This window comes from Eretmochelys imbricata, chromosome 2 (assembly GCF_965152235.1).
Source record: "Eretmochelys imbricata isolate rEreImb1 chromosome 2, rEreImb1.hap1, whole genome shotgun sequence".
Taxonomy (NCBI): Eukaryota; Metazoa; Chordata; order Testudines; family Cheloniidae; genus Eretmochelys; species Eretmochelys imbricata.
Genome location: NC_135573.1, coordinates 115803962 through 115876050, shown reverse-complemented (window position 1 = coordinate 115876050; position 72089 = coordinate 115803962). Strand labels below are relative to the sequence as shown.

At 40.9% G+C, this 72089-nt stretch overlaps 1 protein-coding gene across 1 annotated transcript; it reads right to left on the bottom strand.

The window, feature by feature from the left end:
* Window positions 1-26445: 26445 nt before the first annotated feature.
* Window positions 26446-63793, bottom strand: BLOC1S5 (biogenesis of lysosomal organelles complex 1 subunit 5). The gene is made up of 5 exons (XM_077810664.1): window positions 63273-63793; window positions 61264-61346; window positions 50569-50698; window positions 48364-48422; window positions 26446-29782 (listed from the first exon to the last, which is right to left on the bottom strand). The coding sequence occupies exons 1-5, from the start codon at window positions 63373-63375 to the stop codon at window positions 29603-29605; spliced, it is 555 nt and encodes a 184-aa protein (XP_077666790.1). The 5' UTR covers window positions 63376-63793; the 3' UTR covers window positions 26446-29602.
* Between the last annotated feature and the right edge of the window lie 8296 nt (window positions 63794-72089).

Sequence of the window (72089 nt, the reverse complement as noted above, 5' to 3'; positions counted from 1 at the left end):
ATAGACAGAGGAAGCACATCCCTATTCTTCCTGCTGGGTGAACTGTGGATCACTAAATTCTCCTGTGCTTCCACCAAGAGATAACAGGGGTGAATAGAAACACCTGAAAATGGTTTGACTCCTTCTCAGACAAACCTGATGGGTTATTATGGGAAACATCCTCCATCTCTCGAAATTTCACCTGGGGAATCCCATATAGTTCAATCATGTCCTTTAGAAAGATAGAGAGAAAGAAAAGGAAGAGCCAACTCAAGAGAGACAACCTTTAAAAACAAGTTACTTGTAACTGGAGTTCTTCAAGATGACTCTGCATATTCAGTTATGGGTTATGCACTGCCAGATGGTGTCTAATGGTAGAACATTCTTCAAATAGTGACCATTAGGGCAAGTGCACCCCCTCCTATCCTTCCCCTCAAATGTCCTTGAACAGTCTGAGAGGGAGGTTATATAAGGGGGTCATGTGTTCTCTACCACAAGTTCCTACCTCCACTAACCCGGAGAACCAAGGTAGGACTCGGAGAAAGCGGGTAAGGTGAGTGGGAAGAGTCATCCTGAACTCCACTTACAAGTAACCTTTATTTCTTCTTTGAGTGGCTCTGCATGTTCCCACTTATCTGTAGTTTAGCAAACAGTGCTGAAAACTCAGGAGGAGGCAATGGAGACCCCATCAAATAACGATTGAGGCACCGTTCTACCACCTTTGGCATCCACTTTTGAAGAAAAATCTGAAACATAATGTTTAGTATGGTAAAGGTATGGACTGACTTCCAAGTAGCAGTCTTACAGATTTCCCCACTAGGACCATATTTAAGGCAAGCAAGAGATGCTGCCACTGCTCTAGTAGAATACTTTACAAGAGCAAGCACATGAACTGCATCTCTCTTAGAACATTCAGTGAAATATTGTTTTGTTGGATCATATTGAAGAAGTTCTGTATTAAAATCACAAATGAGTTCGATTCCCCATAGTTTAAATTCCAGGGCATTACTAATTAAGAGGTCTCTTGGTTTTTGGTACTGTTTCTCTCCCTCTCTGTGTGAAACTTGCAAGCTGCTAATTGTGTTAGTACATTCTAAGACAGAGTCTGTTCTCAAAGCAATTCTTTGTAACAACTACTCACACAGAGGAGAGACTCAAAGCAATACTCTGTAACAACAGAAACAGCACCCAGAGACTCCCCGCCCTTTTGTTGTATTCATCTCACTTTGTTAACCATTGTGATTAAAATAGAGATAGAGGTATGTATGTGGATGGATGCTTGGTGTGAATAATAACTGAATGATCAGGGAGGTGCCAGCCTAAGAATCCAGTGTCCATTGGCTGAAGAAGGTGTCAAGTGGAAACAACCAGAGGACCCCCAGAGGGCAGACTGGAATCCACCCAACAGCCTCAAGGATGGGAGAACCAAAGAACAAGATAACATCTGGCAGCACGGAGCCATCAGGAATGTGCCATCTGCTGATTGATTCAGCAACAGCATGATGAAGCAATTCCCACAGATTGGCATAGGAAGAAATTCCTATAAACATGGACTCTAGAAAGTGAGAACTTTGGGGTCTGATTCTGCAAACCAACTTCCAGGAGCATCAGATGTGCATCTGAGAAGGCCCTGCTCCCTCCTCATGTCCAGGCCACCTGGCCAGTGGCTTGGCATGAGCAACTCTAAGGCTGGTAACTATGATAACAACCTTGCAGAATGTGTGTGTGTGTGTGTGTGTGTGTGTGAATAAATATGAAATTGAATGGAATGTTATAGATATAACTACCTGCTTACTATGATTTTTTCTGTATTCACAATAAATGTGGCATTTTGCCTTTTCCCGTTTAATAAGATCCTGCTGGTTTTTATTTTATTGGTATAACAGTTTAATGCATCTGGAAATAGTGTGAATACATCCAGTATTACCCATGTGATTCTTAGCATAAGAGACAAATAACCTAGATGACTTTCTAAAACTCTTAGTTCCATTTAAATAATGTGCCAGAACCCATTTAGTAGCTAAAGTATGAAATATTGATTCCCCTTTATTAGGGAGCAGCTTGGTAGGGGAGGGCTTGGGAACAGTAAATTAAGTTTGATTGTTGTGAAATTCTGATACTATTTTTGGTAGAAACCTGAGATCAGGTCTAAGAACCATCTCGTCTTTATGAAAAATAGTAAATGGCAGATCCATCTCAACACAGCCTGTAACTTTGTTCACCCTTCTGGCTGATGTAGCAATAATAAATACCATCTTAATAGATAAATAAAATAAGGAACACTCCACCAAGGGTTCAAAGTGTGGTTTCATAAAGATGGAGAAAACTAAACTGAGATCCCATGGACGACAAGATCCATCAATGAGGGATACAGATTGGACAACCCCTTCATAAACCTTTTAATTGAATCATGCACTTTTCAACAGTGATTTACCATCAATCAAGACATAGTAAATGGAAACAGTCTCCAAATAAACTCTTAAACATTCAGACTTTTAAAACATTAAATACTCTAAATACAGAGGGAATAAAAGCAGAGATTGGAGAATCAGATCTTCCCTGCATCCAGGACACAAATCTAGCTCGTTTCACATAATAATGCTTTCTTGTGGGCAGCCTCCTTGAATTAAACATCATGGACTGACAAGGAACAGGATTGATCAATATCAGCCAGAGTCTGATAGGATAGCTGGGGGGGCCGGGCTATGAGGAAACTGAGGATCCAGATGAAGGATCCTGCCCTGTTGCTGTGACAACAAGTCTGGAGACACAGGGAGATGCTTGTAAATTCTACCAGAAAGCTGAAGCAGTTCCATGTGCCACTGCTGTCTTCCATAGTTCCTGTTCCATTGGGAAAAGGGCCTTCAGTATGCTTTCCCAAACTTTCTCTTCAGAAAGTAGTCAGGAGAGTATGTGAGGAGGAGGCAAGGATGATGGTTTAATAGACCTTATTGCAATTCTAAAAAATTATTATACATATCTTTGAAATGCCCATCACTGTAATATAGAGGCACTTTTACCAACTCTTATTTTTGTATAAGAGAAAACTCCACGGTTGGACCAAAGGTGTCCTGCCTCACCAGTTCCTTTATAGCCTCTTATTACAGGGTCAGGCTCCAAATATGAAACAGATGAGCATTGTTAGTGCTTAGATGTTAGAAATCCCTCTTAGAAATACCTGGGGTGAGATTCTGTGCTGTGCCTCTTTGGTCTATTTACCAAAATATAGGGGCTTCAGCAGGGGTGAGAATTTCACCCACAGTTTCAGAACTTGTTGATTCACAGTGTCAGGAATGGCTGCATTAATAAAAAGATTTTGTCCATTTGATGTATTGCCTTGTGATCTACTGGAAGTGCTCTAGAATGTGGCTTTTTTGTTTTGTTTTAAATCTCTTTCCCTGGGGCTTCACTGGCCATTATTATTTATTTATAGAGCACCCAAGCACATGCTAGGCACCTTAAATAGAGATGGAAAAGAAGCGGTCTCTTCCTGTAAGAGCTGATAATCTAATTGTAGATGTGATGGGACAAGTGGGAGTAACAAGACAATACGATAGAATGGGCTGAGGAAGGACAAATGCGAAAGATCATGTGGGTTACCCAGTACAGAAGTGCAGATGTCTTAGTGGGTCAAGAGTTACGATATTGGTGAGTCACAAGAAGTCATCTCTGTCTTGCCACTGTACACTGTGATGTGCACCAGAATACAACAGCTATTTCATCTCCTGTACAACCCTGGTACAATGGTTCTGAGCACCTTTCAACCCACCTTTCCAATTTTTTTTATTTGTTTCTTTCCTAAAAACAGGAAAACATCAGATTTTAATACTGCATTAACATATAACTCTAAAGTTCCTGATGTCTTAAAATCAAATGTTCAAAAAGCAACTTTTAATTCTGTTCTTTTATGCATACAAACACGAGAACCCTGGAGCAGAAGGCCAGGGAATAATGCAATGCTTGACAAGGGAGGATAACTAAAGAGGGAGAGAGTTACGTAATCTTTGAAGATGGTGGCGAGAAGCTTAAACTGGATGTTATAGTGGAAGGGGAATCAGCAGAAGGATTCAAACAGGAGAATGACATGATCAAAAGGATGGGCAAAGAACTTGACTTTAAGGCTGCTTTCAGGGAGTAGCGTGTGCGCGCACATTTGAGAAAACAGCAAGGAGAATGCTGTATTAGTCAAGGGGGTATGTATAATGAGGGGCTGATTAAGAGATTTGGGTGTGGTGATGGAAAGGAAATGATGGCTCTTGGAGATGCTGAGGGCCAAAGGAGAGGAAGCAGTAAAAAAAAATAATCCTCACACTGAGCAACAGGGAGGATGGTAGTGCTGTCAACAATGATAAAGAGGGGAAGTGGAGAAGGTTTTGAGAAAGCAGATGAGGTACATTTTAAGCTAAATCTCCCCTCTCTTAAAGCAAGCTTTCAATAGGTCATCAGCAATAGGCTTATTTTACGATAATTTGTTTCCACTCCTATGCTCCTGATATTTGGTGTATTTTGAATATTTTGGGGCAAAGTATCTATTAAAGCAGTGTGAAAAAGAAGGGACAGCAGGCAGCTTTGCCACATGTTGTTAAATTAAAATTATTGGATATTTTCATTAACTGTCAAATTTTGGGAGTGTCACGTGAACTCTATCCTGTTTTTAAATTAGGTTCTAAATCCTATTTAATATGAAGCCTGCTTGCTGCATGAAGCCACACAAATTATAACAGAACAGCTATAATTGCCTAGGACTCTGGGATTCTACCATATTTGTAAAATATGGAATTCTTCATTAGTTGGCAGTAGGATTTGCTTTCAGAAAAATTGTGTGGCAATGATGTCATTTTAGAACACTGACTATAATACCATAGTTGAGAAGAGCATTTGCCTTGATTTTCCTTTATTTAAAGTGCACAAGAAAGCCAATAACTTTGAACACAACTAACTGTTGATTTAAATGGGTGCTCGACTTTGCAGAGTGAGACCCTTAGAGAAGCCGTTCCAAAATGGCAAATTCAAGGTATTACAACAGGATTTCTCTATTTTCATAATGCAGAATCCTGTAGATGCCATATGGCTGCCACACTTTTAAAACAAAACCATTCCATATATTTATATTTTTAAAATTAACCTTAACCAATACAAAGATGCATTTTTATTCCGAGCTTCTGGGAACAATATACCACCAGACCAAACCATCTTTTAAAAAAAAAAAAAAATAAGAGCCACTTGACCTAAATTTGATTTATTCCGTGAAAATAATCTACTGTATCAGCCTATTAAATCCTGACTTGAATGAACCTGTGAACACGGCACCTTGTGTTTGCAGACTGTTTACTGAGCTCGCACTAAGTCAGGTAAAATTTTTAGCATGAGCTTCGCTCTTTGCTGTATCCTGTGGTTTATCTGTGGCAAGCAAAGAGCAACCTTGTGCTTCCAGAACTTCAGAGCCTTTCAGTGCACTGGTGAGAAGTTATTCCCCAAGTCCTTTCTGCCAATTGTTCTTGGCAAATGGACCGAGGAAGACTATTGTTGTTGCTGGCTGTTATCTCTGCCTCCGACTCTACTTGGCAGAAGTGAAAATCCATCTCACTAGTGTGGAAACAAGCTGTTTGACTCTGGATGAGTCAACTCATTAATAAACAAAGTCTCAAAGGAAATGGGAACCCGTCTTAACAAAATACATGTATAAAAAGTTTATTGGATGCTGTTATGTTTGTCCTCCCCAGCATGACACTGTTTTATCTCACTCCACAGCCTTCCTATCAAAGAAGTGGGGAAGTTAATAGTTTATCAAATTTTAATCAGCTTAAATATTTATGGTATTACTTACATAGCATGGAAAGTATTTTTTTGTGTTGTTGCTGGTGGTTTATTTTTAATTAATTGACATATTTTACCATGTTTTTGTACCTGCCTTTGTTGTATAGAAGGTCTCCTTGTTAACTGAAAGACCTACTGTATCGGATTGCTTACCCTATCACTATCAAAGAGTCCAACTCAGCTGCTGTGCTGAAAGCTCAGGAGTAAAATGTCAATTTTTTGTGACATTTTCCTCTGTCCTGAAGTGGAAGTATGTATTCAGATCCTGGATTTGGAAACTCAGTACTGGTTATAAAAGGATTTCTTGGCTTTATCCACCAAAGTAGGAGCCTGATCCAAAGCCCACCTCCACCGTCAAAGTCAGTAGAAAGATTCCATTTGGATCAGGACTTAGGCTCAGAAGTACAACTATATTACCAACAATTGTAACAAAGTCTAGCAGTGCACTCCACAGGTTGTCTGACTCTCCCAAAACTGATGCTGGCTAGCTTTCTCACAGCAGCTTTGATGAGAAGACTCACAATTTCCTTGTTTGTTACCAAGTGCTCGAGGCATTATCACACTACAGCTTCCTTCATAAAGAGGAACCACAACAGTGAATACCTTCACAAAAGTGACAGGGCAGTGTCAACTGTTACCTTAAAATAAAAGCAATACTTATTTTGCATGTTAGACAAAGAGAAAAGTCAAACCAGACAAACAGTAAGCAAACACCATTCTGCAAAATGGAGCTAGCTAGGCACAAAGCTAACTTGCAAGGAATTCTTGTTAAGCATGATGAACACCCTACATAAAGGTACACCCTACTTTGGTACAGCAAGCTGCCACAAACTTGTCCTTCAGTGTTCCAACAAGGTGTCTGTCTCAAGACCCAGGAGGTCTGTCTGATAGCATGGGTATTTTTGCTATATAGGAAAAACAGGTTCCTTTGTTTATCTCAAAAGGAACCCTCTTTCTCTCCACAGCCACCATGTACAAGTAGTACACCCTTTACACCATCTTCCAAAAGCATTATGGTATCTGCTTCACCTCAGCTTCCAAACAGGTATGACCAATAAGCAATATTATGATGGACTACCCTCCTTCCTATCTTACATTCACAATCATTAGTATTGATGAGCCTTCAATAACATTTGAGATAAGCCAAATTATGTTCAATACACATCTTCTCTCATGCAGTATTTTGTGCAGTCCCATCATGTAGCACATAGCTGGGAAAATGGCAAGCATGAATTAAAGGAGAGGGTGGGAGACTGTCCTTAAAAAATGGATTGACATGCTTTTCATAAAACTTCTGAAACATACCACTGGAGCTATACAATTTATCAGACATAGAAAACAAACCTATTACATAAACTCTATGATGAGAAATATTAAGAATGTTAATTATAATTCACAAGTTATCACAAATATGCATGGAGCAGATTGTGTATGATTGTACATTGTGAAATGAATTCGATACAAAAAAATCCATCTACATGGAAAGAAAATTATTACTGCAAAGCAAAGTACTCTAAAGTTCGGAAATGCCAGCATTAAGGTAGCACAGACCATTTTAATTTGGTCTCCATATGCAAAAGCATTAAGATCAGGTCTTTAATTATATAATCATATTCTATTTCCTACAGGACCCCTAGGAAGGAAGATCAGTCTCCTGCAGAGAATTTCACCCTAGAAAGGACTTTTAATAAATAATATTTTGTGGTAACATGATCAACAAGTCAATTATGTGTTATATAAAAAAGTATTCCTTTCATCAGTTTTAAATGGGTTGTCTTCATTTTACCGGGTGCCCCCCGTATTCGCGAATCACAAAAAAAGAAAACTAGAAACACAATTTACCTTCTCTACACCATTTACTGTTTTTCATTATCATCACATCCCCTCTTATCTGCTCTCTAAACTAAATTGTCGTAATCTTTTAAAATTTCTCCTCATATGCATGTCTTTCCATGGCTCCATGAATTTTCACTCCCCATCTTTTCTATTTCTGCTTCTTTTTTTTCGAGCTTGGATAATTAAAGCTGCACAGCATATTTAAGGAAAGAAAGGCACACCATCTATTTATAAAATGACATTTTATTTTTAGTATTCTCCAACCCTTTCTTAATACAACCTAACTTTGTGTGAGTTTGCTTTTGGGCCAACACTGCACATTCAGTTATTTTCATTGAGCTATCCACAGTGACAACAGCCTTTTTTTTTTTTGGTTGTTCCTATGTGGCTACAGTTAATTTAGAATCCAGTTTGTATGATCTAGACTGTTCTCAGGGGTAGCTGATGACAGAACAAGGAGTAATGGTCTCAAGTTGCAGTGGGGGAGGTTTAGGTTGGATATTAGGAAAAACTTTTTCACTAGGAGGGTGGTGAAACACTGGAATGCGTTACCTAGGGAGGTGGTGGAATCTCCTTCCTTAGATATTTTTAAGGTCAGGCTTGACAAAGCCGTGGCTGGGATGATTTAGTTGGGGATTGGTCCTGCTTTGAGGTTGGACTAGATGACCTCCTAAAGTCCCTTCCAACCCTGATATTCTATGATAATAGTTTATGGTGGAAAGAACAACTTAATTACCGTCTCAGCTCCATTATGTTGTCCAATTGCCTAGTCTTTGTTAGGACCTTCTTAATTTCCTCATAATCCTCTGTATAATTTTTTGTCAGCTTGAGATTTTACTACCCTCCTGTTTGCACCTTCTGCCAAATCATTAGTAAATATATTAAACAGTGCCCCTCTTCTTACAAATCTTGGGGGAACTCTATTTAACCTTACTTAAATTCTATGAAAACTAACTCCACATCCACCTTTTCCATTTACATTTACAATCAAAGTAAAAAAGAAAATCTAATTTTAAAAAAAAAATACCTCAATTGTGCAACCTCTGATTTGGTCTTGTTAAATCAGAACACAGTTAGAGATGAGGTGGGTAGATGAGGAATGTTAGAGCTTAGAGGCCACCATTGTTCTCTATGAAGTATAGCAGGGAGTAAAAATGAAAGAAGGGAAAGGCAAGGAGTAAATGTGTTCCTAAATTTTACAGGTAGTCACATGGATAGCACCCTACCAAATTCATGGTCCAGTTTTGTAAATTTCACGGTCATATTTTAAAACTCTTGAATTTAATTATTTCAGATATTTAAATCTTAAATGTCATGGTGTTATAACAAAGCATGAATACGTATTTAAAAACAGCAAAATATAAACATGTAAAACCTTTAAGTCAAGTATTTCTCAAACTGGGGGTCCTGTCCCAAAATGGGGTTGCAAAGCTTTGTAGTGGAGTTGCGCTACTGCCTCCCTTACTTCTGCGCTGCCTTCAAAGCTAGGTGGCCAGACAGCAGCACCTGTGGGCCAGGCGCCCAGCTCTGAAGGCAGCGCTGCCACCAGCAGTACTACAGAAGCAAGGGTGGCAATACTATACTATGCCACCCTTACTTGTGCACTGCTGTTGGCAGCGGCACTGCATTCAGAGCTCGGTACCTGGCCAGCAGCTTCTGCTCTCTGGCCACCTAGCTTTGAAGGCAGTGCAGGAGTGGGAGTGACAATACTGTGACCCCTCTACAATAGGCTTTTGGGTCGGGACTCCCAGTTTGAAAAATGTTGTGTACTTTTACCTGAAGGTAAAAATATACAAAAGACCAAAGACCAGATTTCATGGTCTGTGACGCGTTTTTAACAGCCGTGAATTTGGTAGGGCCCTACATATAGCACACATGGAAGACCACAGTTTTGATGTCCACTTCCTTGATCTTACCACTGTCACACAGCAATATAAAACAGGAGACTAACTATTGCTGGGAATGTAACTGTTCTAGGAGGATGGCTCTTTCTGTAAGGGCAAAGGCAGCTGCTATACCCATTGTCAACAGCATATGAAATGCTAAAGATAAATCATAAAAAGAAAAAAAAATAATTAAGTGTGTGTGTGGGGGTGGGGGGGTGGGATGTGGGAAGAGCTAGCCATCTATCCAGCCATATATAATTAAACTAAATAACAAAAATAGGGTGGTTGCTGACAATTTTTGTGCTCAGAGATTACTGTTTTAAGTCTGTGGTAACGTGTAGGATGTGTAAATAGTGAAGCTAGGCAATCAGACAGGACACATTCTGCTAAGTGAGCAGTCTGCTCTAGTGCTCAGCCACCAGTTGAGACATAAAATCTCTTTGTTGCTTGGGCTGTTATTTATTTAAACTCTCATCTTTACAATGTATATCATCATCACCACCATCCTTGCTAATCCCACCCTTGCAGATTGAGCACCACCCAGCTGAATCTCTAGCTAGGTCCTTAAAGTGGTCTGGCAGAATACTCAGTTTATGTCCATCACTGGCAATCTTATCAAGTTACAGAAGTTTTGATGACCACATGATCACCAGCCATATAACAACATTCTTTAGTAAACACACTTTGGAATTTGTTGGTCTTCCATCTGCCGTAACTAAACCCGTGCTGACGGAGGTGATTGCTAAGTTCAGCTTCAAACATCCTAATTTCTGATCTTGACCCTCCACTTAATAAGGAACAGCTGATGAAGACAACGAGACTCAGATATCAACCTGTTGCTCTTCAGCTTCCTCAGTGTGCACGTTTCACTGCCAAGTAACAGAGCTGGTGTAACTCTGGTAGCAAGCTTGATGTCATGATGTCCTCACAGAGGCTGCTGAAGGGCCCCAAACATGGCAGTAGCAGTTGCTATATAACTGTCCATAACTTTCAAGCTTCCTCCAGAACTGTCTGACACTTTTCAAGTATTTGACTGTCACCAGCTGCTCCATGGCTTGTCCAGACAGGTTACAGCTGAGCTAGTTGTAATCTGGAGCTGAAGGCTACATGATGGTAATGACCAGGGTCTTAGGTTTATTAAATTAATAACCAGAACAACGTGTGCTACTTCTTGCCTGACCAGACCGGCCATCAGCTGCAGTGATTTGCCCTCCAGGATGAGTACCTTCAGATTGTGAGGTTGTTAATGCTGAAGCCAACCACCTGCAACAATCTGATTTATTGTCCTTGTAGCTGAAATGGCCAAGAGCTTCTCTGTTGCTAAAGTAAATAATGACTAATTAACCTTGCAAAGGGGATGTTCCAGTATCCTGCATGTTGGTGGCAAATGTAAAATGTTTGTAACAATTAATAGCCAATACTAAATAAATTAATGTAATTGTAAATGTCATGTCTACTCTGTATTCTTTGTACAGCACAGCACCCTTTCTTGCAGACAATATGTAAGACTACAAAGGAGACTGCCCTAGAGGAAGTAAGAGAGGATACAAAATTTAGACAATCCTAGGTGTGAGATAAGAATGGGCTGTTTGCATGAACACTTCAGCTTCTTAGTGGAGGAGATGCCATTTCTGAAAGTACTCTTTTTCTTTCATATTTTCAGAGGATACTTTAAGTTTTGGAGCATCATGACCAGCCATGCAGTGCAAGAAGCCATGATAACTCTAATTAGGTTACCTTAATGGCCTGGACAAAACAGACTATAATCCCTGTTCTACTGAAAATGTTGGCCTTTATCAGGAATGAAAGTAGATATATAGGGCTTCAGAACTAAATATCCTACGTAATGACATACTCAACTAAGGTGTAGGTTCAACATGCTCATCTGATATTTAGATTACCGTCGCCATAAAGGTCCAGTGTTTTCTAATCAAAAGGCTTAATAAAGCTGCAGTAGATATGGATATCCTGGAATGGATGGAGAATCTGAACTATTGGAACAATTGCTATGTTTTGTGTCATTTTAAATTTTCAACTCTACGTAATCCTATGCACTGTCAGAGATTTAGGGTCTGATTTTCAGTTAGGGAAGTAGGCTCGCCAATCCCTGATCTGCGCGCATGCACACCCACGCTATTCCAAGTGCAGTTGATAGGCACATGCAAACACACACATTTGAAACTTTGGTCCCTGAAATGAAGTTCTGCTCTGTAAAGTGACTAAATATGGCACCTCATAACTACACAGATACCATCCCTGTGTGTATTTGATTACTTTAATAGTTTTTACTACTTTTTACTCCTTTAAGATTATAACAGGGGTGGGCAAACTTTTTGGGCCGAGGGCCACGTTGGGGTGCAAAACCATATGGAGGGCCAGGTAGGGAAGGCTGTGTCCCCAAACAGCCTGGCCTCCACCCCCACCTACTTCCTGCCCTGACTGCCCCCCTCAGAACCTCTGACCCATCCAGCCCCCCCTCCCCCGCTCCTTGTCCCCTGACTGCCCCCTCCCAGCACCCCCTCACCCCTAACTCCCCCCCCAGGACCCCACCCCCATCCAACCCCCCCTGCTCCCTGTCCCGACTGCCCCAACCCGTATCCACACCCCTGCCCCCTGACAGGCTCCCTGGGACTCCCATGCCCTTTCCAACCCCCCCTGCTCCCCAGAACCTCCGCCCCATCCAACTGCTCTCTGCTCCCCATCTCCTGAGTGCCCACATGGACCCCCTACCCAACCCGGCTGCCCCCTTACCATGCAGCTCAGAGCAGCAGGAGCTTGCAGCCCCGCTGCCCTGACAGAGCCAGCTGCGCTTCCCGTGCGGCGGCATAACTATGGGGTTGGGGGCTAGCCTCCCCGGCTAGGAGCTCAAGGGCCAGGCAGGACAGTCCCACAGGCTGTAGTTTGCCCACCTCTGGATTATATAGTCAACATAGATGAAAAGAAGTCAATGAGACAATACAGGTGCTCACTATCTTTGAAAACCAGGCCATAAACTTCCACTGTAGAGTCAAATCTTGTTGTTCATCACAACTAAGACCCTCTGAAAACAATGATCTTTTACTGAACGCTATTAGGTTGCACAAACGTAACTATGGACAGTATTTGGCATGTAGCATCTTTATCAAAAGTGATGGTACACAAGCCAGAAGGAATGCAAGAATATCTTAACTTTTACATTCCAGATTGAGTTTGCAGGGCTGGCAGCTGGGGGAAAAAATTTTTACACTAGTAAACAGAACATATTTAACTCAGAAATAATTGATAGAGGACAATGGAAACCTACAATACTATTTTTGCAGGATCACTTTTCAGAACAGAACCAAACTTTAAACTTTTAGACTACTGCTATGTTCTTTGATATTTGCTTCAAACATGGGTATGTTTATTTATGAACTGTAAAATATGTCAAGGGCACTTGTCCTCATTACGGACGGAGTGTGTGGCAACTGTGAAGTCCTGAAACAAGCCAGTTCTGAGTTATGTGATGAAACACTTACAGTTTAGTGTAGCAAATAAAAATGTATTTTTGCACCATTCCATAACTCAGAAATGACAGATTTTTTTTAATTTTAAAAAATAAATCCATTTTTAAATCTCTAAATGGGTCTAGGGCAACAAAAATGATTAGGGGTCTAGAACACATGACTTATGAGGAAAGGCTGAGGGAGCTGGGATTGTTTAGCCTGCAGAAGAGAAGAATGAGGGGGGATTTGATAGCTGCTTTCAACTACCTGAAAGGGGGTTCCAAAGAGGATGGCTCTAGACTGTTCTCAATGGTAGCAGATGACAGAACGAGGAGTAATGGTCTCAAGTTGCAGTGGGGGAGGTTTAGATTGGATATTAGGAAAAACTTTTTCACTAAGGAGGGTGGTGAAACACTGGAATGCGTTGCCTAGGGAGGTGGTGGAATCTCCTTCCTTGGAAGTTTTTAAGGTCAGGCTTGACAAAGCCCTGGCTGGGATGATTTAACTGGGAATTGGTCCTGCTTCGAGCAGGGGGTTGGACTAGATGACCTTCAGGGGTCCCTTCCAACCCTGATATTCTATGATTCTATGATTTTGGGTGTGAAAGTTAGAAATACCAATCCTACATAATGATAAAACTACAAGTCAATCAAAATACATTTTTGACTTCCAAAGTGCCCAATGTTTATAGAATACTGTTTCATCTTTATCCTTTAAGAGGTTTTCTTTCAGCCCTGTTGATTTTATAGACGTGGGTGAAATCCTGGCTCCACTGACGTCAATGGGAATTTTGCCATTGATTTCAATGGGACCAGAATTTCACCCTTGGGGTTTATCATGGCACAAATGGAATGGACTGAGGATATATGTAGATACAACTCCAGAGTTAGGTTCCTGCTGGCCAAGTGATGCCTTGTAAATGATCAATCTAATTCTTCAAAATGATTCCCAATAAAGAAGTAGATTGTACAGTCACTCTCTTTCGTACATATTTACACTAGGAGTCTCAATGAAGGTAACAGGATCACTCAGGTAAGTGATTACCAACATGACTAACAATTGCAAAGCCTAGCTCTAAGAATGGCTATGATACGTAAGTCTATTAATTAAAAACCCATGCAGAAAAGAGACTGCACTGATTTAAAGTATTATCTATATCTTGTTCTTCAAGTTTTAACCAGAGGCAAGGATGAGTGCTGGTCTCATTAAGGGGTACTGGGAAGCTGGGATATGTTTTTGATATACAGTGATTTGCTGTTGGCCTTATAAGACTGTAGGTTTTAAGATTTGCTTTTTAATTGAGGTAAACTTAGTATTTCTACAGGTGGACTGACTGCCCTGGAAACTGAAATCATCAATTCACAGAACAGATGTAGTATAAAACATCAGTAGTGAAAGCTTCCCCGTGCTGCCTCACCAGTGTGCCTTAACCCTGACCTGAAGAAATTATCTCTAGGAAAAAAAGATGGTATTTACAATCTTTCTGCCCACTAAATCCCAGGCCTTTCTACCAAGATTGCTAGCATGCAGTGATATATTTTGTGATGTAGTCACCGTGTTCACAAAGCTTTAAGTCAAGATCACTAAAATCAAGTCACAAAAGCCACTAAACAACATTTGTCCACAGCTGATCCAGACAAAATGCAAGCCTCCAATTTATAGGTAGTTCAACTATAGAGCTTTATGTCATGCTAGGTTAAGGGGGGGAAGGAGGTTAATTGCTAGAAAACTGAGTCGCTCAGTCCAAGTCAGACTTTCTTTTTGCACATTTTTATTTCCTATGTTCCTATTTAATACATCACATCTGATTGAAAGTCATAGTACCATTTCAAACTATTCAAATGAGAAGTATCAGAAGGGTAGCTGTGTTAGTCTGGATCTGTAAAGGCGGCAAAGAGCCCTGTGGCACCTTACAGACTAAGACGTATTGGAGCATAAGCTTTCGTGGTGAATACCCACTTTGTCAGATGCTGACGTGCACAGGCAGAAATTGTGGAAAAACAACATTGCTTGCCTCATAACTTAAGTCGTGCAGAACACAATGCCATCCACAGCCTGAGAAACAACCCTGACATTATAATCAAAGAGGCTAACAAAGGAGGTGCTGTTGTCATCATGAACGGGTCTGACTACCAAAAGGAGGCTGCCAGACAACTCTCCAATACCAAAATTCTACAGGCCACTTTCCTCAGATCCCACTGAGGAATACACTAAGAAACTGCACCATCTACTCAGGACACTCCCTACACTAACACAGGAACAAATGCACAAATGTTACAGCCCCAACAAGGGCTATTCTATCTACTACCCAAAAGCCACAAACCCGGAAATCCTGGATGCCCCATCGTCTCGGGCATTGGCACTCTCACTGAAGAACTGTCCGGATATATGGACTCTCTACTCAGACCCTACGCCACCAGCACTCCCAGCTATCTCTGTGACACCACTGATTTCCTGAGAAAACTACAATGCATTGGTGATCTTCCAGAAACCATCATCCTAGCCACCATGGATGTAGAGGCTCTCCACACAAACATCCCACACACAGATGGAATACAAGCTGTCAGGAACAGTATCCCTGATGATGCCACAGCACAACTGGTTGCTGAGCTCTGTGACTTTATCCTCAAGCACAATTACTTCAAATTTGGTGACAATATATACCTCCAGATTAGTGGCACCGCTGTGGGAACCTGCATGGCCCCACAATATGTCAACATTTTTATGGCTGACCTGGAACAACGCTTCCTCAGCAATCGTCCACTCATGCCCCTTCTCTACCTACACTGCACTGACGACATCATCATCTGGACCCATGGGAAGAAAACCCTGGAAGAATTCCACCATAATTTCAACAGCTTCCACCCCACCATCATCCTCAGCCTGGACCAATCTACACAGGCGGTCCACTTCCTCGACACCATGGTGCAAATAAGTGACGGTCCTGTTAACACCACCCTATACCGAAAACCCACCGACCGCTATGCCTACCTTCATGCCTCCAGCTTCCATCCCAGACACACCACACGATCCATTGTCTACAGCCAAGAGCTGAGGCACAACCGCATTTGCTCCAACCCCTCAGACAGACCAACACCTACAAGATCTTCACCAAGCATTCTCAAAACTACGATACTCACATGAGGAAATAAGGAAACAGATCAACAGAGCCAGACGTGTACCCAGAAACCTCTTGCTGTGAGACAAGCCCAAGAAAGAAACCAACAGAACTCCACTGGCCATCATATACAGTCCTCAGCTAAAACCTCTCCAATGTATCATCAGTGATCTACAACCCATCCTGGACAATGATCACTCACTTTCACAGGCCTTGGGAGACAGGCCAGTCCTCGCCCACAGACAACCCGCCAACCTGAAGCATATTTTCACCAACAACGACAAACCGCACCATAGTAACTCAGGAACCAATTGATGCAACAAACCTCAATGCCAACTCTGCCCACATATGTACACAAGCGACACCATCACAGGACCTAATCAGATCAGCCACACCATCACCGGTTCATTCACCTGCATGTCCACCAATGTAATATACGCCATCATGTGCCAGCAATGCCCCTCTGCTATGTGCATCGGCCAAACTGGACAGTCCCTATGTAAAAGGATAAATGGACACAAATCAGATATTAGGAATGGCAATATACAAAAACGTGTAGGAGAACACTTCAATCTCCCTGGACGCACAATAGCAGATTTAAAGGTAGCCATCCTGCAGCAAAAAACTTCAGGACCAGACTTCAAAGAAAAACTGCTGAGCTTCAGTTCATTTGCAAATTTGACACCATCAGCTCAGGATTAAACAAAGACTGTGAATGGCTAGCCAACCACAAAAGCAGTTTCTCCTCTCTTGGTGTTCACACCTCAACTGCAGGAAGAGGGCCTCATCCTCCCTGATTGAGCTAACCTTGTTATCCCTAGCCTGCTTCTTGCTTGCATATTTATACCTGCCTCTGGAAATTTCCACTACATACCTCTGACAAAGTGGGTATTCACTCATGAAAGCTTATGCTCCAATATGTCTGTTAGTCTATAAGGTGCCACAGGACTCTTTGCTGCTTTTACAAATGAGAAGTAGTTAACGAACAAGTAAAGATGGTGATTATAATCACAAGTGAATCTGTGGAAATGATATCTGACTCTTTCTCAATATATTCTATTACTCTTTCCTTGTGCTTACCAAAAAGTGCCACAAGTTCACCAAGGCAGTGCATGGTGCTATCCCTGACAGCAGGTTGGAATGAGACCAAGCTATTGATGGGAAAAGCAGTATTCCCTCAAAAGGAAAACAAAAAAAAGGTACTGAACATGCTCTCTCACTTCTGATCTTTCTTTTATTCAATTATTTTTCCCCTAGGAGTGCAGTTCACAACCTATTTTACTGATTTAAGTGTGCAGAGGTAAAACGGCCAGGAGACTGACTGTTCCTATTACAGCTTTCTAACCATGAAACAAGTCAGGTTTAAAATACTTTGCTGTCAGGTTTCTGTTTCTTGTGATTGCTGCTGAAAGCCCATTGAGAAAGAAACCATGCCTGTCACCATACAAAAGAGGATATAAAAGCAGTTCATTGTTCCTGCTCCGAAGAAAAACAATTTGTCACAGCCAGACCCCCCTCTCAGCAGTGCCAAGTGCACAGTAATTTATTACCTCTGGATGTTGGATTCCAAGTGGAGGAAACTGAAATGTCATACCTTCATTCATAACACCGTCTCATGGAACTATTTTTTCCGGATTCCTGGGAAGTTGAAATATTTCAGAAGAATATCAGGAACTGTTTTTTTAGCATGTTTGGTGAGTAGATAATTGCCTTCCAACTCTACCCTTTCAGGAAATTATGTGAGAGTGTTGCATTGTTCCTAGATGGGGGCAGCAGTGTTTTTTAGCAAGAAGCATACATATATATTTTTAAAAGAAACAAAAAAAAACCACAACAAAAACATGCAGTCTAGTCACTGCATTGAATCCAGACTTTCTGAATTTGGTCTAGATAAGAGGTTGGCCCCAGACAACTTGTCCACGTTTCACATAACTGAAAGCATTCTTGGGAAGGTATGTAAGCACCATTATGTTTTCAGGAAAAAAGAAACCTACAACAAAACCCTTTATGATGTGGCAGTAAACCCCTCATTATGTTAAGTGATATCAAACATGACCAGAAAAGGCCCCTAGGGAAGTTAAACTTATTTATTTGATCACAGTGGACAAACTAGCCTGGGAACTTAAGGGCACAGGGAGGGGGCGTGTAAGAAATCAGTCTGTTAAGAATAATTTATTATATTAAACGTATTTGGAAACAGTTTTCTGTTAAGATTTCTCCTTAAGGCAACCATTTCAAAGGGAGTCCAGGATGATAATGACCTAAAGTAGCAACCATTCAACAGCCGTTGGATGGCCTCTATGAAGAAAGTTAGGTGGTCTCAGTAGGATTCCCAGGGGACAGGCATCTACAGTGCAAAATTCGCCATTATAACGGGCGCTACCTGGAGCCCATGTTGGCAGCCTTAGGTAATCTATGCAAGGACTGAGGGGTAGTTTGATGAAGCTTGCACTACCTCGCCTGTGACTTTCCTATGAATAAAGATGCCACAGTGACAGCTCTGGCACCTTTCTCAAGCACCTATATTTGCTAAAAAAAAAAAAAATTAAGAAAAACTTCATATTTTCTGAGCCTTCTCTTGGTGGTGGCTGCCTTACTGTGCTATGGGGCCCAATGTAAAAGACTGCCTCATCAATTTCCTCCTTACTTTAATATCCAGTAAAACACAACTTTATTGTATAAATATGTACCTATTCCATTCACTTTAAATGGTTGTTCCATAGGAAATTACATCTGTAGCAAAAGATTTTATAGTAAAACCTCCTGAGTGGTTCTTGATCACAGAAAGCAATTGCATTGTTTGTCGTATTATTATTTTGCAGTTTATTCCCTAGATCATCTTTTTTTACTCTTCTGGATGTTTTGGAAATCCAATGGGAAACTGGTTCTTAACATTCCAGACACTAGTTATTAGCTGTTAAGAAATCAAACTGCTGCCAAAAATATGTATTACTGTAATATTTTTTCACAAGTTTTTATAAAAAGCTAGAGCTTTTTGCAATGCTCTTTTCAATCAATACATTGGAGGAATGTGCAATATTTCTGTTCCTATTTATATAATTCAATGTAGAAACTTTTCTAGAGGACACAGTAAACGTTGGAACAGGTTTTTGAACCATATGGAAAGGGGATTTTTAGGATATAGAATCAATTTACTGAAAGCCATCATCATCTGAAAAGGACAAACCTAATCCACGCAAAGGTCTTCCTATGACCTTGAGTAATCCAGAACTAATTTTTCAAAACCATCTGGAACAAACACTGTGGTGATGGGCACTTTAGGAATGTGTATAACCACCACCAATGTCTTACCGCCTATCTATCCTTGCTCAATGAACTGTCTAGGCCGTAGAGTACTCTAGCACTACAAAGCAAAGTTGAAAAATTTCTTCATAATCTAATTTAGAGAAACAACAAAAAATGCTCTTCTGGTCCCACAACGAATGTTTCAGCTCACAGAAGAATGAAAATTATTGTTACTTACCTGTAACTGGAGTTCTTTTAAGATGGCTCTGCATATTTATACTTATGGGTACTGCGCCGCCTTGTGACACCTTATGGTAAACTCTTCTAGCAGTGTCAGCTAGAGTGCTTCCACCCAACCTCCCCCAGCATCACAATGCACTGAGACTATAAAGGGGGCAGAATGTCCTCACCACCTAAATTCCTTGCACTCTGAAGCCAGAGACACAGAACAACAAAGATGCTGACAGAGAGGGGAAGACAACTGGGAAGTGTAAATATACAGAGCCGTCTAGAAGAACTCTGGTTACAAGTAAATAACCTTGAATTATTCTTTCAGTGGCTCTGCATCTTCCCACTTATGAGACCGACTGATCTGCAGTGCTGAAGCTAACGTGGCGGTGGGAACAGAGTCACAGTTGAATAGAGACTGAAACACCACTCTGCTAAATCTGGCATTTGCCCTAGAAGCAAAGTTCAGAGCACAGTACTTAGAGAAGGTATGCACCAAAGTCCAGGTTGCAGCTTTGTGAACTTCAGCAACTGGCATCTGCCTAAGACAGGCAAAGGAAGTTGCCACAGCTCTAGTGGAATAGAGTCAAATTACAACAGGTACAGGGACTTTTGCCAGCATGTAGCATTCAACAATACATTGTTTAATCCACTGGGAAATAGTCTGGGATGAAACCATATCCCAAGAACCACACTGAGTACAAGACACGAACAACTTAGATGATTTATGAAAACTTAGTCCTGTCAGGGTAATAGCCCTTCTAACATCCAAAAAGTGTGTAGAACGGATTCCCCCTTATTAGAGTGCGACTTACAGGTGGTGGGGGGGAACGACCAATTAATCGTCTGATTTCCACACCAATAAGATACTACCTTAAGTAAAAATCTGGGATCATGCCTGAGAACTACCTTGTCCTTATGAAATGAAGTGAAAGGTGGGTCAGCCATAAGGGCATTCAATTCACTCACTCTCTTGGACAATGTGATGGCAATAATGAAAGTCGTCTTGCTAGATAAATGGTAGAGAGAACAGTCAGTCAAGGGCCACAAAGGGTAATTTTACCAGTGTGGCCAACATCAAGCTGAGGTCTCAAGAAGAGACAGGATCTCTAGCTGAGGGATACACATTTGATAACACTTTCAATCTTTTAACTGAACAAACAGCAATCTTCCATCAACTAGAACGTGATATGCGAAGATGGCTGTCAAATTAACTTTTAACGAGTTAGATAACCCCTAATTCTCTAAGTACATTACACATTCCGGAACACAAGGAATGGAAGCAGATACAGGAGAATCAGATTGTCCTTTCATTTAAATCTGAAATCTGGACCACTTCAGATGGTAACAGTTTCTACTAGATTGTTTCCAAGAGTTAATTAGAATCTGCACAGACTCAGAACATGACTGCTCAAGAGCACATACAGTCAGAGTCCTATCACCCACACCATCAGGTGAAGAGTTTGAGAGATCCTGCCCTCCTGTTGGGATAGGGGGTCTGGGGACAGAGGAAGACAAAGACTTTACCAGACAGTTGAAGGAGATCAGTAAACCACTGCTGACGTGGCCAAGCTGGGGCAATGAGTATCATCCTTACCCTGTCCCGATGAGTCTAATGGAAAGTAGGGGAAGTGTACATCAAGCCCTGTCATAAATATAAAGGGAAGGGTAAACACCTTTAAAATCCCTCCTGGCCAGAGGAAAAACCCTTTCACCTGTAAAGGGTTAAGAAGCTAGGATAACCTCACTGGCACATGACCAAAATGACCAATGAGGAGACAAGATACTATCAAAGCTGGAATGGGGGGGAAAACAAAGGCTCTCTCTGTCTGTGTGTTGTTTTTGCCAGGAACAAAAAAGGAATGGAGCCTTAGAACTTAGTAAGTAATCTAGCTAGATATGCGTTAGATTCTGTTTTGTTTAAATGGCTGATAAAATAAGCTGTGCTGAATGGAATGTATATTCCTGTTTTTGTGTCTTTTTGTAACTTAAGGTTTTGCCTAGAGGGATTCTTTATGTTTTGAATCTGATTACCCTGTAAGGTATTTACAATCCTGATTTTACAGAGGTGATTCTGTTACTTTTTTCTTCAATTACAATTCTTCTTTTAAGAACCTGATTGCTTTTTCAGTGTTCTTAAGATCCAAGGTTTGTGTTCACCTGTGCAAATTGGTGAGGATTTTTATCAAGCTTTCCCCAGGAAAGGGGGTGTAGGGTTTGGGGAGGATTTTGGGGGGAAAGACATTTCCCAGCAGGCTCTTTCCCTGTTATATATTTGTTAGGCGCTTGGTGGTGGCAGCAATAAAGTCCAAGGGCAAAAGGTAAAATAGTTTGTACCTTGGGGAAGTTTTAACCTAAGCTGGTAAAAATAAGCTTAGGGGGTTTTCATGCAGGTCCCCACATCTGTACCCTAGAGTTCAGAGTGGGGAAGGAACTTGACATGGTGGCAGAGCGGTGGGATTAACTTGAAATCATTTTGAGATCAATTTGAGATTTTTTGAACAAGAAGCACAGATTTTAAAAAGCCCTTTCCCCAGTGCAAAAGGAAGGCATCTGACAGGGAGTGACTGTCCCTGCTCACTCTGGAACAGAAGAGGAGACACTTTGTTGTCACTCATTGCAAATAGGTCCACCTCTAGTTGACCCAGCCAGAGAATATAGTCTGAACGAACTGATCCTTTAGGGACCATTGGTGCATCTGAGAGCTGTCTCTGCTGAGACGGGCCGCATCTACATTGTTTTCCCCTCCCAGATACAGAGCCACAGGACAGATGTTATGACAAATACACCAATCCCATAGACTTATCTCCTCACATAGGAGAACAGAGTAATAATTGTCATCTTTCTTAGCAACAGATTGACAAGAAACAGACATGGCTCACATGGATTTAGCTGGCTGTAGCAAACTATCTAAAATGGGTTGGGTTACTCTATTCCTCCAAATCTCCCCAAGGATATCAAATACCAGGTGAGAAATCTCTTCCACAGACACTGCAGGAAGATTTAAAGTGGACACTTGGTCCATCAACTCATGGAACTGTGTAGCATCCTCAGGAGGAGACTGAAACCACCACCACCATATGACCATCCAGTGATAAATCTGGTTCATAGTCAGTTTCCACATGTTCCTTAGACATTTCAGGCATCACAGTCAGTAACAGTGGATTCAGAGGAGTCAGATCTGAATACCTCTGGATTGCCAGATCCTTAACAGATGAAATGTTATCTCTCCATTCACTGGGAGAGTAATTAAAAAATTCCTGACGTGGCCTCCAATAAGGCTATGGACCCCAGGATTGCTAGTCTCCCCAGCAACTAGAGTTTGGCAACATGCAGGAGGCAGACCATAGGATGTTACAAAGTGAGCCACAGCTCTCTGTGTGCTTTCTGTGTCTTCCTCCTAGCAAGGATCCAGGTCTGGATCAAAGATAGAGTATAATGGTGATAGCAGTGAAACCAAGGGAAGAATGGGGATCTGGCACTTTGTGGAGACCCCGTATAGGGGTTCTAGGAAGAGGAAGCAAAGAGTGTTACAGGAAAAGACCCACAGTATTTTCTGGCCTCTACTTCTTTAACAGGGGACAAGGAAGATGACCAGGGGAAAATGTCTCCTTTTAGAAACCCCATTTCCCCACTTAGAAGCAATGAAGCAAGTGGAGCCAGAAGGTGAACCTGAGCTGCTACGGTGACAGAGCTCTCCAGAACCAAGGATGTAGCTAGAACTGATCTGGGAACAATGGATCCAAAGAAGTGACATGAGATCCAGCGTTTAACAGAAACCCATTTCCTTTACTACCAAAGATGGATCTCCATTTCAGAGCTGTAGCAGTCTTGTCAGAACTGAACAGATCTGATAGTACTGATGCACATGAACCAGCACTGCTAACAGCAGCCATTTTGTCTCTATGCCGTGACAGACAGAACCAAAGGCACTGATGGCCCAGATTCTGATACATCAATCAAATCCATCTTCCTGGATTCGGAAGTGGAAGTCAGAACTGGCCCTACTCCTGCAGCTGCAGGGGTTTCATCAGGGTCAGGTAACTGGGAGGAACAAGGTACGGCACTGGTGAGGGTGGCCGAACTCTGTCGACCACTCTTCTGGGACTAGGACAATTGTATCTGACCACCACATTACCTTGGTTTGGACATGCGTAGCCTTGGGGGCTTGACTGAGGAGCCATAGGAACTGAATTAGACCACAACAGAGTTGCAGCTTCTTGGAATCTTAGAGCCAGTTGGTGCTAGTAGCCATAGGGGCAGAGCCTGGTCTCTTAGACCAATGATCTGAAGCCTGATTGGGTTCAGAGGGTTCAGCCTCAAGGCCTTCCTTTGGAAGGAAGAGCTGCAAGTGAGTCTCCCCAGGAGACTTTTTCTCCCAGGCACATGTGGTCACTGAATGCTGGGAGGAAGAGCACTTCTGGAGAAACAAAGGAAGCTGGGATTTAAGTAGCTCCATAACCCAGAACCAGGAAAAAACGTATATACTAACTACTGAACGAGCGTAACACTATTTCTAAGCAGAAAGAAACTATGGCTTCAAAGAAACGGGAGTGATTCACATGCATCCAGGCATGCAGTTGGAAGGAACTGGGTTGGGGAGGGCGCTCTGCCACCTTTATAGCATTGCTCTCAGTGCATTGTGATGGTGAGGGGAGAGGCAGAGGAGCACATGAGTGTTCTACCTGACACTGCTAGAGAGAGGTTTTACCACAAGGCAGTGCAGTACCCATAAGTAGGAATACGTAGATTTGCTCAAACAATAATAATTTATTCTTTAGATGACAGAATGGGAGCTCATATGTCACAACAGACTGGAAAATGGTTTCTAGTCCATACCTTTCACAAAGTATTAGCTCTGTTTGGAAGGTGGGAGTTAGATGCAGCTCTTAAAATGCCAGAGGGTAATCTGGTTCTTTCCCACTCTATTTATTTAAATATGTCATTTAAAAAAGATTGATACTCTGTGGGCTCAGGTTGTGAATTCCAGTAGACTACTAAATGCAAGTTTGCAGGTATTCAAAGCATTAATATTATCCACCCACTTTCACTGTTTGCTCCATTAGGTCATACTGGTGGTGCAAGTCTCTCTTGTTTGCAGTTCCTCTCCACTGGACACACATTCACACAGTTATTTGTGAGATGGAATGGTTGAGTTGCCAAAACATCCAGTTTGAAATGCGTAGATTCCCAGGACCACAAGTCTGAATCTTACTAGAATTGACTACCCTTTCTCCTGCTCAGATAGCCATACTGGACCTTCCCCTTCTACAGAAAAATTGACAAAATTACCAGGATCTTTCCTAAGGCTCACCTCACTGAATTTTGTAAGAAGCAATCCCTCCCAGGGCCGGGTTTTGGAGGTCCATGGCATTGGGTAATGTCCCAAACCCATAGACTTCCACGCCATACTTACTCATCAGAGCTGGCTCTAGCTCCCTCAGACCTCACACAGCCTCTCTCATGTGGAACAAGGAAGCAGGACAGGACTGTAGAGAGACTGCTGAAAATAAAGGACAGCCCAGATGAATGGGAGCAAAAAATCTAAGCAGCTGCTACTGTACCTGGAAGTGCCTTAATATAGGAAGGACTAATAGCACCAAATACAATATTTTATGCTTTTTCTTCTTTAAATAAATGATACTTGCCTTTTAAAAGGCATTTATTTAAAATGCTACTATGGTTAAAATAATTTTTTTTCCAGTGACTATTACAATTTTCTATAGCACATATATGGCAACGGGAGTGATGGGTTTCAAAAAGAACACAAATACCAAGCTTTTTCTCTACCACTCAACTCTAACGTTGAAATGCTTTTAAAAGGTCACTTTTATGTTTTGATTAAATATTGTGTAGCATTGTATAGCAATCTGGTTTGTGCTAGTTCCCGTACGTGCTATCGCTATGGTATAATTAAAAGGGTCAGAGGCGTCCTCTGACAAGAGCCCACTGCTTTAATTCAAGCCATTTCAGACAACTTGATCCACTGTTTATACAGTGGTGGCAGCAAAAAACGCACCTATGAGGCAGTTAGTGATGCCAGCCTCCACTTCGCAAACACATTTAGGCTAACTTTTATTTAAACAAAATCTACAATGGCAACAACTCTTCTTAGAATTTATCAGACGTATCATCATTGTAGCAAGAAGCACCTGCAGCAGTACTGGTCCTCAAAAAAGAAGGCAAAATACTGCAGGTAAGAAGTATAGCTTTTTGGCTAGAATAGCTGTAGTTTGGTCCAACACACGTCTCACTACTTACTGGTACAAAAGCTACCATATAGTTATTTTGGGATCCAATTATATATCATCCTCTAGCTTATCCATGTGAGTGTACTAGTATGATTAAGGAACATTTGCCTCTCTGTTTGAAAGCAGTCATACTCACATTGCCGTCTACTGCCGAGTACCTGCAAATTTCAGAGTCCAGGGTGTGTAGAGAGCTACAACACCCTTTTCAACTGGAGAATTAACTCCTCTGAATGAAATGAATCATGGGTGATAACGTTTTCACTTATTTTCTCCATTTTAATATAAGTTATTTGAGAGAGACAAAATTTGGTCAAGGAAATTTTTTTTTAAAATATATTTCATAAATAAAAGTCAGTGAAAATGTGATATTCCAACCACAAGTCATTGGATGTGGAATTTCTCTTAAGAGGTATCATCTAGGGTTGGTATAGGTGGGAGCAGAATCTATGTGAGTCTCACTTCCTCTTCCCCCTACTAAAAATAAAAGGTCTGCTTAAGCATCAAAGAGATTAGAGGCCCAGAACAGCTGAACAGAGGATTTTTAAATTTTTTTTTAAACAAGGCATTGATCAATATTACAAAAATAAAAAGTATCATGACTATTCTACTATTGGTCTAAGTAATACTTTTAAGCAGGCTATTAACACTGCAGAAGCAGTTTTTTCACCATCCTTCAAGTATTGCTTTCTTGCTGTGTAGGTGTCAAAATAGAAAGCTCATCTTAAAATTTAAGGACAATTCCAGTGAGTATAGGATATTCTACCCACTACTTCTAGTTACATAGAAGAATAAATCAATATAGTTTAGACTCAGACTACTAAATATAAAAAAGTGTTAACAATCAAGCAGAAAGCTACCACCTTAGTCTGATACAAAGCAGGATTGCAAACATCAGCTTCATCATTCAAATGTAGCAAAAGTCAAAGGCCTGATCCAACTCCCAGTAGAGTCCAGTGGAATTTTTTTTAAAACCAACTTTAATGGGAGTTGTATCGGTACTCAAAGTGATTTTGGAAAGATTAATTGTTAAGAATTTAAACATTTTAAGCCAGGCTAAACATTTAATTTCTTTTATGTAGTTTACTATCCAACTTTGAAACTCCCTTCATATGCATTTTTTCTTCAAATGAGTGAAATAGATACTTCAAATTCTATACTATCATTTTCCAATAGAGCCCCTGCTGAGAAATATCATTAGCCTCGTGATAAACCACAGCCTCATTCACTAAACAAATACTGAAAGAGTGACAGGTAAATAAAATCATACATACATACATACATGATGCATTTATTTAGCTATCTAAGCTATAACTAAGCACTACAGTTTTCCTTTAAGTTTTAGAACAAAGTATTTTTTCATCCACCTTGCTAAACCACTGTAAAGTCAAGTTGTATGTACTGTTAATTTATTTCAAGAGCTACAGCACAATATCTATTTTAAAAAAATAAGACTATTGAATAACTTAATAGTGAAATATTTTTCTTGTAGTCTCCCAGTGAAGTGGGCCAACAAACAGATTGATGTTTGTCATATGTTAAAGATCAACTATAAGCACTTTTCTTCAAAATATTTCCTAAATGCATAAATTCACAAAATGAATATTGAGAGGGAATTTTCAAAACACAAAGTACCACTGGCTTTTGAAAATAGTTAACCTTAGGTATTATCATTCATTTAATCTATTTTAGGCTTTCTTGGCCAATGAAGTGCAGTCCCCTAGGCTTAAAATTCTTACTCTCGTGCAGATGTTCAGCATACACCAGTCTTGCAACATCTACATCATTTTTATCAGCCCTCAAGTGGGACATATCAGAGACACAGTAGGTTTATTTTTGTTCAAAACAGAGCGGATCTGATATTACGTATTATTTTATAGGAATAAGATACAAATCAAACTCATTCAGTACCAAATGAGACTTAAAGTACATTTGTTAAAAAGTTATTTTGGTTTTGAGGACATTCATTATTAAAACATTTTGTGGAAGACAGAGTGTTTTCAGTTTAATCCTTACAATGAACAAATGCTATTGAGACTCTGGACCCTAAAGACAGGCAACAGTATCTTCTATTTTTCTGATGAAGCACGTAAATCGGGCTCTTAGAGCACGTAAATCGGGCTCTTAGTTACAGCATCCATTCATGAATGGGTACTTAAGCTTAGAGATATTCCAGAAATCACCTTCCATTCAACAGAGGTTTTCGTTAGTAGGTTCTCCTCACTTTTTATACGTGGAATACTTTGGAGCCATCTATGTTTTTTCCAACAACAGAATTAACAACATTCCACCATGCTTCAGTGTCAGCAAGTGCTCTTTTCAGTCCAGGTACCTGATGATGATTGATGAAGCTGTCAGGCCTACAGTAGCGGATAGAGCAGTTTGGCAGGAATTCAGTGTTATTGAAAGAAATCTCAAATACTTATTCCATCTCCTTTGCTAACTTTAATCACATTATCAACATGCTGCCAAGAATGGAGCCTTGACACCAAGCCATAAATTTCCACAGGCAACCATTGTCTGCATAGTGGAATTCCAACACAGATAATGAGAAAGTTCTGTTTATTTTTACCTGTTTTTATTTTATATTACATAGTACTTAAAATAATATTTGAAAGCTCTTCCTGTCCCTCAGATTAGCTTGCATCAAGTTTCATTCTGTTATTGCATTTAAGTTCACTTGGTTTATAAAAGGATAATTAAGCTAAGTTATTCAGTTATATTGCTATTACATGAAGATTTTAAATCAAAAGAAATGATCATGGTGATGACAGGAGCTTGCAAATACTCCTGTTAATCAGAACACAAATTAATACTGCAGATGCTTCACTTTTAATGCCACTTACCTGCTTGCCATTCTGACAAAAACAAAGATCTTTCCTCAACTGTATTAAGTTTATCACAACAGATTTAGGTAATAAGTCCCAATAAGGTGGGCATTGCTCATCCTACTGAGTGCACCAATGGCAGGACAAATACTTAACGTAAATACTGTACCTGATAAAATGCTAATGGAAGGACGGATATACTTTTAAAAGTTACTTTTAGGTGGTTTGGGCAGGGGTGGGGTGGAAGAGATTCTTAGGAGTGTACAGCTACAAGAAAGCCATGAGCCAGTTACACAGAGAGAAAAAACATTGTTTCCTGTGCCCTCACAGCCACTCTTGTGGTGCCTATTTTAGAGGGCAATTAATATCTCAACTCGACTTCATAACAATGCAGCTGTAACTGTATCTGAGTAACACATTCTAGCCTTTCAGAATCCACTGTTTTGCAAGACATGCTGGTTTTCTCAAAATAACCGTTAATGAGTGTGTGTACATCCTGATTTCAGCCAAGCATGGCTTGCATTTATAATACCTGCTCTCTGTGGCAGGGCTGTGGCCTTATACAGAGATAATAAAAACTAAATTAAACTTTCTTCCCCGCAGACAAGGCTGTCTTCACAAGCCAAGAAATTCTAGTTTGCAACTCCCTAAATTGATGTAGCCATGGTATAAAGGCAGAACTCCATTTCTAGACCTGCTGCCTGTCCTACAAACTGAGATAGTAATAACACCAATCACCTTGAACAAAACAAGCTTGTAGAGGCACTTAAAGTTGGAGGTATGCAAAACTCTTCTTCCTAAATCAAACTTTTGTTATAGTTACAACAGGATGTGGGGTTTTTTTCCCCCCTATTTTGATTAGGCTTTCTGAAAGAACCTCAGTGTTGTTCTGATAAGTCTGAAGCAAAAAAGAGTACTGGCACAAAAAACCCCAACAACAATGAAAAAGGTCTTAAAAAGAAGAATATTTAGCCAGGTCCTTCTCCATCTCAGCATATTGTTCTTTAAGGCGCTCCATAGCTTTTCTGTGCTCTTCATCCACTTCTGCTCGTTTGTTGTGTTGGTCTTTCATGAACACTTCCCAATGGGCTAGACGCTGCTTTTCACCAGCCATTAGCGTGTCAGTCTGAAGCTGAGAGGAGAAAGGGAAGTTATAGAAACTGTTTCTAGATGAAGACAGTGGGTTAATGCAGATTTGATGACCTTACAAAAGCAAAACATATTAAAGAGACCAGCTTTCATTCCAGCATCAGAAAGTAAAAGTTATATTCATCTAGTCACACTGCACAAATCAAAAGAAAAGTTGTAACCATGCAGCCTCATCACATAATTAATGGCAACTTGCCTCTATTCTAGACTAGCCACAAAAAAAATAAAAAAAATAAAAAAAATAATCAAACTCTAAAGATAACACTTCCATTCGGCTACAATCCACGTAATTTCTGTTATCTGATACTGGAAGTACTATTCCTGATCTTAGTATGGCCTATCCCACTTGCCCACATTTTGTTTTAAAAAAGCACTTTTGATCACAGGAATATGCTATTTATTGTTTGTAGTCTCCATCTTGGTTATGTACACTACAGATACCTAGAGTGGAAATGGACACAGTGTAACCTTGTTCATTTTGAAAGAAACTGGCTAGACCCTCAGACAGGGAAATTCATCATTTAAGCAAGAATTTCTGGCTATTTCAGGATGGCTTAGAGATTAGAAGGGGAATTGTTTAAATAAACTCTAGCTCATTTTTTAAAAAATATCTTAGCCCAGTTCTTTCTGACCAGCCAGGGAGCTATGCCTGGCACAGCAAAGACAAACAGGTGATTCTATGGTTTAACAATGCTTTCAAAATACATCTAGTCTATGTTACAAAAGGCTGATATTGGAAAATATTGTGCCCACTATATTTCACATCTGTGAGAGAGAAATAAAGTACAATTTTAGGGAGTCAAATGCGTTCATTTAGTGTGTGTATTTGCACTGAAGATTCCTGACTTCCTGCACGGGAGCCTAAAGAGAGGTGATTCTTCAAACATCACAAGGACAAGTGCAAAATGGTTGCCTCTTGTAATGGCTGAAATCCCATCACAACTATAAATATAGAGAGCCTCAAAATTTAGTGAAACAGACAAAGATGGTAACAAAATAGTGTGTACTACTGTACATGTAGTATATTTCAGTCCACCTTTCATTCTGTTAGTTCTATTTTTCTGTTGGTTATACCTTACACATCAACCTCAGTATAAAAATTAGTGTTTTGTTAATTGAAACAAGAACATGTTTAAATATCTCAATGGATATTTTTAAACTCGTAACAAAACAAATTTCCAAAACACTATAATGGTAAGGTTCAATATTACCACCAGAAACAAGTCTTGATGAAGAAACCTCTAAGGCCAAAGGAAAAAAGACAGACCATCTTTGTAGTTCTTATTTTCATATTTTGACTTTTGGGAATTGGTAGATTGTGTTTCTCATTCAGCCAAGAAGTTTTCACTGTGCCTAATGGTTTTTATACATATTTATCATTGGTAATTTTTCCTCAAGCTTCCACATTACTCATTGTTTCTGGTAAATAGGATTCTGTTCACCCCCTTGTCTTGAAAGAAAGACAGTTCTAAAGAAAGGTGAACAGACATTAAAAGACGAGCTTTTACCCAATATTTGTAAGTAATAGTCTGACCTTCTAGTGTTTTATTCCAAGAACAGAGAAATCGCAATAACTCTGTACAGCTGTTTTTACATCGGTTCTGTTGATCTTTCATGGGTGACGGTACATCAGCATTTTCTATCCATTTTCTATATAGAGTAGTTCAGCAAAGGAGTAGTACAATTGTGCAAACTCATATATTCATCCAATATTTTAGCAAATTAAGATGGATTTACACTACATGATGTCTAGCTTGTTTTTATTCCTCCACATTATGTATTTAGCTTTTTCATGCAAAAATAAATCATGGTGTCAACATGCTAATTTTACCACATAGCACTCAAAGTGCCGTTGCACTATCACTCATTGAAAAGTTCTGCATATCTTCTTTACAAAACAGAGCAGCTGTTAAAAAAATACATACCTATAGTCCCATCAGAGAGCTGGTATTTCTATACCTTTTCAATTTTTGAAGTGTTAATGAATTGTTTATGCAGTTTATTAATAATGTATCTGAATGATTATAGAGTGCCTACCTGTAAGTAACCACAGTTCAGATTGGACTGGACTGCACCCCTGACAACATGGTTTGCAGGAAAACAGCAAGTATTACCATGTTCTGGAGTACCATTTCCACTCACGTATAAAGTAATTGAGCTGATAAAACCACTGGACACTTGGGGAGCCTTAGATGTCTATTATATCTAAGGCTCCCCAAATGATTTAGGATACTAAAAATCACTGGTCAAAAGATTGCTTCCTTCCCCACCCTTTTTCCTTCTTCTCCAAAACAGTCTTTCTAGTTTGTCTTGGCCCAAAAGAAAGACATTGACAAAGTGATATTAACAGCCAGGCTCTTTGGGTTCCTCAAAAATATGATCAAATAGGATTAAACAATTTAATGCTGAAAAACAACTACTATAATTTTTACCCTTTAAATAAATACAGGCAGTGTACTAATGAAAAAGTAAACGTATCTTAACAGAATTGTCCTAAGTTTCATAAAGTAATGATTTTATGCACAAAATAAAAATGAGTCTGAAGGGTTGTAAACTGATCTGCAATATAAATGGAGACTTGAAAATATGAATATGAAGATATGAATAGTATACATTTTTAAAATCAGAAAGCAAAAGATGACATTAAAACTAGCCTATGCCAGAGCAAACAAGCAGGAATGATCGGATGACAGACACTACACAGTAGTGTGTTCATTCTCTCCACCCATATAGTGATGTGGAAATTTCAACCCAAAAAAAGACTCAGTGGTTTGGGATACTGAGCCTTTCACTTCTAGAATACAGGTTCAAGCACTGGCCTAACTCAGTAAAACCCCTAAATCACTGCTATTTGATGGTTGTTGAGTGACCTGTATAAAATGAGTTTATGGTCTCAAGAGGACAGGTACCCATATCACAAAGAACACTGCCTTGGCATACCTTTGGCAGTCTCAGCAGGTAAAAATGGAAGGCCTGGACACGAAGAGTGAACTATCCTCTTTACGCTCTATTTGAAGGCCCAGGCACACAAGGTGGGGATGTATGCAGAAGCTTGCATTGCTACCTCCTGTGAATGGAGGATTTGGGTCTCCAGGGCTGTCAGTCCTGTACATTTGACACATGCTACAATTTAAAAAAAGTATATAGCCCATATTCTCTCTTACTGTCTCAGGGAGTTCCCTCCCACGCAAATGTCTGCATTACCAAGACTCCCTCAGCCTCAATTCTAACATTTTATTCACTAAAAGAAAAGGAGGACTTGTGGCACCTTAGAGACTAACAAATTTATTTGAGCATAAGCTTTTGTGAGCTACAGCTCACTTCATCGGATGCATTCAGTGGAAGAATCCAATGAAGTGAGCTGTAGTTCATGAAAGCTTATGTTCAAATAAATTTGTTAGTCTCTAAGGTGCCACAAGTACTCCTTTTCTTTTTGCAAATACAGACTAATATGGCTGCTACTCTGAAACCTGTCATTTTATTCACTGACACCCAAAATATCCCCATCAATGCACTTACAAAATGATATTCTAATTTACCCAACTGCTAGCTCTGTCATTAATACTCTCACTTCTGGCCAGGAAATTCAACATTAATCTCAACATAAGAACACAACAGGACTATGTACATTACTAAGCCTTTACAGGAAGCTTCTTGTCTATGCAACAGGTATTTAAGAATGACAGCATGAGCAATAAGCAGAAGGTTCTCTAGTACTTGACTTAATTTTGTTTGGTAAATTGATATTCACCTACGGTGAAAAATCCAAAGAACTGTACAACCTTAAGGTATACTATAAGTCACGTACAGAAACTTGAAACTACTCTGATCATATATCAACTAAAGCAAAAAAATATGATCATACAACAAGATGGCTTTTATCTCGCATATCGCACAGAGATGCTGGGAGTTTATTCTCCCCTTAATGGTTTTATGGAAATTTTCCAGTCTTGGTAACTAACAAACACAATTTAGTCACTGCACAGATAACAAACACTAGGAGGCTCCCTCAGTAAAATTCAGAAACACAATGATACATTCTATACTAACAACCTAGAGGGATTAGACACGAGCTCCCTTTAGTACTGTACTACATGCAAAAAATATTAACTTGCGGATAAGGGTTATATTATTCCCTATATCATCTTTAACAAAATACTTAAGTACATTACCATTAAAAACACCTAATCCCCAAAGGAGGGAAACAGCAAGTAAAGTAGTTTATTAAAATGTGAAAATCCACTTCACACTTTCCAACAACATCCTTAAGTGACCAGAGAGATTTAAAAGCTTTTCAACACAGACATTATCAATCATACACTATACTAGAGATATACACATGAATTTTCTTCAAAAATGCACTGCCCCACACCCAAACCACCTCCAATTATCTGATCTACAAGGCATACTTGACAGGTTTCAGAGTAGCAGCCGCATTAGTCTGTATCCGTAAAAAGAAAATGAGGACTTGTGGCACCTTAGAGACTAACAAATTTATTTGCATCCAATGAAGTGAGCTGTAGCTCATGAAAGCTTATGCTCAAATAAATTTGTTAGTCTCTAAGGTGCCACAAGTACTCCTTTTCGTCTTAAGATATACTTGAGTGGCTCTTAGAATAAATAGGTGAATTTTCACAAGTCACTGTTATTAGGTGATATCATGAATTCTAGGTACAACAAAACATTATACAATTCATCATTACCATATTTTAAGATTTAAGCCACGTTATATTTTTGTGGCCATCAAAAATTTTTATTTTTGTGTTAACAGCCCAGCAGAAGTCAGTTTTGTGCCTGGCCTGGCAAATTTTCTTGACAATTTTGCAAGATTGTGGAAAAGTACGAAGTTATTTTCATCTTAAAGGAATGTTATTTCCAACTGAGACATTCTCTTCCTTGGGAACCTTCCATACTCTACACCTTCACTTTATATTTCTCACACCTCAAAGTCAAACCACTTGCAAGCCTAGGGCATAACCTTAATCATATGTATTAATTTATAAGCTAGACAAAGTACTAGCCTCTTAGTGCTGGCAATTAAGACTCCCTGTTGTGAAGCACTAGTTGATTTTCACATCATGCTGAGTAAAAGTGACACAGCACAAAGATTTTACAGTGCATATCATTAAAAAGTGACTGATCACTCAAGATATGCAATAATCTCGCGGAGAAATACAGCCTCTCCTATTGCTAATGTAAGCTAAAAATTAAAAAAAAAAAAAAAAAGTTAGAGTGTTTGTATACTAGAGTTTATTGACACAGGTATGACATCAGGCAGCCAAACTTTATGTCCAGAGGTTTAAATCACCTCAGGTTTCAGAGTAACAGCCATGTTAGTCTGTATTCGCAAAAAGAAAAAGGTTTCAGAAAGAAAAGGAGTACTTGTGGCACCTTAGAGACTAACCAATTTATTTGAGCATGAGCTTTCGTGAGCTACAGCTCACTTCATCAGATGCATACCGTGGAAACTGCAGCAGACTTTATATATACACAGAGAATATGAAACAATACCTCCTCCCACCCCACTGTCCTGCTGGTAATAGCTTATCTAAAGTAATCTTCAGGTTAGGCCATTTCCAGCACAAATCCAGGTTTTCTCACCCTCCACCCCCCCACACAAATTCACTCTCCTGCTGGTGATAGCCCATCCAAAGTGACAACTCTTTACACAATGTGCATGATAATGAAGTTAGGCCATTTCCTGCACAAATCCAGGTTCTCTCACTCCCTCACCCCCCTCCAAAAACCCACCCCCATACACACACAAACTCACTCTCCTGCTGGTAATAGCTCATCCAAACTGACCATTCTCCAAGTTTAAATCCAAGTTAAACCAGAACATCGGGGGGGGGGGTAGGAAAAAACAAGAGGAAATAGGCTACCTTGCATAATGACTTAGCCACTCCCAGTCTCTATTTAAGCCTAAATTAATAGTATCCAATTTGCAAATGAATTCCAATTCAGCAGTTTCTCGCTGGAGTCTGGATTTGAAGTTTTTTTGTTTTAAGATAGCGACCTTCATGTCTGTGATTGCGTGACCAGAGAGATTGAAGTGTTCTCCGACTGGTTTATGAATGTTATAATTCCTGACATCTGATTTGTGTCCATTTATTCTTTTACGTAGAGACTGTCCAGTTTGACCAATGTACATGGCAGAGGGGCATTGCTGGCACATGATGGCATAAATCACATTGGTGGATGTGCAGGTGAACGAGCCTCTGATAGTGTGGCTGATGTTATTAGGCCCTGTGATGATGTCCCCTGAATAGATATGTGGGCACAATTGGCAACGGGCTTTGTTGCAAGGATAAGTTCCTGGGTTAGTGGTTCTGTTGTGTGGTATGTGGTTGTTGGTGAGTATTTGCTTCAGGTTGCGGGGCTGTCTGTAGGCAAGGACTGGCCTGTCTCCCAAGATTTGTGAGAGTGTTGGGTCATCCTTTAGGATAGGTTGTAGATCCTTAATAATGCGTTGGAGGGGTTTTAGTTGGGGGCTGAAGGTGACGGCTAGTGGCGTTCTGTTATTTTCTTTGTTAGGCCTGTCCTGTAGTAGGTAACTTCTGGGAACTCTTCTGGCTCTATCAATCTGTTTCTTTACTTCCGCAGGTGGGTATTGTAGTTGTAAGAAAGCTTGACAGAGATCTTGTAGGTGTTTGTCTCTGTCTGAGGGGTTGGAGCAAATGCGGTTGTATCGCAGAGCTTGGCTGTAGACGATGGATCGTGTGGTGTGGTCAGGGTGAAAGCTGGAGGCATGCAGGTAGGAATAGCGGTCAGTAGGTTTCTGGTATAGGGTGGTGTTTATGTGACCATTGTTTATTAGCACTGTAGTGTCCAGGAAGTGGATCTCTTGTGTGGACTGGACCAGGCTGAGGTTGGTGGTGGGATGGAAATTGTTGAAATCATGGTGGAATTCCTCAAGGGCTTCTTTTCCATGGGTCCAGATGATGAAGATGTCATCAATATAGCGCAAGTAGAGTAGGGGCTTTAGGGGACGAGAGCTGAGGAAGCGTTGTTCTAAATCAACCATAAAAATGTTGGCATACTGTGGGGCCATGCGGGTATCCATAGCAGTGCCGCTGATCTGAAGGTATACATTGTCCCCAAATGTGAAATAGTTATGGGTAAGGACAAAGTCACAAAGTTCAGCCACCAGGTTAGCCGTGACATTATCGGGGATAGTGTTCCTGACGGCTTGTAGTCCATCTTTGTGTGGAATGTTGGTGTAGAGGGCTTCTATATCCATAGTGGCCAGGATGGTGTTATCAGGAAGATCACCGATGGATTGAAGTTTCCTCAGGAAGTCAGTGGTGTCTCGAAGGTAGCTGGGAGTGCTGGTAGCGTAGGGCCTGAGGAGGGAGTCTACATAGCCAGACAATCCTGCTGTCAGGGTGCCAATGCCTGAAATGATGGGGCGCCCAGGAGTTCCAGGTTTATGGATCTTGGGTAGTAGATAGAATATCCCAGGTCGGGGTTCCAGGGGGGTGTCTGTGCGGATTTGATCTTGTGCTTTTTCAGGAAGTTTCTTGAGCAAATGCTGTAGTTGCTTTTGGTAACTCTCAGTGGGATCATAGGGTAATGGCTTGTAGAAACTCGTGTTGGAGAGCTGCCGAGCAGCCTCTTGTTCATATTCCGACCTATTCATGATGTGGCACCTTAGAGACTAACCAATTTATTTGAGCAGTTGTATGCATCCGATGAAGTGATCTGTAGCTCACAAAAGCTTATGCTCAAATAAATTTGTTAGTCTCTAAGGTGCCACAAGTACTCTTTTTCTTTTTGTAAATCACCTCAGTTTGTTTATATGAGCACTTACTCAAGTTCTCTTATGAGTTAAAACAAGAACTGTGATGAACAAAAATGTTAGAAGTTTTAATGTTTCATTCTGCAATTGTTATAGATTCTCAGAAATACCAGGAAGTCTGGCATTCAGGAAACGTTTACTAGCTCACTGTGCAACCTGAATACATCACCACTTCCCTGTTCTTCAGTCATGTCAGCTGAAAAACTAGTTAAGAAAAGATCTCACTGTAGAAAGGATAAAGACAGCTCAAATGAACTATCCTTTGTCAAAACAATGACGAGTCCTTGTGGCACCTTAGAGGTTAACCAATTTATTTGGGCATATGCTTTTGTGGGTTAGAACTCACTTCATCAGATGCATGGAGTGGAAAAATATAGGAGCAGGTATAACTACATGAAAAGATGTGAGTTGCCTTACCAAGTGTGAGGTCAGCCTAATGAGACAAATCAATTAACAGCAGGATACCAAGGGAGGAAAAATAACTTTTGAAGTGGTAATGAGAGTGGCCCATTTCAGACAGTTGACAAGAAGGCGTGAGTAACAGCAGGGGGAAATTAGTATTGGGGAAATTAGGTTTATGTTCTGTAATGACTCCCAGTCTTTATTCAGGCCTAATCTGATGGTGTCCAGTTTGCAAATTAATTCCAGTTCTGCAGGTTCACGTTGGAGTCTGTTTTTAAAGTTTTTTTGTTGAAGAATTGCCACTTTTAGGTCTGTTATTGAGTGACCAGGGAGATTGAAGTGTTTTCCTACTGGTTTTTGAATGTTATGATTCCTGATGTCAGATTTGTGTCCATTTATTCTTTTGCGTAGAGACTGTCCGGTTTGGCCAAGGTACATGGGAGAGGGGCATTGCTAGCACATGATGGCATGTATCACATTGGTACATGTGCAGGCGAACAAGCCCCTGATGGTGTGGCTGATGAGATTAGGTCCTATGATGGTGTCCCTTGAATAGATGGTGTCCTTTGTCAATGAATATTGTTACTTGTACGTAGATCCATGTGTTGAAGAAATACCCCACCGTTTGTGACCAGAAATAAATGGCCAACAAAGGAAAACTAGCCTAGTTTGTTTAAAATAAAGAAAACTACAATTAAAACAAGAATATACTACAGAGGATACAAGATGGTTACTTACCAGCATGACTGTAGTTCCTACCTGCACAGTTCCATGGTGTAGGAATATGTACACCCAAACATGCAATTTGGAGTTGGGTATCCATATGTTTATGTCTTTATGCTTCCCCATTTGAGAATATACCAGCATAGCACCAAATGCCACTCAGTTTCTTCCATTCACTAAAGAATCTATTGTAAAACTCTGAAATAGTGGGGAAGGAGGATGGGAATTGTGGACCCAGGCAGTCAATTTTCTTAAAGAAGCAGTTAGTATGGTAAGTATCTATTTTTTCCTTCTTTGAAAATGAGTGCAAGTAGGTGAGTGACTAGCAGCTTCCTAGACCACAATGGGGGGGGGGGGTAAGAGGGGGGGTCCGAGGACTGCTTCAAAGAGATTATAGGTCTAACTCTCCCAAGTTGAGTCTATAAATCTAAATGCTAACTCCAGCGAGTAATGCTGTAAAATATGGATAGAATTCCAGGTAGCAGCTTTGCATGTACCCTATATGTTGGAGACGCTGAGACATGCAGTACAGACCACCTTAGACATGGAGGAATATATCCTCAGACCATTTGGCATTAGCATCCCTGCTTACTCAAGTGTGGATACAGAGTCTGATCCAATTTGACAGTCTTGGAGTGGAAGTTCACTGGCCCCTGGCGTAGTCTCCATGTGCTATACAGACTCTGGGTGACTTACTCAGATAAGAATTCAGAGTCTTCTTGACATTTAGACAACGCAACCTAGCCTTCCCACATGTAGCTGAGGAACAGGTGAAAGCAGAGGTTCACCACAAGCATGTTAACAGACTGATTTAAGTGGAAATCAAGAGTCACTTAAAAAAGGGAACTTTAGGTGAGAGAGAACATGGTATGTGGTAGGTCAACCATTAGCGTCTGCATCTCATAAGCTCTTTGGACCAATGTGATTATCATTAAGAACAGTCTCTAGTAAGATATGGTACAGAGAGCAATCAAGCCACATGTCAAGGGGTGGGTTCTATTAGTTTGGCAAGCACATTTAAGTCCCAAGATAGCATTAGCTCCCAGACGGAAGACAACACATGAAGCAGGCATTTTAGGAATCCTGGCACTGTAACACATGAGAAAATACATTAATTCCTGAATTGAAGGATAAAAGGCTGAGATTGCAGCCAAGAAAACTCTTTACAGAGCTGAGGGAGAGAAATGATTGTCTGAGATGAAGGCAGTATGGAATAAAGAACACGAAAGACTGGTGAGGACCAGAATCTTTATCTTGCCCAGATGCAGAAATACTTCATAGAGTAGAAATATCTTGTGGAAGATTTCTTGATGTCCAGCAGCTGACCAATACATCCAAACTACACCAAAGATTATCCAAATTACTAATTAACAAAAGCTCTCTCGCTCTCTTATAGTTGGTGCTGGATTCCACTTCCCTGCCAGTACCTACAGGAGGCAGAACAAAATTGAGGGGGTCTTTGGAAAGCAGGGGCTAGTCCCTCATCAACTGTCCAATCAGTTTTGATTCTAACCCCTACATCTACAGACAGGCTACACTGAGGATCTGTGGAACTAGCCCTGAAACAGAATACAAGATGCCCACTCAGTTAAGGACACATTTATGTGCTGAGTACTCCTGCTAATCAGCCTGTACTGTTAACATGGTGGTATAAACTGGATTTTATGGAAGGAAAGCTCATGTGCATCACAGTTCCAATGCTAATGTTGACTGAAAAGTCTCTGCATTTTTTTTTTTTTTTTTTAAAAGGAGTAACATTAGCCTAGCAGTCTAGTGGCCAGGCATTTCGGGTCAGCAGGAGCTAGAACCGCTGTAAAGATAGCAATCTTAGATTCTTCATGTGCTGGAGTGCTTCACAGCACTCTTTCAACTAATCTGGTTTATATCTATGGAAATCAACTCTTTGAAGTTTGTGGATGCCATAGGGCGGTGGTGCTCAAACTTTTCCAGTTGCACTCCTCCTACCCCCCTACAAGTAACAGAATCTGTCTGCGCCCCCCTCCATTACTGCACAGCCAAGACTTCCTGCAGTGGAGCTTGGGCTGAGGGTGGAGCTGGGGGTAGAACGGGGGATGGGGGAGGAGCTGGGTCTAGAGGTAGAGCTAGGCTGGGGGCAGAGAGAGAACGAGGGCAGAGCTGGACCAGAGTCGGAGCGTTGCGCTCCCTCCCCAGCCCCTTGGGGGCTGGCCCAGGCTTGGAGGCAGAGCAGGACTGGGGTCTGAAGAGGGTTGAGAGAGGAGCAAGGCTGGGGGTGGAGCCGGTCTGGAAGTGTGGCGCTCCCTCCCTGACCCAATGGGGGCTGGCCTGGGCACCACCATGCGCTCCCCAAATGTTCCTCTGTGCCCCCCGGGAGGGCGCACCCCACAGTTTTGGGACCTCTGGCTTTGGACAACTGGGGTACTGGAGTGGGAGCCTTACAATGTTAATTTGTAATTTCAGCAATGCCAGCAAGAAATATCCTGAATACTTTATTTCCAGAATTTTCAAATTTTATTTTTTGACTCCCCTACAAAGCCAAAGTTAAATTTAGAACAGATTATAAATCTATCTAATGAGCCACAGAAGCAAAAAAAATATTTAACCCAAGCGTTTGATATTTTTCTGTCGATATTTAAATTCAAGTGACAACCAAACCAAAAGATCTTTATGGAATTCTGCACATGTGTAAATACAGACTGCCCAAATGAGAACCAATGTTTTCCAAAGCTTATTCTTCCTGTCTTAAGGGATAATAAATATTTGAAGACTGGGAGATCTGGATGGAAATTCAGCTACCTCTGGACACAGCATAATAAAACAGAGCAGGCTTAACATGTAAATACTACAACCTTTGTGGGAAGCTGTGCTTCCACTGCCTATATATTCTGAAAGGGAAATAAATTAAAAATGAAAGTCTACTAGTGCTCTAAAATGTTAATATGAACATATACTATAAAAAATACTGGCTTTATATAGGTAAAGTATCTGAAGATCTTAATATACAGCAGACTGATTTACTAAGCAGTAAAGTTATTAGATTTAGTAGTTAATCACTATGGGTACTGGAGGGGAGGGGAAGGGAAATAAATGAGAAAGCAAAACACATAATATTCTGTTGACACTTATGTATATATTAGTTTTTCATTATTTCCCCAACTGAGGTGTGTAATGTTACTGTGTCATGTAGTTTCTGCAACATCTATATTCACCAGGTCAAGGAATTATGTGTAGCATGGGAGGTTTGCATTTTGGAAGTCACCCCCTTCTATAATAATGCAGGGAACTTCCACAGATAATTAGAATACTAGATATTAGATAATTAGTGGCATATTCCTAAGCATATAAAAACTTAAGATATTGTTAACTTGAAGTTTCTTTACAATATCGGTACTCCAGCTGTGAAGCATCTATTATAAATAACAAAACTAAAACTAAAAATGCATCAAGCACTTTGAATAAATTCATATTCATGTACTAGGAGCTAGAAGGATTAGACTTTCTGTAATCTTCAAAAAAATGTCAGCACATCTAGAAAACTCCTTCTGACTTCCTAAATTCAAAGCCTTTACTACTGCAAAGTTATAAATGATGCATACATTTTAAAGTGCAGTTATAGTAATAAAAGTAACTATGAAAACAGCACCTTTTCTCCTCAGATTTGTTCCTTATAACTATTTACTTTTCTATAAGCTTTTACTACTTTTTATTTCTGTTAGCATTGCGGAACCAATGCAGCTATTGGAACGCGAGCGTGATTATATTCTTGCCCAGACACAACCAGCAGAATAACCCCCCCCGACCCCACCCCCAGGAGAGTGGGGGTATTTTTAGAGAAAAGTTTTAAAACTTCAATTGCAGATTCTGGATTGCAGATAATGATGAATAAACCAGAAATAAACAACTTGATTTTCAAATCTCACCATAAGTTTATAGGGCTTCCAGTCAGAAAAGACATTTTAACTTGTAAACTGACAACGTTTGACATGGGATAAGAGACACAAAGAATAAACTCACTGTAATGTGTTTTTACAGAGTAGCTTTTCAAAGTATAATCTAATTTTAACTCTTCACTTCTGTATTGTCATTTGTGCAATCCTAATTCAACAACAACATGAGACTGCCTGTACAGAAAGTCTTTCACTGTATAGAAAAATTTTTGAAAGTTCTATAATTTAAATCCTTAGTTCCCAAAATGCAAGTTAAAATAGAGCACTTGCCAATTTTTAATGCACATTCTAGTTTTCCAAAAAAGCAAATAAGTCAGACCTAAGTAAATATAAGACGGCACTACCTACTAATCGCAATCCAACGATCAAAGAATCCACACACAAGAAGCCCCATGATTTTCTTTACAGATATTATTTGGCCACAGTATAACGCATCATCATATATGTAATAAGTTGCATCCTGACCTAAATTATTGTGTGTTGACATCTTAGACACAAGGATACAATACTACATGACATGCCAATGCCTCCTGTGGCAAATTGCTGGTACGATTATGATGGGTCCCGTGCTTCCTCTTCTTGGAGGGGGAGGGGGGGTTCAGGGCACAGTTTCCTGCCCCTGAACTAGGGTATCTACTGTCCCACTAGTAACCCAGAGAAAGGTAGTGGAGAGGGAGGGACCCGGGCCTGCCCTCTACTTCAGGTCCCAGCCCAGGGGCCCTAGGGATAGTGGTAAACCACTTGAACTAGTGCTTCCTTCCTTTCGGCTACTTCCCTCTCCTGCTCTTCAGCTTGTGGGGCTTCCTGCCCTCTCTCTCTGCACAAGTCGGGTGTCTCTTTACCTAGGGTCTTGGTCTTCTAGCCAGTCACGGCACTTCTCCAAACTCTCCTCTACTTCAACTCCTTCAAACTGCTCTCTGAAGCAGGGGGGTTTTATCCGGTGACTAGCTTCAGGTGCTCTAATTGGCTTCAGGTGCTTTTAATTAATCTATAAAAACCTTTCTTCCCTATACAGGGAATAAGGCTTCTCCTCAGCCTGGGACTTACATATCTCTCCTATATCACTCTCCTGCTGCCTTCTGGCCATGCTGTATCACACTCCCTATCTGTGGAAGAACTGAAGTGCAAGTTCACATATACACATACAACTACACCTGATCAGAACAGAAGTCTTACATAATTCATAGTATTGTACAATTCTACCAGGATATGTAGCCAGGAATCATTAGGCAAAGTCATATTTTAACTCCTTGGTTAGCTATAAGTAAGAATCTGTGTCTTAAGTATTAGACAAGCCAAAAATTTCCTGCTGTTTAAACAGGTCCACAGCATTTCATGGCAATGTGGTACTCGGCAAAAATATAAAAAAATTGAAAAAAGCCGTTTAAAAAGAAAACATTAAAAGACACACTTTTATATACATTCTGTGACATCACACTGCAGAAAAATTAATGGCACTCATGGGAAGAATAAAATATAGATGTATTTAGTTTACACACAGATTGAAGAAGAAAGAATTTTCAAGTCCAATTTGTTTAAAATAAAATCATCCTCAACTGTCTTTTAAATGTCCCAAAACAGTTGGATTAGCACCATTTGCAGTTTCTAAGAGACAGTGGCAGGAAAGAGACGACATTTAAAAATAGAAAGCCATGTTATTACCTTCGTTAAATTCTGAAGCTGAAGTGAATTAAGCCACACCAATGCAATTATATTGGCACATGAAAAAGATATTCCATAAGCAAAGTTACATTAAGAGCGTGGGAAAGTTGCACTGTTAGAAACTCAGAAGTCCAGATAGATCAGAGCTAAGGTTATATATGCAACTCCACTATGCCTCCTTGTACATACATGATATTACAGGGTTTTAAGATGACCGGGTACCACAGTGACAGGTATGGCATAATAATCCAATAAAAATTTTTTAAAAATAATAATAAAGAGGAATATATAAATCATATTCTAAAAGTTTGCAATGAATGAGATAAGGGAGATTGTGTCTACATCTCTTTTCCATATAAAATAAATACTTTAAAAACATTAAGTTTGTAAAGCCAAGCACTCAGAAGACAAGAAATTCTAGAATTAAGATTGCCTGTTCCTGATGCAGGGTTGCATAGTCAATGAGGCTGTTTGCAGGACCCTTGCCTGATTCTTAGTTTTATTTTATTAAAATAACTTGAAAAACCTTAGAATTTCTGTTGTGTGCAATCATAATAGCCCTCACATATTCATCATCAGGGTTCAAAGGACTTCAAGACCAACACCACAGATCTCTATCCACTTAAACTAAAGGAGTAACTTCTTTGACAGCAGTAATAGGTTGTTATCTTCAATGTGGACCACCCATTAGAGAAGAAAGTGATACTTTAATAGATTTTTAAGGCCAGAAGGGACCATCATCTAGTCTGACCTCTTGCATAATACAGGCCATAGAATTTCACCCAGGTTGAACACGTTCTACTATGCTGTGCAAATGGCAATTTTCCCTGGCTGTTAATTAATTTGGCAGAATCTGGACTGATTTTCACAGGGACAGCAAAAGGCACCTTACTATCCCCCTATGAAATTTCAAGTTTTTGCTCTACATTGCAAAAAACACTTAATTATTAAAAATTCTGAATCCTTCCAGCACTATCAAATGTTGCTTAGTGGACAAACAGGGCTCTGCCATTTCTGTCTATCTTGACTCGCTCTTTGCATGTCCTCTGTCATTCAGGCCCATAAGTTTCCCTATGAGTGGTGTTTGGAGGCATTCCTTTGGTCAACCCCTTCTGCATACTCTTCCAGCTGTCCAATAGCACACATGACATGGTAAAAACAAGGAGGAGTCCTTGTGGCACCTTAGAGACTAACATATTTATTTAGGCATAAGCTTTTGTGTGCTAGAATCCACTTCATCGGATGCATGGAGTGAAAATACAGGAACAAGTATAAATACATGAAAGGATGGGGGGTTGCTTTACCAAGTGTGAGGTCAATCTAACAAGATAAATCAATTAACAGCAAGATACCAAGGGAGGAAAAATAACTTCTGAAGTGGTTAGAGAGTGGCCCATGCTATTATTCACACCTTCTTGTCAACTGTCTGTAATGGGCCACTCTCTTACCACTTCAAAAGTTATTTTTGAAGATTTGAAGAGTTGAAGATTCAGTTTGTTCTTTAAGTTGTAGATTTTTGATGACCAAATCTTGTTTAAACTGTTGAACACAGCTTCCACCATGCCAATTTGTGATGTTATTTCCTTGTGGACATTGTCACTGACTTGCATTTTACTATCAAGGTATGCAAATTGACTTACTTCTTGTATTCCTTTGCCTCCTAAATCAAATACTTGAGTTGGATGTTGCTGGGTTTCTAAGATTTACTTTTCATAAGGAAGTATTAAACCTGGTTTTTTTGCGATGCTGGACAATCTTCCAGTCTTTACTTGCATATTGACTGAACTGTCATTGAAAGCTAGGTCAGTAGCAAAATCGAGATCTTCTAGTGTACTGCTGAGACATGTGATACCTGTTCTGAATGCGTTATGTTTTCTCATAATGAAGTCAATGGCTATGCCAAACAAAACAAAACCCAAAAACCCCTACCACATGAAAAACTCAAAACCAGAAACAAACCAAAAACCCCACACTTTGGCAAAGATACCCATTATCCCCTAACCTCGCTCTTCGAAACAGTTGAGCTATTTCTGAATCTTTTTAATAGTTTCAACAAACTTAGGCAGAGACCAAACATGGAAAATTTCACCCCAATGTTTAAAATTAAAAGCAATTGAAAATGGGGATTTATACTTGGAAATGTTAGGTAACTTTATCTACAGACACTGCTTCACCTCATACAGAAAATTTTTTTAGAAAGAAAAAAGAACATATGCAATACACAGGCATGTTCTCAAAACTTTTTAATGGATATTTTTATGGTTTCCTACCTATCCTCAAAGATAGAAAGAAAAAAAAAATATTCCACAAACTGGAACTATATGACTAGACCACCCAGTGGTGGATGAGGATGAGAGCCCATAGAGTGCTACCTCATTCAATGGACACCTTTGGAGACACACAAAAAATTGCTCTACACCTAAATTAACCAGATATGTATGCACAGTACAAGCACTCCTTCATTTAGAAGTTTCATAATAGTAGCTAAGTGGAATTGTACAAGTGGAGAGAGTGTTTTCAAACTCTAATAGCACAAACACAAGATCAGTTTTCACTGGAACACTCAAAGTACACTTCCCTCCTCAATGAGAAGTATTTCCCCAACTACTTTCAAGTTGCTAACACCAGCCATTTTGACATTAGCGTGATAGAAAAAAGCCAAAACAGTTTGTTTGTTTTTAAAAACAAACAAACTAACTAACAAAAAAACATGCAATAAGGGAAAGCATTTTGTCTCATTCTCCTCTCTCTCTTTCTCTAAAGTGGCTGAATCATTTCATTCAAATCAAATGAAATAAATAAAAATCACCCTCCCTGATAGTGACGAGACTTGGGAAGTTTCAACCCAGGAAGTTAAAGTTTTACCACACCTGAAAAGAAACATGCACACAACCTTAACTGTAGCTGTGATTAGTGCTCCACCTATAAACTTGATACTCGAGTGGGAAGATATAGTAATATGAACATTCTGAAACAGAGCAAGCCACCTTTTTCAATTTCACTTCAGAAAGAATAGCAGAACTACAAGAGGCAGTCGGTTCATCCAGTTTCCTATCTACATTTCAACGTTAGGTACAATGAATCTAAATGTTGACAGGGCCCATGACATGATACTATTCACACAGTGCCAGTACTCTACTGCAGTAGATTAGCCATCTCTGCTGATCATGAAAAGCATGACATATTGCAAGGAAAAATCTGAACACCTGCCGATACACATAACTGCACGTCTTAGTTCATGTGACTAGGTCAGAATGGCAGCTCTGGCATTTTCTGCATCTCCACATAATTATGAAGTACCATTTTGAAATACAATCATGAAAGGTGAAATGGGAAAATGCAGAAGTACCATAGGAAACTAATTTGTTGTACAATTTTCCAAATTTGAGGTTTAGAGTAGACATAATTCAAACAAGCAACGTGCGGCCCATTGAGGGATTCCAATGATTCACATATTCCTATAATATGGCCTTTCATTAAATAACCAGTGCACAAGCATGAAATGCTTCCTTTTCAACAAGCAATAACATACTCAGTGTTTTCAGCTAACCAGGAAAGCTTTACATTTCCATTCTGGTAGATTCGTGAGTGTTTTTTGTTCCACAGAAAATAACGTTTTTTGGTTTTTTTAAAATTTCTCCCATATGTGACAAATACCACACTCCGAGCAAAGAGGGGGAAAATATTGAAAAGGAAATTTTTAAGACATTTCCATACATTTGGAGAGTGAGGGAGGAGCTGGTGACTCTATTAGTCTTTTGCTCCTATAACACAGACTGCTGGCTGCTTTACTCAGCTCCTTCTTACATCTGCAGAAGTCATTCCAAAGGAAGTTGCATTTTTAGCAAATGACAGTTAAAATGTATTCCTAAATCATTTTTACTGAAGAATTTTTAGGTAGCAAGCAGATTTGCTGTGGATGAGTTTGAGAGTCTTATGTATTCCTAAATCATGTTTTACTGAAGAATTTTTAGGTAGCAAGCAGATTTGCTGTGGATGAGTTTGAGAGTCTTATATTTAGGTTACATTATAAATCCACCCATCTGTCTTTACCTTTCTTTCTTCCTGCTCCCTCTGCTGGAGTCTGAAGATCCTCTGGTTGGCTGCTTGCACTGAAACAAACAAATTGCAGTCTATTAATCAGCTACCCTAGCTCAAAGAGAAGCCTGACAGAGAGGCTTAAAAACCATGAGGCTACTGGGAGACTATCACTGTACACAGAAAGACTGTGGGTTTTGCCCACTGGGATCACTTACCTTTGCATTGAAAAGTTTTGCCAGTATTTGTAGGAAGCACTCTACAATGCTAACTATGTGGACATAGAGCACTAAGTTGCACCCTTGTGCTTTCCAGAAACCAAACAGGAAAGGCAGCCAAGTCCTCCTGTACCCATACTCCATAATATTGCTGACAAGTTACTGTGCACTACTCAGCACCGCAGAAAAGATCTAAAAGTCTTGTAAACCAATAACTAGAACTTGATGGGGTGAACAATAAGTTTTGGCTGTTTCTTTGTTACTTATTTTTTTCCAAAATATAATTGATGTAGTAAAAGACTATACAAGGAGAACATTTTTAAATTGGAGCTTGTCTCCTCTACATTGTGATTCTAGCTCTATGAAAATGTGTTAGCAACAGTGGTAACTGTATTTTTAGCCAGTTTCAGACTTGTTTAACATCATATTCTATACACGCTGTGCACAATGGAACAGACTCATTTTTTCCCTCAACGGGTGTCTTGCATTCAAAAACACAAAACTCAGTTTCCTGTAATATTTATATCAGTCACTCATTTATTCTTATAATCATTAAAGCAACAGTACTGCCATATAGCGCAATAGATTGTACAGCTAAACACTCAAAAGTTAGGTAATTGCCATTTCAAGGTTGCTATGCCCCCTAGTGTGTATATATTTAGATACAGGCTTTACTTACATGACTGCATTCTTTGAGCAGGAGTATGCAAAGTCTAAATATTTTTCTACAATCTTTACTACACATGTGTAGTATCTCCTTCTGTGTACTACTCAATGTATGCCAGAGACCGTGCTTATACATACTACAAGTTGATTATAACAAAGTGAAATATTATTGACATATATAAATTACTTAATTTTACAGCTAGATTGAATTTTGTAGTTAGTTAATTACCTAATCCCAATTTGTGTCTAAGAAAGGCTGTGCTGCTGGCTAAGATGAAAGTATAAAATACAATGGCACTGACAAAGCTAGAAAAATACAGACCTTAGAAGAGAGCATATTTCATAAAGTGTACGCCATAAAAGATATAATTGGATGGTTATAACAATCAAACTAGCACTGTATCCACATACAAGAATGATCTTCTGTCATAAATAGATGAAGAGAGAGAGAGAGAGCGCACGCACATCTGTATGCAACTTAAACAAGTTGCAAACAGAAAGTGCATTTTTGCTCCATTTTGGCCCTATCCAATTCCTGTTAATGTTACTTTAAAGCCCTTCCATTGACTTCAGTGGGAGTTCTCAGACCTTAAAAATGCAGCCAAACTTACTGTACAAATGGGAGACACTGTAGCTTTGGTAGATAGAATACTGGAGGACTGTCCTGGGTTCAATTCCAGGGTCTAACATTAGCCTGTGGGGTTACCATGGGAAAGTCACTTCACCTCTCTGAACCTCTATTTCTCAATCTTTAAAATGGAGATAATGATCTCCTTTGTAAAAGCACACCTTGAGATCTATGGATGAAAAGTGCTCTAAGTTTTTTTTTTGTTTGTTTGTTTGTTTGTTTTAAATAACCATACATACACAGTGCTGTTTTACAAAGGAGATCATTATCTCAATTTTAAAGATTGAAAAAATGAGCCAAAAAAAAAAATGAAGTGACTTCCTATGATCATCCCACAGGATGTCAGAGCCTGGAATTGAACTCACAGCACTGAAGTTCCAGTCCAGTGTTCTAGCTACCAGGCAACACTGCCTTCCATTTACATAGTAAGTTGGGCTGCACCTCTAGGATCTGAAAACTCCCACTTAAGTCAATAGAAAGGCTATAAAGTAACATTAACAGGAATTTGATAAGGTCAAAGTAGAGCAGAAATACATATTCTGTCAGCCTTTTTTAAAGTTGCACAGAGCTGAGAATTAAAACATTTGGATGTGTAAGACTTATTAGACGATAGCAGTTTTAGCAAGGATCATATTTTGAGTCCAAATTATTTGAAATTATTCCTTTAAAAATACTGCATCACAAAAACAACAATAGCTTCTTGCTTACATCTCTTCAACGCTTCATTCAGATCGTCATGCATCACCTGCTCACATTTAGGGAGAGTTTGGTCATTTGTCTCATAGATCATGGTGTTTAGGTTTTCAAGAACTCTCACTTCTCGGAGGCCACGTTTTTCCTGTTAGTAAAGTGAAAAAAGAAAGTTCTTCATGTGTTACATATGTTTTCATTAGCGGATACTGTACTTGTATCTATCTGTAATTATTTAGCTCTAATGGGACTTTTTAAGGTTTGTAACAACATATCACACTGTTCTTAAATAGCTATAATATGTCTCAAACATTTTATCTACTGGGAGTAAACAACAGCTGGAGACCACACTAGCTTTAACATGATACATACAAAACAAACAGGAATCAAATGGATAATTAAGGGGCAATCATGGGTTAATATGAAAATCCATATTGCAGGTATAATGTGGTTCCCAGGTTAATAAACTATTAAGTTGAGCACAGCTCATCCCAGTGAATGAAAGAGATCACTGCAACTTAAAACATCACATCTGCTTATTTACCACTGTTATATTACAGATGAAACAAGCTATATTAATAAACATGAAAGTCCCCTTCTTTCTTGTGCAATGTAGCAACACTGCTGTTCTCTGTGAAAAACGTTGAAGTTATTTATAACATAACATATGATGGACTGAGAAAACAGAGTAATTTAGATATCTGAGATTTATAATAAGGGTTGGGAATGACAAGTTAAGGGCACGAGAACTGAAATCATCATACTCTTATGGATTTGATTAATAAAAGATTACAGACTAATTAAATGATAATAGTTCTACCTTTTGATAGCTTCCACTTTTAGTTTAGCAATATGATAATACTTGCAGCATACATGAACTGACAAAGATCCAGGGCCAAAATCAAGGCAAATAAGATTTTTACACGGAAGTATAGCGATGAAATCAAAACTAAAGGATAATGTAATGCTAATAACTAAACAGGTAGCATCCCTTCTGAACTCACTGCTGATCAGCAAACCCAGTGCTAGTGGCATTTTACTAGGGGAGCTGCCTAGGCTCTACTGCTTAGGCTTTTTAAAATAAAGCTTCCAGAAACAAAGCATCCTATCACCTTGTGTTTCCAATGGCATTTTGCTCTTTTTAATTACGTTTGATCTGCAACACAGGACTATCCCAAGAAATCAAAAATACATAAAGTTATCCTGGATTTTGTTCTGGGTTGGTCTTTACATTTTGGCAGGTAGAGCTGCTAGTAACCATTCCTGTATTGTAATTTGCCAATCACCACCCTATACAATAACATATAATACAGTAACTAATAATACTCTTACATAATACTTCATAACTGTGGTCAAGCATCATTACTCCCATTTTAAAGATGGGGAAGCAGAAATGCAGACAAGTTACATGACTTGCTTTAAGAGTCACAAATAGAAACCAGCAAAGAGTTCTGTGGCACCTTATAGACTAACGTATTGGACGCATAAGCTTTTGTATTGGAGCATAAGCTTTCGTGGGTGAATACCCACTTTGTCAGGTGCATGTAGTGGAAATTTCCAGAGGCAGGTATAAATATGCAAGCAAGAAGCAGGCTAGGGATAACAAGGTTAGCTCAATCAGGGAGGATGAGGCCCTCTTCCTGCAGTTGAGGTGTGAACACCAAGAGAGGAGAAACTGCTTTTGTGGTTGGCTAGCCATTCACAGTCTTTGTTTAATCCTGAGCTGATGGTGTCAAATTTGCAAATGAACTGAAGCTCAGCAGTTTTTCTTTGAAGTCTGGTCCTGAAGTTTTTTTGCTGCAGGATGGCTACCTTTAAATCTGCTATTGTGCGTCCAGGGAGATTGAAGTGTTCTCCTACACGTTTTTATATATTGCCATTCCTAATATCTGATTTGTGTCCATTTATCCTTTTACATAGGGACTGTCCAGTTTGGCCGATGCACATAGCAGAGGGGCATTGCTGGCACATGATGGCGTATATTACATTGGTGGACATGCAGGTGAATGAACTGGTGATGGTGTGGCTGATCTGATTAGGTCCTGTGATGGTGTCGCTTGTGTACACACGTGGGCAGAGTTGGCATTGAGGTTTGTTGCATCGATTGGTTCCTGAGTTAGAATTACTATGGTGCGGTGTGTTGTTGCTGGTGAGAACATGCTTCAGGTTGGCGGGTTGTCTGTGGGCAAGGACTGGCCTGCCTCCCAAGGCCTGTGAAAGTGAGTGATCATTGTCCAGGATGGGTTGTAGATCACTGATGATGCGTTGGAGAAGTTTTAGCTGAGGACTGTATGTGATGGCCAGTGGAGTTCTGTTGGTTTCTTTCTTGGGCTTGTCTCACAGCAGGAGGTTTCTGGGTACACGTCTGGCTCTGTTGATCTGTTTCCTTATTTCCTCACGTGGGTATCAGTTTTGAGAATGTTTGGTGAAGATCTTGTAGGTGTTGGTCTGTCTGAGGGATTGGAGCAAATGCGGTGTACCTCAGCTCTTGGCTGTAGACAATGGATCATGTGGTGTGTCTGGGATGGAAGCTGGAGGCATGAAGGTAGGCATAGCGGTCGGTGGGTTTTCAGTATAGGATGGTGTTAACGTGACCATCACTTATTTGCACTGTGGTGTCTAGGAAGTGGACCTCCCATGTAGACTGATACAGGCTGAGGTTGATGGTGGGGTGGAAGCTGTTGAAATCTTGGTGGAATTCTTCCAGGGTTTCCTTCCCATAGGTCCAGATGATGAAGATGTCATCAGTGCAGCGTAGGTAGAGAAGGGGCGTGAGTAGATGATTGCTGTTCCAGGTCAGCCATAAAATGTTGGCATATTGTGGGGCCATGTAGGTGCCCATAACAGTGCCACTGGTCTGGAATTGTCACCAAATTTGAAGTAATTGTGCTTGAGGATAAAGTCACATAGTTCAGCAACCAGTTGTGCTGTGGCATCATCAGGGATACTGTTCCTGACAGCTTGTATTCCATCTGTGTGTAGAACAGAATAGAAACCAGATTTCCTAATCCTTAGTCCAATATTCAATAGATTACAATCCCTCCAAATATGAAGCTCTTATCAGTGAGGGATGTTAGTGTTCTCACCAAAGGACACTATTTAATGTATACTAGTTTATCACTTAAAGAAAACACCCCTCACACCTGAAGCACTAGACCACTCCACAAAACTAGAGATAAGAGTCAGCTTTTGAGGAGAAACTCTAAACTAAGGCCATGTTTACACTAGTGAATTTACAGCGGCACAGCTGTAGCAATGCAGCTGCGCAGTTGTAAACTCACTCACGTAGCCGCTCTACGCTGATGAGAGAGAGAGCTCTCCCGTTGACATACTTAAACTACCTCAACGAGCAGCAGTAGCTGTGTCAGCGGAAAAGCATCTCCTACTGATACAACACGGTCCACACCGGTGCTTATGCTGGCAAAACTTAAGTCACGCAGGGGTGTGGATTTTTTACACCTGAGCGACATAACTTATACCAACAAAAGAGCTAGTGTAGACATAGCCTACGTCCAAGCCTTTCTGCTTTAAGTAAAAGTGAAAATGTAAACTATCCTTTGCTTTGATAAAAGAAAGGGTGGTTCTTACTAGAAGGATAAGAGTGATGGAAAATCAGCCTTCCAGCAAGAATTTAAGGATACTTGAAATTAGCATAATTAAACCTTAGATGTAGTCTGACAGCTATGTTAATTTACTCTGCTTCTGACCAAACCCTAAGGCTGGAAAGTCCACCCTATCCTTGTAATCCCTAACTTAAATTGAAGTGATAAATCCTCTGAAGAGCTACACAGGACATTTATGTATTAGATACAACAGTTATTAGTTAACTTTGGTGAAAAGCAATTTTAAAATGTGTGTATGGAGCAAAGTGGGCTTCTCCTGGCAGGAAAAATGGATATAAATTTCTAGATTTATCTGGTCAAACTAGCAGGGAGACAAATTAAATCCACTTAAAATGTAACTAAAAAATGGCACCTTGTTTTTCCCATCAGATCTGCATCCTGCGTGTTTAGATTTATAGCTACTTTTTCTATTAGAATTTAAGAGTATAAAAGTTAAAGGGCATACCACCTCTGTGATGCTGGCAGACCAGGTGCCAGCTCATGCCAAAGTCCCTCAGCTTCACTGAACATTGACAAAGGCATAGCTGGAAACCAATCTGCCTCGCATTTGTTTTAGTATTCTAAAATAGATATTAGAGTTGTAAGAACATGTTTAGACTTTATGAAATGCTTGTAGGAAGCTGCATATATTAATCTTACTTATAATATCTGTATCCTATGTTATAAGGTAATATTTCCATGTTTGCTTTGTAACTATAAAAGTTTGCAAAAACTGTAAAACCACACAGTCAGGGGAGAAGCATTACCAAGTGTGAAATACTTGTTTATCACAAGAGGTATCATCTCCTCCCCAACAAAAGAAGGCCAATAGACATCAGAAAAGGTATTGTGGAACATCAGTGGACAAAAAAAAAAAAAAAAAGACTGATTTGCCGCCCCCCCAAGCCCCAGGAAGTGGAGATGTGCATAAACCCTAGTCACATCAGTTTGAGGTCTATGGGAAGGAGATAATTTTTCATCCCTGTACTGCTAAGAATTTGGAGAGGGTAATATTTTTAAATATAAGAAAGAGATCCCCAAGCTGCTTGGCTTGGGTTAGCCCTAAATGACATACAGAGCTGGCATATTATAGCAGCTACTGTTGCCCTTTAGAACCTAAGACTGTATCTCATTTGTGTGTATGTTTACCTGCTTCGACTGTTTAAATAATACTCCTCCAGGAATTCTGCACCACTGCACAATGCAGAATTTTGCAGAAAATGTTGTGCGCACAGAATTTCCTTTCCCCCACGGAAATGGGCTGCAGTGCTGCTGGCCACCACTAACAGCGGCTGGACCTGGCAGAGTCCAGCTCAAACATAGAAGACACTGCCAGGGGAGAGAGCTAGAGGGTTCCTGGCAGCTGCAGTTCCGTACACCCTGAGGGAAGGAGATGGTGGTGCGCAGGAAACTCCACACAAGCCTGGGACCAAGTTTCAGGCTGTTTCTGCCTCTGGATCCCTGGGCTCTGCGGGGGTGGGGGGGGGGAGAATGATGCAGGTATCTGGGCAAGGGGAAGCCCTGCAGCTGGGCTCTAGGTGTGTGCGCGCAGGTATCTGGGTTGGGGGGGGCCCCAAGGCTGGGCTCTGGGGAGAAGGGGGTGTGGGTGTCTGGTCCCCTGACTGGGCTCGGAGGGGCGGGGGGTAGAGAAACAGGAACTGAGTTGTCACAGGGGTTTGTTTTAATTCTCCACTCCTGGTGTAATTTGTGCGTGTCTCTGTATTATTACAAACATACTTGCTGACAGATATTCTGAAATAAATTACCAAAATAATTGAAACTGGCATTATTACGTAGTGTTATTATGACCAATAAAATTTGCAGAATTTTAAAATATCGTGCACAGAATTTTTAATTTTTTTGGCATAGAGTTACCCCAGGAGTAAAATAACTTGTATTTCTTTTTCAATACATCTTTAATTAATATTATAGGGTTGACTACAAAATTTGTCTTTGATTTGAGATCTGAAGTTCAGTTGACCTGGGGCAAGTGACTGGTCCTTTGGGACTGGAAGTAACCTTAATATTGTTGGGATCTTTGACCATCTATCACAAAGGTGGGCTTGCGTGGGTGGCAAGATAGACTGGACTGCCAAAGGGGACTGTCTGTGACTCCATGTTAAGGCTGTTATAGTGCATGAGTTCACACTTATTAGAGAACTTGTCACACTTCTCCATACTGGTTGGAGAAATCTAATAGAACATACACAACAAGTTTGGGGTTTGTGCCCTAATCCTTGACAGTCTCCCCTGAGGGTGGCACTTACGCTTGTGAGCTACTCTAGACAGCTTGACAACCTCATTATTATATTAAACAATGTTTGTAAAAAGAAAAATTGAGCAAAATTATTAAAGAAAGTCTGCATACTATATCAGCCTAATCAGATGTTGATCTTAAGCTTTCAATGCCACACTCTTTTCCCTCAAAATGTAAATGTATGTGAAAACAATTCTTAGAATTAATCTTTTAGAAATACAGAATACTATTTACTTTTCTTAAATTTTGCTGCCATCTTGTGGCAATTATTTTTCACTCATTCAAAATTGAGCTTGTCTAAAATTTTCTCTTTCACCAATATATCAACCTTGTTCTTAGTCATCTGGATACAATTCATCATTCTTTAACTGTTCTCTTACCTTTTGTAAAATATAAAAGATCAACAACTGAATATTCTGCAAGAAGTTAATCATATTGTGGACATCCATAAAGCAAATAAATAAATATACATACAATACATTGAGTCTGGATTTGTTTTTAAATATAACAATCCATAGAAAGTAAATTTCCATCATAGAACACTAACAACTAAACTACTTCAACAAATTTTCTTTTCTTAAATGCAGATAAATTTGATGGCCAGTCAAATTATGACTAAAAGCCGTGGTTAGAATGTCATAATTCAGGCAGGCTCTGTTCCAGTTTCCACACACAATACATCTGTAAAGCATGTCAGGAATCCTTCATGATGAAAGATTCATAAATATATTCATGCACTGAACCTGCAAACTGCTCCATACAGAGAGACCCCTGCACGCATGGAGAGCTCCACTGATGCCAACAGGGCTCCACACAGGCACATAGCCCCAACAGATGCAGAGGTCCTCCCACAAAGATCCATTTGCAAAATAAGTCTTAGTATAACCAAGATAATGTCACCCACCAATGAAACTAGTAGCTGTTTAAAAACAACCATCAGCACCTATACAACAGAATATGATTGGAAGTAAAGAATACTGTACTCTTTGAAAACTGCAGGGTAAGTTTAGTATGTGTACAGAAGCAGTTAACCAGATTGGACTTCCGCCAGGATACTTGGGCTAACACCTTCATCAATATTGAAAGATCCTGTAGCACTTATATCCACAAATGCTCATGTTATTTTTAAGGCTCAACACCTCATTTCTCATAATGATCCCTATAAAATTATGCTATGAATTAAGGTTGTTGTATACTGCATCTTATCTAGCAATACATTCACTGATGTCTCTCCCATTGAACTAATGACCCAGTCAGACCCTGCTTAGCTTTAGATCCAGTAAGACAACAGCATGACGGGTTATGCATAGGTTAACTATAGCACGCTCCAGTGCAAAGATATTTTTAAATAGTCATTACACCAAATGAATAACTAGGTGGATGTAATCAGCACATAAGCAGATACACACTGTCACATACTAAGGGAAGGGTAAACACCTTTAAAATCCCTCCTGGCCAGAGGAAAAATCCTTTCACCTGTAAAGGGTTAAGAAGCTAGGATAACCTCGCTGGCACCTGACCAAAATGACCAATGAGGAGACAAGATACTTTCAAAAGCTGGGAGGAGGGAGAAAAACAGAGGGTCTGTATCTGTCTGTGTGATGCTTTTGCCGGGGACAGAACAGGAATGGAGTCTTAGAACTTAGTAAGTAATCTAGCTAGATATGCGTTAGATTACGATTTCTTTAAATGGCTGAGAAATTAAGTTGTGCTGAATAGAATGAATATTCCTGTCTGCGTGTCTTTTTGTAACTTAAGGTTTTGCCTAGAGAGATTCTCTATGTTTTGAATCTAATTACCCTGTAAGGTATTTACCATCCTGATTTTACAGAGGTGATTCTTTTTACTGTTTCTTCTATTAAAATGTTTCTTTTCAAGAACTGAATGCTTTTTTCATTGTTCTAAGATCCAAGGGTTTGGGTCTGTGGTCACCTATGCAAATTGGTGAGAATTTTTACCAAACCTTCCCCAGGAAGTGGGGTGCAAGGGTTGGGAGGATTTTGGGGGGGGAAGGGGGGTGAAAGATGTTTCCAAACAACGTTTTCCCAATAAATCCAGATAAACATTTGGTAGTGGCAGTGGAAGTCCAAGGGCAAAGGGTAAAATAGTTTGTACCTTGGGGAAGTTTTAACCTAAGCTGGTAAAAGTAAGCTTAGGAGGTTTTCATGCAGGTCCCCACATCTTTACCCTAGAGTTCAGAGTGGGGAAGGAACCTTGACACACGCATTAAGAGAATAGCCCTTTATCTGCCAAATAATATTTGATTGCTTTAAGTTTGAGAGTTGTGAGCACAAACTATCAAGGAAAACTCACTGATTCACTCACCAACTCTCTCAAAACATTTTTTGGGGGGGGGGGAATGACGGAAGAGAAAGAAGAACTAATCACATTTTTTAAACAGCTACACTACACTCCCAGTTACCTGAATTCCCTTTATCCGAAAAGCCTAGTTATCCGAATCCACATGTCCTCCATGTATCACTATCAATCACAAGCAATACATTCTTAAGGACAGATATACATATCCTTCCGTTTAAAGAAAACATGAGTGTAATTCATGCTACACCAGTATAACAATGTATCCACTCACAAAGTGGTTCCATGACAAAAAATTGTGTGCAGTTCAAAGCACAGCCCCTGTAACCAGCTGTATCCACAGCTGCATCTTCAGTCAGTGTTCCTCTTCCATCACAGAGCCTTGCAGCCTGGGTCATGGCCCTTCCGAGTAAAAAGTGCAGTGGGGATGTCACTGATGTTGCAGTCATCAGAGGGTAAAGCTAAAGCCCAAGTGATTTTTCAGGCTGCCACTCCCAGCAGTTTACTGCCTCCCAGCCTACAGCTAGAACCCAGCTCAAAATACACTGGACCCTCACTAGAACGCGGGATTTGGGATCTATGTGCAGTACTACTTTAACGCAGGGACCGCATTAAAATGAATTCCAATTAAAGTAATTAAATTTGGGATCCATGGCCACGACCACGTTATATGCGAATTCGTGCTATATAGATGCGTGTTCTAGTGAGGGTCCAGTGTAGTACTTCTATTTATCTGAATACCCAGTTATCCAAAAGTTTCAGGTGTCTCCCAGGACATTCAGATTAGCAAATATATACAGTACTATCATGTTTCACACTTTCTGGATCTTAAAAAAAGTTCTTCATTTACAGCATTCAGAGTCAGTATGGATCCACTGCTCTCCTGAAATCTCAGATATTTGCTGCAATACAGAGCCTTTCCATCTACAGCCAACCAGGAGACTGCAACCATTCCTCTGATGATTCATCCACATCAGTGACTTTGTAACATTAAACTAGATTACTGCTCTTTACTCCAGCCAAAGCTTTTGAGAAACCTTTGTAATAACAGCGAAAGTGTGTGTTTGTAAACAAGCAGTTATTATATTTTGTTCATTTTAAATTGATTGCTTGTATTGATATAAGTGACCAAGATGCATTGGTGATAAGTGCCAGTGTACATTTCCAAATAAATAAAATATTTGTACTTCACCTATAATACCCTCTAATACACTTTTACATTTGCAGGTGTCTGGAAAATTAAATTATTTTGTTCTTTATATAGCAACAAATACAGTAGATGGAACAAGAGACTTGGTTAGCACCAATGTGGCCGGTGCTGAGGAATTGGCCGGTGTCAAAAAGGACGCCAGTGCCGGCAGTTTTGGCAGTGCCACAGCTCCTGAAGTCGGCCAGAGCTGAGAAACAGGGCTGAAACTGTAGGTCTGCCCAGTAATGGTCTTTGGACAATTTCTTCGTATCACTACCGGTGGTACTTGGACGGGTCTTGGAGCTATGTCTCCTGTCCTCCTGATGCTGAGGCTACTGACCTTGCAGGGAATTATGTTCTGACGGGCTGTGCCTCAAAGTTTGAGAAGGGAGTCCGTTTCTTTTAGTCCTAGTGAGAAAGAAAGGACTTTCTGTTCAAGGGATGCAAGGAATGAGGATTGGCAGATAACCTGGCAGAGCATGAGGGCCTCACAGGAGGAGAGTCCGGGCTCAGGTCCGATGCAGGTCATAATGATTTCCTCATGAGGAGAAATTTTAACCCAATGTCCCGGTCTTTTCTGGCTCTGGCTGTCAGGCTGTGGCAGTGGGAACACTTTTGTGGGACGTGTCCTTCTCCCAGACAGTGAATACACTCCGAGTAGCCATCCATTACCAGCAAGGTGGCCCACAAGGGATGCACCTCTTAAACCCAGGGGATCTGAGCATAAGGGTGAGGGGAAAATAGCTTCTCGGTCTAGAAGGACACGAAGCAGGGGAAAGAAAAAACTAAGCTATGAAATAATTGTAAAGGTAAAGTTAAAAAACAAACAAACAAAACAAACATATAAAAACATTTTCTTTTTAAGAGAGAAGAAAGGAAAACGAGAAGAAAATACTACCTATGCTACAACTAACAGCTAAGGCACTATTTACTGAGGGAACAGGAAAATTGGGCTCGGCTGTGGATTCTACCCCAGGCCAAAGGCGGTAGAGATGCAACTGGGGGCAGCTGGACCACACAGCTCTCTATGTACGTCCTGCTCACAGTGCGAAAGCAGGAAGATGTGCATGTGCAGTTTGACAGGCACTGCTGATGAAGATCGCTGATCCCAGGTGCAAGGGGTGCTGCCGTACCTAAAAGTGATGCACTCATAGGGACATCACTCGAAGTAGTAGTATACATCTATTCTGGGCAGGAAATGCATGTTAAACAAGATTCTCTAAGAAGGCGCTAAAACGGTTTCAAATCTCAGTGTGTATAAAAATAAAACAGACCACAAGTAATATAAAAGCATGTTAAATGAAGTTTCATAATTATACTAGATCTTCTCTTTTAAAACAAATACTTACTTCAAATTCCTTAATAAAGTAACGTATTTCTCCTTGAATAACTGGCCTGTGATCCAGCAATCGGGAATGAATTTCTCCAATGTCTAGAAGAGTAATGAAATCCAAAGTTTTAATTTTCTAAAGACACAATCCATCCTAGGAAAAAACAACACAGTGAAGCATAGAGTATTTCAAGAGGAGGAAAAGTAAAAAGACCCCATTATCCAAAGGACAAGCAAGATAATACAAGATTTCAACTAATGCTACGATAGTATCAGATGGCCTTCCTGGCTAATTCAGCAAACCCACCATCTTAAAACAAATGCCACAAAAAAAGAATGTTCTGCCATCCCAGAGCTTCCTTGGCTCCTATGAGGGTGCATGCAGGGGTTCCATTCCCCCACCTATCACTCACTATTGGAGGCCTCATCCTCAAAGGACAGCTGCAGCATTTGCCTTTGCTGCTCCTTATAAGGGACAAGAAGCAGAGCAGAGTGAAACTAACTTGATTCTTGTCAGTCTCCACTGGGCCACAATTTGGGAAAGCTGTAAACATCAGTGAAAGCACATCCCCAGCTCTAGAAGACAGTACTAGATCAGTTTAGAACTAGTCTGGAAAGTTTTCTTCACAACTATAATACCTAAAAATATATATATATTTTTAAATGTAAGCTTACATTCAGCAGTTGATGGAACTCACCTACAAAAACTTCCTACCTGCCACAGATAAGTAGATTTTTTCAAGTTTGAGAAAATGGAAAAGATGGACAAAGTTTGCAACAAATAGAGTGTATGGTAAAATGCTGAATAGTATCACTGGACAACTCATGTAAGTTCAGATATTTTTAAATAGAAATTGAAGCAGAACAAAAATCAGAATAGTGGACAGCATGGTAGAGGAAGACAAAATAAGTGGCTTCCAAGGAGAAATTTAAACAAGAGGAGCAAGGATCCCTAAGTCAAACATTTTGAAGATATGGGTGCTTAAAGTTAGGGGTCTAAATAAGTGGCTCAATTTTCCAATTTGTAGAGCTCCCAAGATTCCCATTGACTTACTCAAAGCAAATGTGAGTGTCCAGCTTCTCTGAAGATCAGGACAACTAATAAGGGCTTTAAAGTTAGACTCCTAAATCTGAAAACGTTGGCTTTACTACACAGAAACAGGATGTCATTTCAGGTGGTGAAAGCAATACAAGGAAAGGCATGAAGGTGAGAGCAGACACAGATCAGACCATCCATCACAGCGGTTTTGCTACTATGCAAGAAGCAGGTCTATGAATTGGTAGCATTTGAGCTGCAGAAGATACAAAGGAAATGAAAAGCACTGCCAGCCAGTGATTAACAATGCTATCCTTGCTAGGACAACCTCAGAAATGGAGAGTGACACCAGGAGGAAGAGGTAGAAAACAAAGGTTATAAAAAAATAAAATAAAAACTGTCGTCCCAGATTACACTGCTGTCAGAGGCAGGCTACAGGACTAGATGGCCACCAGTCAAGTATGAGGTAATCCAGAGGAAGGTACAAGACACGCTGTACTGAGAAGTCAGGCAATGACTTGTCCATAAGGGAAGCTCTGCCTAACCCCAGGCGATTAGCACTGGCTTTCTGGCTTGACACTTGAGTATATACAGCGCTGTTAAATTCGTGCCCCTCGCCCCTCCTGTACTGCTCTTTAGCCGCACACCTCCAACCCTCCCCTCGATCTTGCTGAGCGCTCAGGCTCTCGCCACCTCGTGCCGCGAGCTCCAGCGGCGAACTGGGCGACAGGGGAGGGAGCGACTCTCCCGCCGCCAGCGTCCGAGGCGCTACTCGGGGGGTGGCCGGGGGCACTCGCGCACCGCCCCTCGCGCTCACCCAGCGGCCGTTGCGCGGCGCTCAGCGGGCCCGGGCGGGGCAGAGACTGCCCCGCTGGCCGGGGGAGAAAGCAGGGGCTGAGCGCGGCGGCTCCGCCCTGGGCCGGGCTGGGGGCGGGGCTCGGACCGTTGGAGCGGGAGGTCTCAGTGCGGGCGGGGCCGGGCCCCCTCCTTACCCTTGATAATGGGGTGGGCCGGCGCCCTGCCCGAGTCCCGTTTCCGGCCGGCGGGGAGCGGGGATCCCGCAGCTTTCCCCGGGGCGCCGGGGCCGCTGCTCATGTTGCCGCACTTCCAGCTCCGGCCGCACCCGGGCGGCGGCCACCGAGCTACCACATGCGCGCGCCGCGGACAGAGGGCTCAGCGCGAGCGCAGCGCGAGCGTGGCGCTCGCGCTGAGGCGTCCCGGCGGTTTTACGTAGCTCTCTGCAGCCCCCTTTGGTTCTTAGCTTCCGCCTCCTTCCCAACGCCTCGGTATAACGTCACTGGGCTGCGCCGAACTTTGGCCTCAGAACTTAAACCCAGGCCACCGCTCTCGGGCTTGAAGTTCGTTAGGGTGGGAGTGACTCGCGCTGCGACCGTGGCGACCCTGTTCCATGCGGCGAGCCGTGGAGAGTACACGCCCCCACGACTGTGACGGTGGCAGCGCCCCAGTGGCTAAGCTGGGCACGATTGCGTAGGCCGCGGCCTCGCTGCATCCCACCGCGGCGGCCCTTGGTTCTGCGCTGCGGCTTCTGGCCCCAGCACCTGGTCCTCCCCGTGCCACAGCAGCGGCCCGCCGCCGGGCCAACCCCGTCCCGCGCTGGCCGGGAGGTGACGCCTCTCCCAAGGCCCTGTAGCCCGGCCGCCGGCAGGAACCGGGCCTGCTGACAACAGCTGCTCTTCCTGACGAGGCTTTCCCACCCCAGAGTAGTTCACTCCCTGCAGGCGGCGGGGATCGTCCCTCACCCGCTCCGTGGAGCGGACACAGACCAATCGAGGGCAAGAGGGCTTTTCTGTACAACAGCTGGGTGCAGCTTGAAATTTAAACAGGGCCATCGAAAACTGTACCAAAATGAGGAAATTCAGCGTATAGTTCCCCCCACCAACGTTAACTCTGCCTTCTTGCGCCTATGCATTACAAATGGACCTTTATCAGGCACTGCCAGAGTTTTGGTTTTTTTTAAAGTACATATAGGGTTTTTTCTATTGTGCTGTTTATTAAATAGCCTCTGTTGCAGTAGTCTGGAGTCTTGTAAGGAAATACATATGATTTTACATTAAGGTAAGAGTAGTTTTTTTAAAGGAAAAAATGGGACAGTTTTCATCAGATATGAAATGGGATAGAAGGCTGCTCATCACATTTTTGATAGGGTGATTCAGGGAAACAAGTGTAAAGCTTCTGAGCCTCGCACTTTGATACATCTTTCTGAAGGTCAGGAAACTAAAATAATTAATACTGTGTAACATGCTGACTGGGTTTGTGCTATAGTGCCATGGATGTGCCACTCACAAACAGCCCTCAACTGGGTGAATTTTCTCTTATTTAGGAAGGAGTGCTGGTTCAGGAAGATATTTGGAGAAGTACTCAGAAATATGTCTGCTTTTCCTGCCTCGGTAAGAGGAAGTGTAGATAAATCAGCTGATAGGTTCTTTATGTATTGTCTTTCAACAATAAACAAACATAAGAATACCTACCTCTTATAAAGCACTTGTCATCAGTAGGTCTCAAAGAGCTTTACAATGGAGGTCAGTATCATTATCCTTATTTTACACAGAGGGAAACTGAGGTACAGAGAGGCAAAGTGAATCACCCAGCAGGCCAATGGCAAAGCCAGGAACAGAATCTAGGTCTCCTGTGTTGCATGGTCCATGGTCTGTACATTCAGCGAGCAGCTCTCAATGGTGCGATGGTAATTAGTGTCACCATGTAGGATTTAGCAGAGCAATGGAGAGTAAACACCCCCACTATTGTGACTCTATGGCACTGAGCTCCCCTATCCTTTTACTCCTCTCTTTTCTTTAATGAATTTGTTTGCTTCCATTTTTCTGCTGATTGTCCCTTTCTTTGTTCGCTTACTAGAAAGACAGCCTAGAAGGTTGAATACCAGCTATTTTCAAAATCCATACTTCGATATTTTTTCAAACAAATTTTCTGTTCATTCACCATGCAGACAAAAAGTGAATGAAAATGGATATAAGATATATGGTTACTTGTCTATATGAGGTTCACAGGGTTTTTACGTACATCCCTTTATAATAAGTCCTAATTTCCCCTTTTTACAATACCATATCATTGCCTGAGTTGCTAAAGGAATGAAGAACACCCTCTTAGGTGAGCTACGAGTTTCTTGGGAGAGGTACAGTCTGCATATCACCCCCTTTTCGTTCTGTGATCCTCACAGACAACAATGGTCAAAATGCACAGAAAATAGCCAATAATCCCAACTCTACCATACGATAACACCTTATGCAGAAAGAATAACAGTCAATTAACTTGTAAACTAAGTAAATTTGATGAGGAGTACTGAACAGGGAATTTCACAGTGTGAGAGAATTAAGTATGGAATCTCAAAATGTCGTGTTAATATTATCTCTTTTTTGACTATAATCAGTGCTTTCATACAATGTGAAGTATTTTTCCAGAAACACTCATAGTGACAAACAAGTAGATGCATGGTCTAGCAAAACAGAAAGCATATCTCAGGGGTGGGCAAACTTTTTGGCCTGTGGGCCACTTCTGGGTATGGAAACTGATGGTGGGCCATGAAGGCTAACGAAATTGGGGGATGGGGTGTGGGAGAGGGTGAGGGCTCTGGCTGGAAGTGCAGGCTCTGGGGTGGGGCCAGGGATGAGGAGTTCAGGGTGCAGGAGGGGGCTCCAGGCTGAGGCAGAGGGTTGGGGTGTGGGAGGGGTATGGGCTCTGGGCTGAGGGTGTGAGTTCCAGGGTGGGGCCAGAAATGAGGGGTTCAAGGTGCGGGAGGGGGCTCTGGGCAGGGGAAGGGGGTTGGGGCATGGGAGGAGGATGGGGTGCAGGGTCCGGGCAGTGCTTACCTCAAGCAGCTCCTGGAAGCAGCAGCATATCCGCTCTCCGGCTCTAACATGGAGGTGTGGCTGCGTGCTGCCCTGACTGCAGGTGCCGCTCCTGCAGCTCCCATTGGCCGCGGTTCCCAGCCAATGGGAGCTGAAGAGCCAGCGCTTGTGGCGGGGGCAGCATTCGGAGCCCCCTGGCTGCCCCTACGCATAGGAGCAGAGGTGGGATATGCCACTGCTTCTGGGAGCCGTGCAGAGCGGGGCAAGCCCCCAACCCTACTGCCTGGCAGGAGCTCAAGGGCCGGATTAAAAGGTCTGAGGGGCTGGATGTGGCCTGCGGGCTGTATTTTGCCCACCCCTGGCATATCCGGTAGCTATATATATAAAAATGTGGGTGACATTTAATAAACAACAAAAGGAAAAGGTCTCCAACTGTGGTAGTTTAAAGCAATTTGAGACTATCAGTGTGATACTATTTTCAATAAACTTTTTCACGTTTAATTCTACTTGTATCTTAACTTTTTCAGAGACTGTCTTTTTTGCATGTGTGTACAGTGGCTAGTAGAATGGGCCGAAATCCCTGCTTGGGCTTTTACATACTACTGCAGTACAAATAAATAATAATACATTTTTGTTATTTGCACCAGATAAAACACCATACAGTATGCCAAATTAATAACTAAATACAGTATTCTATAGAGCTAGCCCATAACACTACCAGAGCAGCACCAGCAGCAGCACTAATTGTACTAGGAACACCAGAGACCTGTCAAAGTAGCTGAAGCAGCTACTGTTACAATAGCAGAGGGATGAAGCGTAATGGTTTTGTGTTCCCTCATTAGAAAATTAATTTGTGGCTTCACAAATAACACCCTCTCTGCCTGGCAAAAAGGTAATAAATATAATAGTATTATTTTAGGCCCATTTTTACCTCTTCCATTACAACCCCTTTAAACTATTTTTGACAGTGAAGAAAGATGAAATAAGAGTTCAAATTTTCAAAAACTACTCTGAGATATTACACACTGCAAGGTACATTAAAAGAAAGCAAGATTACTTCATGCACATTCCATTCACAGTGCATGTGTGCCCCATGACTCTAAGTTCAAGAGTCTTTTGGCCAGCTGTGTATGAGCACTGAGTGTCCTCATGCCCCACACCAAAAGCATAAAAAGGTAGAATGGGCCAACCGCCACTCAGTTTCCTCTCCACTGTAGAATCTTGGTTGGTGGTGTAGGACTGAGATAAAGAGGATAGAGGGCAAGTTGTGGAATGTGCATATGCACAACATCTCAAAGAACTCAGATTACTACTGTACAAGTAACTTTCCTTTCTCCCTCAAGTGACTGTCCATGCACATTCCATTTATGGTGATTCCCAGCCAGTGGACCAATGTAATCAAGATGGGAGCTTGGAGTCTTAAGAAATTATAGATTGTAACCACCTTTCCAAACACGCCATCTGATTTCCAGGTTCCACTGATACTGTAATGCTTCATAAATGTGTGAATAGATCCCCAAGTAGCTGCTTTACATATGTCTGCAACAGACACATTTCTCAACAATGTTGACAAGGCTTCCTAAGCTCTGACGGAGTGAACCCTGAGAGAAGCATGAAGGTCCATTTTAGCCACTTCATAACAGGTCCTCACACAGTCAGATATCCATCTGGACAGTCTCTGAGATGAGAGCGGTTCACTTTTTATCCTCTCTCCAATGGAGATGAAACATCTGGGTGAAGATCGTAAAGATTTTGTTATTTGCAAATAAAATGCCAAAGCACATCTGACATCTAATGTATGAAGCAAAGCCTTTGCTTTAGAAGTATGTGGGTTATGGAAAAATATAGGCAAGTGAAGCTGCTGATTCAGATGGAAGTCTGTGAGAACTTTCGGTAGGAACTTAGGATTTCCTAAGAAACACTGTGTCCAGAAAGGTGACTAAAAATGATGTTTTCATACACAAATGTAATAATGAACATGTTGCTATCCATCCAAAGGTTGGACCCAGTAGAGCAGAAAACACTAAATTGAGGTCCCATGGAGAGATCAGTTCTCTATCTGGGGTAACACTTCAATAAGACCCTTCAAATATCTTACTACAGTTGGATGAGAAAAAAATGTCCAACCTCTGGAGGATGGTGTGCAGAAATAGCAGTCAGATGAACCCGGACTGAGCTAAGCGACAGGTTTTAATGTTTCAAATCAAGTAGCTATTCCAAAATATCAAGCACAGAAGTTTCTTGTGGATTCAAAGACCTCTGGAGACACCAGGAAGAAAACCTTGTCCATTTCACCAGGCAAGTCCGTCTTGAAGAATCTTTCCTACTGGTTAATACAATATTTCACATAGGAGATGAGCAGGACTTCTCTATGTTTAACATCCATCCAGTTGCCAAGCCATGATATGAAAAGACTTCAGATCTGGATGAAAGACCTTTCTTTCTAACTGTGAAAGCAGTTCTGGAAGTTGGAAGCAAAGTCTTTGACTGGCACACTGAAAAGTTCAGAATATTGAGGAACCAGAACTGCCCTGGCCTCTTTGGAGCTATCAATATCAGTTATCTTGTGCAGCACTCTTGGAATCATTAAGACTGGTGGGCAAGCATAGATGAGGGCTCCCCGATCAAGAGATTAAAAAGGCATGCTAGCCTCTCAGATAGACAACCTGACACTTGTGAGTTGTGAATAGGCACAAGAGGATGGCCCCAATCTGAAAACAAATCCTGAAGGGTCCAATCTTTGATCTCCAACTCATGATTCAAGAACAGCCTTCTCAGTTTGTCTAGTAGGCTTTTCTGCAGGTCAAGTAAGGGAGATCTGATGCCTGATGCACCAATTCTATAACGTGACTGTTCCTTGCCATAATGGGGAAGATCTCACCTCCCCCCTTTGTTGACATAAATCAGGGTGGTGTGTTGTCCATCGTTATTTGGACAGATAGCTCTGGATGTGATGGAGAAAGAACTTGCAAGCTCCGAGCACTGCCCTGATGTCTAGCAGAGCAATGTGCATCTGTACTTCCCATGTGGTCCAAAAATCCTGAGCCTGTAGACCATCCATGTGAGCTCTCTGCCCCAAGAATTAGGCATCCATCCTTGAAGGTTGAGATAGGCAAACCAGCCCTTGGGATCCAGATAGGGAATTATGGGTGCTAGCAGGGCCATCCTGAACTTCAACCTGTGCATGATGGCGTTGAGCCTTCTTAAGTCCAAGATGGGCTCCCATCCTCCCTTCTTTTTGGGATCAGGAAGTATTTGTTGTAAAATTCTTTTCCTTGGTACTGAGGGGGAACCCTTTTTGGGGCTCCAGGGGAAAGAAGCAAGAAAACTTCTTGGAGTTGTAGGTCCTAGGAGATGGGTCCTTGAAGAGGCTTGGGGAATGGTGGTGGGATTTGGCACAGTGTTATACTGGATAAAATATCCCACAGTAATTGTGTCCATAACACAATGGTCTGAGGGGGGAGGACACTGGAGGACGATGTGTGCCGGAAGAAAGTCAAATGGTCCCTAAAAGGAAGGGTTGAGGTTTCTGAATCCCTGGAAATGCCTTGACATTTCAACTGTCACATCAAAATGAGTGTTTTGGTCCAGACGTAGATTGCAAAGAACGAGCAACAGAAGCAATCAGTCTTTTCCTGTGGAAATGTTGCCTGGTTTTGGGATGGGGGTTGATCAGTCTCTGGTGAAAGAAGACCGTAAATAGTACCACTGTAGTACCAAAGCTTTGGTACCATGCTGAGGTCAAACTTCAGAAGTAACCATACTAGACCATGATGTCTTACAGTGGTGTGCAGAAGCCACCCTTGTCTTCAAGATCATAGTCAGGGACCTACTCTGGACTCTCCCTTGCTCTGTGTCTCTCTTGCAGAGTTTCTTGTTGACCTGACAGATTTTGAAGCAGGAGATGATCCTGAGGAGGCCTGGGAAGTTACAGACCCAATATTAGCATTTTTAGGAACATTAACCCCCCCAAACAAAAAAACAAACAAACAAACAAACACGTACCTATGGTCACATGACCCAGGATCCAAAGCTGGTCTCATTGATTTGTGCATTAAGTAGATCTGGAGATGATCTTCCCTATTTTGTGGATCAGATGAGTTAGGACTTTTCAATGGAACATTTTCCAGGGACGTGCTACTGTCCCAAACAAAGCAAACATTTTAAGTGCTCATAAGGGGATTTTGAAGAAGTCATCCTAATACCAGAAACAAATAGCTATTTCTGGTAAAATTAAACCCATTTGTAATAAAAATTAACAAAATGCCAGTGGGCAACAACTAACTATACTATTCACAAATTGAAGAAAGAGCCAGCAGTTTGTTGAACAATGGATAGCAAACAGGTCCATCTTGAAGCCAGGAAGCAGTGAGAGGAACTGAATGGTAGTTAGTCTGCTCTGCCCTTTTATGCCCTTGTACGGGGCACAAGTAAACTCAAGGTCCATGTGTGTGGCTGCCACAGACACTGCTGGCTAAAAGACTCTGAATTTATGAGAGTGGGGTGCAGTACAAATGGAATGTGCATATGGACAATCATTCAGAGATTGTTATGGTTGCAAAGTCAAGCTCTCAACAGTTAGATGCCAGAATTAAGGATGCCTGTATTACCTTAATTCAGCCCCCTTGTGTGTATGCATCATGATATACAGTCTTTAATTACATGATCACATACCATGCCTCATTCTGTGGCCAGGGTGGCCAGTGCTCATTTAATGAGCAGCTATGCAATATTTTGTTTTCTCCTCATTGTTCCATGCGATGCTTCACGCCTTATTTACTGTACAGTGATCAAATCCTACTCTGTATACAGAATTGTAACTGCAACTTTCCAGAGACTTGGAACTTGGTCAAATTTGTGTAGTTTTTCACAGGAACAACAGAAGGCACATTCCTGACACAAAAGTCACCCTGCCAAATGTCATGTCCTTGCATCAAAGCATGGGGGTGTTAGAGCTTCCCAGTGGAATGCTTTTAAGAATTTTTTTTGTAAACGTGGGCACAATAACATTTTTTTTCTGTGTTTTGTTCTCAGAAATAGCTGAAATATTTTTGCTGAAACTTCAAAAAAAAATTGACAGTTGACAATTGACAGCATGGGAAGTTTCATTCAGAATGGTTAGTTTGGCAAAGTTATAAGCATTTAAAAACAAGGTCTTATAATTGGAAAGGTCAGGCAACCTTAAGGATAGGTGGTGCTCACCTATAATATGTGCAATTTAAAAGCTCTCCTATAATGTGCAATTTAAAAATGTTGTTCTTTATTCTCTAAGTATTGCATGCTCCATAAATATTATATTCCAAAGGCTATTGCCAGATTATTCTTGCCAGAGATAAAATATTATAAGCAAAAAAATCTCTCATCACTTAAAGTCCTCGGAAGGATTCACAAGTAATAATAACCACTGCTACTTTGCACTTTCATCCAAAGATCCCAAAGCACATTACAATCATTAATTGATTAAATTATTATTGTGAGTGCATTATTAACATCGACAGGATATTCTATTTGTTCTACGGATAATGGACAAAGCTGCTCAACTATTTTCTCCCTGCTCAACCCTAGCAGAAATCATCTCAAGGTTCCACATTCTTTACATCTCTACTACAAAAAAGACCCGGGGCAGCAAGTCTCAGAGTCCAGGTCAAGTGACTCGGGCTCACACTACTGGGCTAAAAATAGCAGTGTTGACATTCCTGCCCAGTCTGGAGCCCAGGCTCTGAGACCCTCTCCCCTCCCACGGTTTCAAAGCCTGGGGTCAGTGGTCAGCCCAAACAGGAATAAAAAATTTATTAAGATAATGTTGAAGTGAAAAGAAAACGGTACAGAGTTTAAGCATAGAAGTTTCTGGTTATCAGGAAATAAGGTACAGATTATCAAGGGGTGCAAAATTCGATTTAGGAACGGGTGGCGTAAGGAATACATAATCTGCAGTCTCCCCGATTGGGGGTAAAAGTTTATCGGGTCAAAGTACAGACATTGAGA

Excerpts from the sequence above, each read along its gene's own strand:
- BLOC1S5 (XM_077810664.1), bottom strand. The coding sequence starts at position 63,375 with ATGAGCAGCGGCCCCGGCGCCCCGGGGAAAGCTGCGGGATCCCCGCTC. Across the intron at positions 61,347-63,272 it reads GGCCCACCCCATTATCAAGG|ACATTGGAGAAATTCATTCC; the intron begins GTAAGGAGGGGG and ends TTACTCTTCTAG. Across the intron at positions 48,423-50,568 it reads GAATGAAGCGTTGAAGAGAT|TGCAAGCAGCCAACCAGAGG; the intron begins GTAAGCAAGAAG and ends TGTTTGTTTCAG.